Here is a 72,089-nt window from a genome sequence, read left to right as displayed (position 1 = left end):
TCGTACCAGCTAAAGGAGTCCAATATAGGCAATTTCAATACAATTCAGAGAACATTATTCAATATCAATTTAAAACACTTATTCAAAAATTTAGAAATAATACACAATATTTTATAGTCAAGATATTAGGGAAACAAAAAATCTTATAATTTCTGTATTGTTTTTGATCACTATAGTGGATTTTTAAATATTCAAATTTGATTTAGGTCAGTTAAAAATAAAAATACATTATTTTGATAGTAATAAAAACAAATCATATAGATTATTGTTCTTTACAAGACAACATTATAATCGAAATATTTTCAAAATTAAATTATTCTCTTTTACTTGGCACCGTTCAAATCAAAACACTACCTTAGTGAGTACTACTCACACCCACTTTTCAAGTGGTTAAATATAAGCCTTTTATTAAATATATAAAAGAATAATATTTTAATGAAATTTATAAGTGGTCCCATATCTATACTATATCCATATATACCATATCTATGCCGTGTAATACAATTATTACAAAAATAAATTTTAGGGTTCGCACGAGCTGAAAATTTTTAACCTGGCCGATCCGATAATTTTTTTTTTTTGACTGCCCGAGCCCCGGACCTCATGGTCGGATATACTTTTTTGTGAGTAATCCCAGATTAATTTGAAAAAAAACAGTCCTATACGAGAATACATTTTTTGAAAATAAGCCTGGGTCATATAAGTCCCTTTTTTAGTTATTTATTACGAATACTGCAATAATAGAATTACGCGATAATACAAACAATATGATTACAAATAATTATTAAGAGTTAAATAACTAACAACTATATTACAATTAAAAAAAATAAAATTAATAAAAACTTTACGTTAATTGTGAGGCGTAAGTCATATTTTGTAAATATTCATTTAAAAAAAAATAGTTATAGCAATTCTTGACTATAATATTATGTAATAATATTTAAATTGATTTAAAATACTCGGCGATTAAACGAACGATCGTACGAGTATATACTAAACTACTAAAGACTTCCCCGATGACCAAAATGTCCTATTGTCTCGTCATATTTTCCGGGGGACGAATATGACGTCAGTAACGTCAATTTTTCGACGAGCTCGTGGTCCGTTTGCCCCTCAAACGCAGCGTAGTGCCTTGTACGTACCATTGAATAAATGCGTTTTTCGTAATATTATTTCCCACAGACCTTTCGGGACAAAGAAGACAATTAAACATTTCTACAAAACGCGATCCACGCGGCATACGTCATTGTATGGAACCGTGTGTGATATTATGCATATTAACATACATATATCCTCCGCAGAGGGGACTGCCAATCATCTGGGCCCGAGTGCCGTCGGCGGTGTTCGTGTTTGCGTCTTAATGCGACCGATTCCTTGAATTTATGGTGACAGGCACCGGATAATGGTATATTGTGTGCGGCGCAAACAGCTTTCGGGCTTCGCGGGATTATCGTGGAAAACATCGCGGGCGCGGAATAGTCCAACGGCGCGGCAGCAATGACAACGATTATATAGGTAATAATTCATGTCATTACAACTGTCGGCCGACCCGTAACGAGCAGTCCGCGTGTGTACAGCGTTCTTATATTATGATATTATTATTATTAAACTTATTATTATACACACGCAGTGGTGGTACTTACATAGTATTGTAGAGAGTATAGTGAGAGCGCGGAAGGCCGGGTAGATGCGGTACACATCACGTGGAAAAAAAACGGTACGTGATATATATTTTTTAACAACTAATTCGTTTATGCAGTAGGTATATATAATAATGTGTTTGTAGAATTTCGTTTCCCGCGAAGGGGCTGCCGCCGTGATGGGCTTCTGTCGGATTAACATATATGCGGGATTATTGTTGTCCCCGCAAGCGGCCAGGGATCATTGAAAAATCATTAAAGAAGCCCTTTTTATTTGCTGACAAGGAAATCTCGTCTGCCGCACGCACTCCGGTTATGAATATATTATTATTAAAACGACATATTATTATTATTATACCAGCGGCTCTACATAGCTAGTGCACTCCAACTCCGAGGGTATATGATCTGTTTTTATCAACCGTATTATTTATATAATTGTATATCAAGTATACGGCTAATCCTCTGAATAGGTCAACAAGATTTATTATTATCAATTCCAAAACCGTCGCATTATGTCTATGACTTAATACTACGTATTTTCGAATTAGCTCTTTACCCGCGATGAACGCGACATAATAATGTAATGATAACGAGTATATACGCACACGATCTATAATTCGGTTGATAGTGCAAAAATGTATTATGAAATTTGTGAATTTGTGTGTGTTGAATTTAACACGACGCCGATATACCATCGTGTACAACTATTTAATTACAGTATTAAACAATTTTTCAACCGGTTAAAATTTCGAAACACAAATGGATTTAAATATGAAAATAGGGACCGGACCTGTAAAAGTCGTCGTATAATATAAACCAGGACTAGATTCAGGCCTATAGAGCCTCAAGAGTACAATAGTATTTTTGCTTCGCTTCACAAACAACGATGGAATACAAAACTGGTATTGTTTAATATTTTGTTAGATAGCCTGGACTAATATTGTTATATGACAATAATGTTATTATATACACGTGGCGGGTGTGGTCCATCGTGTCTTATCGTTTTGAATTTTTACAAACACAGCTGACGCATGAATGACGGGTGGCCCACCATTTACTGTATACTTTTTCTGGTGTCTGCAAGTAGTATATTAGTGAGCTGTACACAAATATATATACCTCCTTCTATATATTAAAGAATCTTTTCGCGAGTCTATCAGTATTCTATATACTTCTATAATATATTGTGTTGAATATAATGCAGCAGCGGCGCTGTCTTGTAGGTTTTGCGATGTATGTGCACACAAGAGGGTAAAATGTATTTATATTATAGGGTGGGTATCATATTGTGATACCTGTACCGATAATGGCGAACAAAAAACAAAAATGTAACGAACGCTTAAACTCTTTTTTCCTCTTTCTTCTTTTTTCCAGAACGTTAAATCATTTTTTCGGCCTTTGTAGTTTTGTGTGATGTATATATACGCGCGCGCGAGCGCACGCATACTGCACACACACGTGACGTTAGAAAATATGTCCACCTGCCCCGGTTAAGTGTATTATTTACAAAATAAAGGATGAAAATTGTATAAAAATATAATAATAATAATAATATTATACAAGCGCAACAATGTCGTATATTCCGCGAACGTCTGCAGGGAAAACTGCTACAACCGCACCGCCGCACTATGGCTTGTTCGGTGAATGGGGTTCTGGCGATATGATGAACTCTCCGCACAGCCTATAAAATATTATACACATTATTATATATCGTATACCCGCCGAGTATGATATTATTGTCAACAAACACGACTGTAACACGGCAATAAAAGCGTGTTTTTGTGTGTAAGGGACGAGGATTTATTTCGACGACGAAAATATTAAGACGTACGCCCGAAACGATTCCTTTTGTCGGACACGGCGGTCATAATTCATATTATTATTATTATTATCAACGGCATCCTTGCGTCGCGCACACACGCACACACATGCCGCCGCATTCGTTTTCGCGTCCTCATCACGTCGAACAGATGCGAACGACGCTACATATCGTCTTCGGACATTTTTCCGCCTTCCACGCGGCGGACCGGCCGTCCGTTTACGAAAACCCTATGTCACCGGCGTCATATATATCTTAATAATAATAATTTATATCTAAGTATATTATAACCTACCGGCAGCTGTTTATTGTATTGACAAATTTCGGAATAAAAATCCGATCGAACACAATTTATTACTATACGATATGTATAGAATGTTCCTTTTCTGCATCGCCGCTCTATATAAGTATATATAAGATATAATAGTACATATTATAATCATTATAATTTACTCGGTTTCATTCCTAAAACGCCCAATACTTTCCATCGGGATTAGCGAAAAATGTATAAAGTAAGTGAATAAGTGATGATACAATATAAATACATAATACGATTCGGATCATTAGCCAAAAGTATTTATCAAAACCGTAATAATTCTGTATGTACTATATTCTGAACCCGCGGGAACCCTGAGGTATTTTAGGTTACATTACACCCGTTTACACTATCAAATTTTAAATTCATAACAAATGTTATCTATCAATTTAATACATTTTCATTGATATTAATTTGTAATTGTCAAATTAATTTTTCATTTTAAACATTCATTTACAACACCACAAAAATAACACGTTTTAATACGGAGATAGATATTATAATATTTTTTATAAAATATGTACCTACATAGTACATTTTTAAATTGAATCTTTAGAATATAGTCTAATTTATTGATTTATTGATTTATTTATAATTTATTTTGTTAACACGAATAATACTATCATCACCTTAATTAGAGTTTACATTGTTTACAGTTACAATGAGTTACATACTGTACATCAATTAAATGACGAAATGGTAATACAATCTGCAGTCATCTCCGTCTATTTCACGACAAACATAACGAAATCGGTTTACACACTTTACCTATAGTGTGAGTGCTAGGTTAACATTAGACTAAAATACTAAATAGACTTATCATACGACATAACATTCTACTGTCGTATCCACAAAATTCTATAAGTAAGAGTTACAATATTCAAACGTTTATTTAAAATTTTTATATATTTTAATATGTCTTAATTAATTCCTTATCTTTGTACTAAAGTCCTTAAGTACTCAATACACTACTGAATGTTCCTTTTTTATAATATTATAATATGCAATTATATGCTATATGAAAGCATAAACAATATTTTGAAATGGATTTTATTTACACATTACACGAGTTGTATGTTTTTATTTCGATAGTTATTTGTAGCAACCGCGTCATGTTAAGAAATATTTTATTTATCTACATTTATTTTAATTATTTAACTTGTCACATATAATTTATGAATGATATATAATATATATGACATATATATACACGTACATGGGTATGTATACGAGTGCAAGGTGTGTATATATATTATGCAAATAACACATAATGGAAACTTCAAACTCTACAGGATTAAAGCCAGAATCAAATCCACAATAAAAACATACACATACATGTCGTATATATAAAAAAAATATTATATATATTAGGTTACCTATCCAGTACCTTATTTCAAAATCGAATCCGAATGCATTAATTATATTATAAAATCAACCAATACACATCACAAATAACAATATTATTTGGTGAGAATATTTTAAAAAATATACCAGATAAATATTGTAAAATAATTATAACATAATATTGTTTGCTGAATGTATGAAATTCTTAGATAAATCTATGAAATAACTTTGGGTCAGTGATACAGTCAAATGTTTCTTGCATGTTTATTGTTTATAATACAAATTAAAATCATTCATAATTAGCCATATTCCATATGGATAAGGTCAACATAATAATATACAATTTTCTAATTAAGTTATTTATGAACTATAGAAATGGACAATCGTATTAAAAATAAAAACTTTATTTTTAAGTTGATTTTTAGCTTACTAGAAAATATATAATTATGATTTAATTAATTAATGTGCTTTTTAAATTATTAAAAAGTATAATTAGATAAAGTTTAAAAAAAAATTGTCAATGAGCAAAATAAAAATAAAATAGTACTGGAAAATTCTTTAAAAAAAAATGACTGTTAAAAATGGCCTAAAAGTCTTTTAAAATAAATTTAAATATATAAAAATTAAAAATGTACAAAAATATGTTAGTTGAAAGTTTCAAACTTGAATTCAATTTTACATAACCCGAACTTTACGTCAAGAAACTTTTATGTCATATATTAGTCATTGTACTAATAAAAAAATAATATGTTTTTTAGCCTTAATAATGATAAATATATATTATATCCCAAATACAATGTTAGCAAATAGGTATACCTACAATTATCTACATATACAATATAGTTACATATGTATATATATATGTGTTAAAAACATGTAAATATAAATAAATGTACATAAGTATACATAAATGTATAGTCAAAACAAACATACAGAAAAATTGAAAATTTTAATTTCCTAGATTTCCAAAAATCTCTTAACTCAACTAAAATATTATTACCATGACATAATATAATAAAGCGCAACTATATATATCAAACATATTGTACACGAATTTCTACCTACTGACTTGAACAAAAATAAACGTAAGAATACCTTTTGCCATATAATTTATACGTATAATACAATTATAATATGTTGTTTTATGTACCAACTTACGATATTATGCATGAACTATTTACACGTTTACTATACTGCGTGATTATACGTATATAATATAATAAAAAAGGGGCTTGCTCTTTGATATCGACGGTGCGAAAATGACGATCAAAGTGTCCTCCCGTCGACGATTAATAAAGAAACCGTGTCAACGCAACCGTGTTTGACCGGCGCGTCGCAGAGAGCAAAAGCGTGTAGTAACTCTACACACGTATATATTATATAATAATAAATGCATACACTTATATATATATAATGTTCGTACATTTATTATACAATGATATGTACAAGTGCACGTCATGTGTGTACACTGCCATCATCTCGTTTAGCGCGACCAGAAATAAAAGGGTTTTTCGTGTGGACGCGTGTACATGGTGGTGGTTGGCGGGTAGGCCAGTAGACAGGTATAGCCGTATAGGTAGGTAGTGAGGTTAGGTATATACACGCGGCGCGGTGTCGAGTGAGTGAAAAGGGGTAAAAGGACGTGAATTCCCATCTGGGGCACGACCTCGGGGACGCGCGATTTTAATGGTACACGCGTATAACAAACGCTGTCCAAAAACAAATCTTGTCCAATGCTTCTCGCATCCACCCCCGTGCGCATTCACTATATATATATATATATATATTATATACCCATCGCGTCGTCTCTCTGTCTCCACCCTGCCGTCGGTATTGCTATAGGTCACCACCGCCGTATAAATATATATTATATATATACGTATATATGATACATAATATGTGTGTGTGTGTGTGTGTGTGAGTGTTCAGTATAATAGATGATACATGTATTGTACGTATATAGTGACGTATGTGTTATATTCAACACTCCAGTAAAAGAGGTGGCCGAGTATCCGCAGATAACGGTCGGAGGGCGGTAGTAGGCCGGCAAAGGTCCCCGCGCAAAACAGGATATGAAAAACATTTCCAAAGGCTAATTGGATCTCCATCGTTGAGCCGCGAAACAAGGAGGGCGAAATTACCGGACGCTTCCTGTAGATAATGAACGCGCCCCGCTCGCCATCACCGCTGCACGCATACTGCAACCCTTTGGCCGCATCCCTCAGCAGGTGACCCTGCTCTCTCATCGCCCTGCCTCCCGCACAGATAATATGTGTCCAAATATCTTCATTACGTCGTTGGAACGCTTGTGTATATGTGTAAATTATGTGTCGGACACGTCCGTGTGCCAGCCCTTAATACAAGCGTATAAGGCCCACGGGGAATTCTGACTTATACCTGATTGTGCCGTACATGCGATCCAATTACGTCATAATTGTCGCCAGTCCCGGAGATCGTCATCTGCGGGTGGCGTGTGTTGGTGTAGGGGAGGTGGGTTGTTTTTAAATATTTATTATGTATTTTGCTCATAACATGTTTATAGATATTTTAACGATTGCCCGAAACGAATATTTACGGTACACCAACAAATTGGCTATATATATACCTGTATGACTATGGCTGTTACACCATGCAATAAGAACGATTACCTGTGACACCGAGGGTGTATTATTATATACAACACTGGTAATGGCAAAAACTCTTTCGTAGAATCATGTATATTACAATATTAGAATTATTTTATTTTCTATAATATTCTATTATGAATTTTATGTATTTTTTTAATTTACTTTCACTCTACAGCTATAGATTGTGGCAAAAATTAATATGTGTATATTAATTCTAATATTTATTTTTTACTAATGTGAGCAATATATTTGTTAAAAAAATGCATGTCTATTTTGTTAATAAATAATAAATAATTACCTATATCTTATATGCTTTTACTATACATTTTTTTAAACGGTCATTCTGTTAAATTATTACTAAATAAATTAAAAAATTGTGCAAATTAATTAGCAAAACTTTTTAAAAAAAATTGTCTGCCCATTTTATAGTTTCACTGCAAAACAACCCCTGAAAAATAATACAGTATACCACAAAAACTTTCCGTAAAGTTATTTGAGATTATAACTAATGTTTACCAACTTTATATAATGGGATCCATAAATATATATATATATATATATAAAGTTTATTTTAGTTTTGTAAAATTATAACAAAAACTAAAACCATATTTATTATGTACCTATGTCCTACATACAAAAAAAAGAAAAAAACTGATGTTGATGTCTCGTCAACAAGTGAAGTATTTTAGTAATCACTTTTTTAATAATTAATTTGCTTATAAATTTATAACACACTGATGATCTGCACCGAACATATTTTCATATGTAATAAGCTCGTTATCGACTATCAACGTAGTTATAAATTTTGTACCTGTAGTCACCAACGCCTCACAGTCGTAATAACCTGTAAGACGAACACCTAAAAACCTCAAACCACCCAACTTTAAGCAACCATAACTCATTAACGGTTAAATATATAGGTTGCCATTTGAAAATCAAAAAATGATGATGATTTCACTATTAAATATAAGAGTGAAAAAAATAAAAATGTTATATAGTTTAAGAAAGACATGAAACTAAAAATTTTGAAAAAGAAAATCAACACTGAAATAACGAGTGTTTAATGATAAAAGAATCATCTTGTATGTATCGTAATATATAAGGAGCGCAATAGATTGATGTCTGGTGACCTATCCTAACCCTAGGTGAGCTGGACTAAACTTTGATTAATTATACCGTACTTGACTCAATATATTTGTGTGCATACCCATTTTAATGGTTTTTACGCCGGTGAAAGTTCTAAATAAACCGGTATAACTGCCATATGCACACTACAATACAAAGAATATTTTGAATATTACTCAATTTATTATGATCAAGGTACATAGAGGCTCTCAGTGTTTCGTCTGACTACTGCACAGTGCAGCAAAAGCCAATACATAGGTATGCCAAATGCCAATACGTATATAATGTGATTTATAACATTACATATTATATATTATTATACATAGGTCAATACATCGATTCCGGGGAATACAATATTAATAACAATAATATTCTCAAAAACTGTTTCCAATAAATCAACAGTGCGTTTCCATCGTAATATAATAAGAGGTATTCGCGAAATCCACAACGTTATTATAATACTCCACACACACACACACACACACACACACACACACACACACAGACGCACACTCTTCACAACAGCGTTCCTCTCACCACGGACGCGCTCGAACTGTGGGTGTGAATCGGCGGCGGTACAATGGTTACGTTTTCGTCCATTGAGTAGAGATCACCGTGTGGGCATTAATATATTATTATTATAAATAATATCATTATATAGCAACGACACCGATAAAAATAACGACGACGACAACAATAAAATTATGGTAAAATATCGCGGATGGGCAGCGATAGACAGTACGGGCCGTGTATGTGTGTGTGTGTGTGTGTGTGTGTGTACGCCAACAACTACCGTGTAACAATAATAATATTATAATCGCGACGGGCATTCGCGTAACAACAATGATAATATATTTATATATTGTACCGCGATCGTTCGACGAAAATGCATAATAATAATATATAACGCGTAAAACGGTGTAAACGCGCGCACGCACCGGATCGCTTTTAACGCGCCGTATAATACACAATATTAATAATAATAATATCTCGTATTATTATGTGTACACATTATTATTATTATTATTATCATACACGCGGTGAACGAACCGTACCTGATTTATGTCGTTCGGTTTTTCATGAATTTTTTTTTCAATTCCGCACAATGTCTGTGGCGGCCGTGGGAATAACCGCGGACTCGCCGGTGACGGCCGACACACAAGCTGTATCGCACGTACACTGAGTGGCGTATTATTTTTTATGAGATGTCAAACACCGAAAAAATATAATATTAATGCTCTCAAATGCCTTGCCGATGTCGGTTCTGAGTAAGTAAACACGGGCTATTATTCTAAACGTACACACTACGAACAGCGGTTCTTAAACTTTTCAAGTGTGCGCGCATCCCCGAAGAAAGAAAAGGCGTTCATTGAGCGCGTGGACCTTTAACAACAGAGTGATTTATAAAATTAATAACATTGATAATGTAATAAAAATATCGATGAGTCGTTTAGTATAAAATAACATAAATTATCACATAGCTTGTAACGGATAAGTGAAAACCGGTCAGTCATATAGGTAAAGCTATGCGGTGACAGTTATTGTTGTGATTAGTGTTTAACGACCACGACGTTCCAACTTTTTATTCCGTCGAAGTTCGAGACGAGATATAAGATTTAAGCCTTCCCATAAAGAAACTATGTAAGAACGTTATATCATTGTCTTCCTCTGTAAAGTCGGACAAGTTTATAAAAAAATTGAATGCGTGTTTGATAAGCAAAGTCAACGTTGATGATGTCAAGTTATAAGTTAATAGGTAGTTAACTCTAAAAATGTAAAATGTATACGGAGAAATACATTTTATTTTTATTTTATTTTATTTTTTATTTTAATTTATTTAAAAATAAATTCATTAGTTTGTATCGCCATCTAGGTCACACAAATAGTTATTGTGCAACTTTCAAATATTTCAAATAATAACCATTTTGTTTAAAATACATCCTATTCTACAGTTCATTTTTATTAAACACAAGCGTCAAGCTGTATTAGGAAAAGTAATAATTACACCAATATGTCAACTAAATTATTAAATTAAGAAATATTTATTACACTTATTTTTCAAAAATCATTATATGCAGCCTGAATAAAACCAAAAATTAATTAATTAATTTTAATAAACTATGAAGTTACTGTGTTAAACATTTCTCCAAATTGTTTCCGTATATACCAATCGTATATTTTATAAAACATATAGTATTTTTTTACTATAGTCTCCTCTCATCATCGTGGTTGCCGTGTTTTGTAATCATATAAAGCATAAAACTAGGATGTTATTGATTTTTTTATAACTTTTCGCTTGATTTCATGAAAATAGTATAAAATATTATGTAAAATCGAGTTTAATTTTTAGTCATGTGTATAAATGTTACAGTATGAAATAAATAAATATACAATTTTTTTTTAAACTGCGAATTTGAATTTATTGATAATTTTTATTGTTCATCATACAGGATAATATTTTGTGATTAAAATAAATTCAATATATAAATATAGTTCGATTATTCGAACTAAGTTTACGGTCCCATATATCAATTTAATCGTATTTATGTATCGCGCATAACGCATAATGCTAGTTAAATTATAAGTACCTATAACTAAAATTAATATAATAATATTTAGTGTAAACAACAAAACAGGATATAATTTTGCAGTCGATACTCGATCCCCTCGACGCATATCCGCTAAACGAATCCCTGCGACGATAATTAATAATTATATCGTATATGACTATTGACTGTACAGTATACGTCAATGATTATCATCGAAGTCCAATTAGAGTCCACGCACCATTCCAACGAAACCCCATGCTTTTTAATAAACACTGTATGACGTATGTGTTTACGGTTCGTTTAAAACAAATACGTAAAAAAATATTTTATGCATCGAGATATACAAAAAAAAATGTTGGTTTGAATTATAGTACATTATTACAAATACATATAATAATAAATTTATTTTATTTTATAACGTCTTAACGCATATTTAGGTCTTCGCACGTCTTATCTAAAATTTATTAATTTCGCTTTAAATAACCTTAACTGCCTTTTAGTATACCTACCAATTATTGTACTTGTTAATTTCCGAGGTTGATAGACCAATTGTACTAGATAATAGCCATTGGTCATTTAAATTTGAATTAAATAGAATATATAATATTTATTATGTTCAGTATACAACTTTAATAAGCTTGTATAAATATATCTAATATAATCATTATTGTGATATTCCATCTTATATGATAGGTACCGTTTAAGGCAATGAACGAATTAATAAATAAATAAATAGCTTGCAAAAATTAAAACTTGATTTCGTCTGTTCGTGTGAATATCTATATATGGATATTAATACTATTTAAATCCATACTCGTGTTTGTGTATGAATGTATGATGGTTATTATTATTAAAGTACCAATACAGTTCAATAATATATTGGCTCTAAATTAACAATTAATATTTAAAAAAAAAATATTTAACCAGTTATTTGGTAATCAATTGACCAATATAATGTATGTTCTTGATTTTCAATTATTTTAATATGCATAGCTTAATATGTAAAATGTCATTGTTAATGGAATTATATGGAACAAAAATATATTTTTCGTACCATAACAGTAAAACTAAAAGGTAAGTGTAAGATAAGGTACTGACCTTTAGATATAAGTAGTACAGTACTGCTGCTAGAGTAGTTTAGCCGTATAACTGGTCCATGTCCGTCTATGACCATGCTGCAGTCTGTTATACTTCGTCAAAAATCTCTTTTGTGAATTTATGAATCTTATAAATTATATTATATCACTCTACATATTATTAAAATATTACGTATTTATTACGATTCGGAATACCTACATAGTACATTACTAAAACTTACAATAATTTTAAATTAATTAGATACACAGACAATTTATTTTTAAGTTACAATCATAAAATACTCCTACTCGATTTAGATACATATAAGTAAATATGTTGACATACTATAACAATAACAACCCGTTTAATTAAAATAAATAAATAATATTTTGTTATATTATGTATTTATATAGCAATATAGCAGTAGCCACATGTCGGGTATAGTAAGTACTAAGTACCTATATGGCTATATAATTGTACGGATTCAAACTGGTTGTATCAGAAATAAATAATTAACTATAATGTGACTACATTTTATCATAATAATTTGGTATATATTATAAAAATAATGTTTAGCGAAATAAAATATATTGGTAATAATAAAATTAAAATAATCCTAATATTTTGTCGATTATTAATTATTACACTGTATAAATTAATCTATACGTAGGTACATCGTACATGTAATAAATACACCACCATGTGCTGTTTATTGCATTAGCTACCCGAAATTTATAAATAATCTACAAATATCAGCGATCCGCACGCAAGTAATAATGTTTTAATATTTTTCATTCAAAACGTTGATGATAAAAAATATTAAAACAATAAGATAATATTAATATACGTAGTCATAACATTATAATATGTTTTGTATAATATATATAAATGTAAATAAATATATTTATGGAAACATAGGAGCAAGCCGGTTTTTACTTGATATTATTATTATTATGTACCCGGTAAAATAATAATATTATATTATACACTCGTAGAATTCCTGAGTAAATGTAAATTACGTCGCAAACAATATACGAATGTTATGTAATAATGAAAATATAATTTACGCGAATCGTTTGCACAAGAGAACGTCCTTGGTTATATTTACCATACTTTGAAGTCAGCAAGCATTGTGTTTACGGAGCTGTAGATGATAAGTGATAATACTGATAATATAATGATATACGTCTTCTAAAAAAAAAAAAAACCACAAGTACCTATTTACTTGCGGACTGGCGATTGATGTGCAGTTATGATAAAACTGTCGTCGCTCGTCAGTCGACGTATATGTTACTACGTAGTTATATGCGTAATTGCGTAAACCTTACAATATTTTTATACTTGATTCGTGAATTCGTGACATTACAATGGTAGCAAGTGGCCTACAGCTTTACTCGTATACATGGCCGTATACGTATATCGTATATGTACTTTATTAGTGCATGCGTATTTTAATATAATATCCACTCAAAACCGATGGACGCTTTAGAGCATAAAATTTACAGAAAATAAATCATACGACTATCGCAAACCTAAAACTGCACGTGCATTGTTGTTGTTGTTCTAATAAATTATTATGTCCGTTTATTTTTTAAAGCGGTAGATTGTTTAAACAAATTATCAGTTATCGGTAGGTACCTACATTTATATGATACGCCCGTCTGTACACTGGGTGATTATTTTAACAGTATACACACTTGATATCTCTGTCTATATTAAAGTTTTTAAACATCATTTGTAATAATAATATACTTGTTATATATTTCATTTAATGATGTTTTATATGAATTAAAATTATTTTCAAAAACTTTTATACTTTTCGAGATGCGTGTAATTTATTTATACTTCTACTTTATACTTACTTTTACTCGTTTTCCATCATAAATGTACAAGACATTTGATTTATATATTTTATAATATAATATTATATTAAATTAATTTTAAATACTATTTACCATTTGTCGATCTTTATAGTTCATATACATCATTGACATGTTTTTTCATTTATTTTTGTAATTATAATTGGTTTAAGTGGAAACATTACAATTTATTATTTAATACAATCGATTTGAACCAAAAATTAGTGATAGCCGATAGGTATACACACTTGAGTACATATTATATTTTTATATGTTTCTCAATTTACATTTTAAAGTATTCCGAGAAAAATTCCATAAAATAACTGACAATCAATATTGGCGGAACAAAATTAATAAAACTAATGATTATAAATGCAACAACAAACAATTATTATTGCATAATATATAAATACCTGCTTTTAAATATTTTGAACGCATACGGCATACCTGTGCGCGTATATTCACTATTATTCAACCCCTATTTTTTTATGTATAGAAAATCGTACTATACACATGTTTTGTAAACTGAGATTATATTATGACGACGTGGGGTGCTTTTCCCTTCACCTCAGCCCCCTTGTACCACTTCTAAATCATTATAATAAAAAAAATTTCCTGAAATATTTTTTTAATAACAAAATCTTTTATTTTTTCAAATTGCAGTCTGATAATTACTATTTCTTTTTATTTTACAGAATTAGGAAATATATATATGAAATACAAAACAATTAACTGGTAGTATTGATTTTAAGTAAGATGTTTAATTAAAAATTAATAATAATTCAATATTACATAATAACATCGTCATCATCATTGTTATTTGCAGACTTGTTTTTTCGCAGCAAAACATATCAGCTTCGTATATTATAATAAATATACGGCGATATTGATATACCTGCAATATATGACATTTTATTAAGGCAAACTAATTAATTTTACAAGTTGATCGCGCTATCTAATTTATATGAGTATAGAAAAATTCACTCTATTACTAATTCTCACTTTTCAAATCCGTATAGACGGCACGCACTTCTAACTTTGAACTACATCGCACTGTGTGTCGGGGTACTTCGCTAAAAAAAAAAACAGGGGTGCACCATGTATATTATAACGAAATCGTATACCTACTACGGACATCGTGCGCGTGTAATCCGAGAGATGCGATAATAAAATAGAATAAAACATGCTCTCGTGTTCTCTCGGTGTATTAGGACGTGCAGATATTATATACACAGAGGATCTACACGGGAATTTCGAAGGAAGAACGGAAGAACAAATACGAGACCCCTACGTCGAGTTCAGTACCGAGATATCTGCTGTCTTCTATATAATATTATATTATTATATACACTCCGCGCGTATCTATATATAATTGTATAATATAATATAATATAATATAATATAGATGGGTGTTTTATTTCTTTATATTCGCTCGACGCTCTTGCGTAACCCAAGAGGCAGCAGGAGACAGGTCTTTTATTTTTCCTGTATGATATTATTATTATATGGTGTTGTTGTTATTATATATTTTTTTGTTCGAGAAAACTTCGTAATGCGTGTCTGGATTGTTTGCACTCAAACCGTAAATCGCATACCTTTAAGACTATAATCTATATCGAGCATATATACATATACTACGCTGCAGCCACCCACACTGCCAGACTGTTTTTAATCTCTATAACAACACACAAAATAACCGTGAAATTCGCGTAAAAGACAAAAAATACACACATACACACGTCATACTGGCCCGCACAAAAGAAACGGAAAAAGTCCCTATGTGTGGGTGTTTTTTTTTCGCCACGCCGAAAATCCTATTCGAAAACACACAAAAACGGCTACTGGTATTGGGGAACAATATATGTATAATATAACATATATAACATAATACCACCTATATACCGCTGCTGTTTCTGCACCACCACCACCACCGCGCCCGTTTTTTTCTTCTCCGCATTCCCATTCGCGCTGTGGTGTAAAATTCGATTGTGTTTTGGGTGTAGCACGGTAGCGCTATACCGAGTGCAGAAATTTCTGTTCGACATTGTGTCACCGGATTTTATTGCCTATTATTGAATGGACGGGGAAAAAAATTGTTTCCGCTATTGCGCGTATTGCGTCACATATTACGCCGTCGTGTACAATTATATTGTATTCATCCCCGCAACACTGCTGTGCGGACACCCCATCGTTACCGAAACCGCCATAATTTCCGTTTTGACAACATATAATAAAATGGTTAAAAAAAAAAAAACGTGTCGCTTTTAGGTCAATTTGTTTCGTACAAATATGAAGCGATTCGGATATCACGCATATTGTATTGTATATTGTATGTGTTTGTGCATCTTGAACACAACGCGCTGCAGCACGCATAGGGTTTCACAAGTCGACGTTAACAAATAGTTTTCTAATGTTGTTAGATATTATTAGATATAAGATTTTTTCATCTAGGAAAATTATTAAAACATTAAATTCGCCGAAACTCAAAATAAAAACATACCTTGGATGTTCCTGCAGCAAAAGAAGAAATTTTCATACCGAACAGATATCTTGTTTCGTATACATATATAGTCGTTTTACAGAGTATTATTCATGTTAATAAATTATTGTATGTCTGTATCGTCTGTATTATAACACGTCCTATAACATATTATATCACTTATTCATAGTTCATACATGTGGGTATTATTCCGAAGACTTTTTGAATATTATTTAAAAAAAGATTCATTACTATATTTTGAATACTTTTTATCAAATATTTACTTATGCATTTAAAAGAAATACTTTTTGCTGAGTATATATTATACAATTTGCAATATAGATATTTTTTTATGAAATACTGTAATAGCTAAATAAGAGCCAAAATGACAATATGGTCAACATTATTTTTTTATTATGGTTGTGTATTATTATAATACCACTATACAACTTTGAATTATTTGGCAATACATCTACCTCGTATACTTAAATATTATTTTCTAAATTTAATTAAGCATCTTTATTTTTATTTTTAACAATAAAATAATTTTATAATAATTCATAATGTGTACCTATTAGATAATGTTAAAATATATTTTTTTTAACTTTGTAATAATTTATCTAAAATTATGATAATTATATTTATTTTGTACTGCAATAATGTATTTTTAAATGTAAATAAATGTTTAGTTGTTAATATGTTTCTTCTTCATAGTCAATATTTTTAAGTGATATTATGGATATTATTTTATATTTTCAATGAAGACTTTAAAGCCAAACCGTATTTATGTAAAAGACCGGGATTCTGAAACTATAACCGTATTATACGGCTGCGCTCAACCCGGCACAGAACAATTGGCAAATTATATATACCATTCATGAATTGATTTTGAATAGATCTCTAACTACAAACCTAAGACTTCGTATTTTATCAATTATTTTAACAGTTAGGTAGTTTTTCCAGATGTTTTATAATAAACTTTACGAAAATAATTGAAAGCCAAAGTTTAAAATACCACCTAAATAAAATGCCCGAATTATATAGTTGCTAAAAAAAAGAACTATGGAACCGTAGTTTTAGAGTTAAAAAGTAATGTATCCACAAATATTACAAATAATCGTTGTACTAAGTCATCATCATAAAAGTATAAAAGTATAAGCACAATATTTGAAGGGAATTAAGTAAGATATTGAGTTTATTGAGATTTATCTATCTTCCATAGATGCAATAACGGTTTAAGAAAAAAACTTTTTCGCTATACGCTCCAAATAAATTAAACACATTGAATAACAGTAAAAAATAATTTATAAAATCACACGTTAATTATACATCATCATAATAATATATCGAAACACTTACAAGTTGTATTCTGCTTTCAAGTCACTCGTTTCGCGTTTAATTTATAAAATGTAAAATAAGATCCTGCAATGTTGTGGTAATTATTATTACTCGTCGCTCGACACTGCAATACAGTACACTATAAAGTATAGGTTATATACTGTTAGAGTATATTATTCAATATTAGTATAAAACATATAATTATAATTTATAAAATCAAGTTTAACGCTAGGTGATGACCTAAGCGCACGTTATTTATTTTCACATCATTCCGTATTTTATGTGTAGGTTGTTACCTGTTATATAACTTATAATAAGAAGTCAATGCACCATTTTTGTTTTCTCTGATCCACATGCAACATAGAAATTTTATATTCTTCAACAGATCTAATTTTGTGTTTCTAGCTTCAATATTAAAGTAAATTGACCTAATATAAAAATCAAAGGTGATAATCTAGACCCTAGATTCTAGGGCATCTCATAAGCTTTTATAGATATTTTAATTTTAACTGTGTAAAACGTTAAAATTCTCATAACTCGTTTTAAAATTAATATACCAATAAAAGTTTAATGAGGTACTTTAGATTATTTTTTTTTTTTAATGTTACTTCGATTATATGTCAAGAACACAAAATCGGATGTTCTAAACGCAAATGTATTGTGTTGCACGAGGATCAGTCGATCAGTGTGAGAAAACGAATAGTGCGCAAAAATCACGTAATCGTGTATGGACAGACATTTAATTACAATATCATAATTTTATTCTTAGATATTATAATTATTATAATATACACATCAAATGGATTCGTTAAATTGATAAAAATGGAAAAAATACAACTCTTCGTTGTTTCTACGTTAGATCTGTGATAGGACTGCGTTCATATATATATATATAGCTATAGTATAATACAGTACGTGCCAACTTGTATCGTCTTCTCCGGCCGCAGAAATGAAATATTGCAATTACTTTTTCGGCTGGTTTTCGAGACCACGACAATCTTAATTTACTCGCACCTGTATTCTGCCTATAATATTTTAATACTGCTACAATGAAGAGTAAAAAAAAAACTCGTAGGAACACGTATATCGATAAGTTATTACTTTTATTAACGTAGTCGACCGTCGTAGAAGGGGTATAGCGCGCGAAACGTGCAGCATAGGTATACGCTATGCGATAATAATAAAAATACTATTATAACGTCGCCTCGGCCAGTGTGTATTTCCCGTGTTCGCGACGTGGTGTTTTCCATGCGGTCTCCGTAGACTTTAACGATTTCGCCGATACGCGGTGTTTCTTTTGCGTCCGTTTTTGTTTTTACTGTCGTTTCGAATCAAATATTTTAGTTTTTGCACGCCGTATTCGAAAACGACTAGACAGGTAATTATATTTATTATTATATTATAGATATATCTATTGGCATTTATGTGGCATCTACGTATACGCTGCATGGTAACATATTATTATTAATATAATTTTAAAGTATAAACATAATATATAATATTATACTGTATTATATACGTACTAAATTAGTATGATCATGTGTATATAATATATTATATTATTATCATAATAATGGTTTAATATTAATTGCTTCTAGTACACGAACGTAAATATATTATTATTAATGATATTATTAGCTATACAAAATATTTCACGATGCAAATAACAAATATGAAGGTAGCCGTTAAGTATGTGTTTTGAGAATTGTTTTTATTCAAAAATAATTTCATAAATACTTCAATTTCGTGTCTATATGTAGTAAATTAATATGCAAATTACGCAGGATTGAGATTTTAACGCATTTGCATATTCTTTTTCAGTATATCATACTACGCTACTATTCATATAATATAATTATATATATATATATATTATGCTACTCGTATTTCAATATAATAATAATACGAGTAATAGTGAATACAAAACCTTGTATAGGTACGTTTTAAAATATTGTTTACAGAAATATTCAAATAGGTATGAAATTTCGATTCAAAATAGTCCTAGGTTTGACGGTATATTTTGATATTTTTTTATCGAAATACTTCATTTTATTTGCGTGAATATGTTGATGATTTGTATCAAAACGTGAGTAAATTACATGTAAACTAGATAGTATATATACGTGCCATTTAATATGTACGTCTTCTACTTTTGTCAAAACAAAATAAATAGATAGATATACATGACTTGGTATAATTTATTTGTAATTTGTACATTGTATATATTAACATACCTGTCCCAAGTAAATATTATTGAATATTTTATAATAATAACTTTATTGTGTTAAATTTGCAATAAATAATTACGCATTATATGGAAAAAGGGACAAAGATTAAAATAATTAAAAAAATGTTACATGTAATCAAAACACGTGAGAGTATAACTTGAAATCAAAAAAGGATAAAATTAATTTAAATACATAATATATCGGAAATAATAAATTAGTTGTAAATTATAAATTTTATCTATTTAACTTGCTTAGTGAATAAAAATTAATTAATGTTAATAGAATTGATAAAACTTTATTTTAATAAGATTCATAATAAATTGCCGTAATTTTTGCTTTTGTGGTTATTCATAAAATGTGTCAGTATAGGGTGAAATTAACGCATGTATTCTTATAATGCTTAGACTGTTTATTAAAATTATCACTGTTTTAAAAAAAAATGTCTTATTATTATTAGTAAGTATGTATAAATGAGTATACAAGTAATTATTTAAAATAATATTAGATGATAATATATAAATTATATTATGTTTTTTTAACGCATTTTTAATTGTTGATATCTAATGGTGATTATTGTTAACCAATATAATTTTTTTTACAAATGGAAATTTTATATTTAAGCTTAACAATAACCGCAAAAATACTACTTTTTAATCTATTTATCTTGACTCACAAAAAATATATTAGACGTACCTACCTGTTGCTGTACCTACAGCTGGTACCTATTATAGGTACACTACTTTTTTTTCGTATAATATTCAATAAATCAACTGTGCAAGTAGAACGAATCGATTATATCAATGTACAGATACGCACCATACCACCTATATATACGATGTGTGTGTCCCGCTAAAAAGCAAGTAGTCATAGGTATTACGCAAATGCGTAAATTGGCAAAATTGGTAATATTTCCAGTTACGACACACTCGAACTAATTGTACGTAATGAATAATAATAAAGTGTCTAAAAATTTGATACGTTTACGTTCAATGCATATGCACCGAGCGCAATAATATAATAATAATCATCACGGTCACGCGATGTAATTAAACCACTTGTACCCATAGCTTATTCCATTTCAATCGTTACCCTATTATGTGATATCGTATAGATTACGGTGTAAGTAGATCGATTTCGAAAATGAGGACATGGCAAATTATAAAACCTATATAGTCATATTTCATATAGTACACGTTTGTGTAGTTGTACATACAAATTATCAAATATCATGATTTGTGAATAAATATAAAATACATCCAACAGTTAAAATTTACAATAATTCTAAACTTTCGTTGATTATGTTGCAAAATAAATGTTCATGCCGTTGGAAATCTCGTGATTTAAGTTCAAATCGTGAGTAAAACAAAATTAATTTTGGTATACTATGTGCAATTTGAAGTAAAATTTGAGTAACAATATTAAAAACTTAACTCGTTTATTCACGATCCTCCGTCGAACTATTATTATACAATTCATACATATACATTTCTTAATAATTTATTCATATTCGTAATATAATATCGTAATTTTCAAATTCTTAGGTGACAAAAAACTAATGTAGCCAAGGCTGTAGAAACAACCAATATAGTCAACCGATAACATCTATTTTTGTATACTAATTGTATAATTTTTTTATATTATTATTATTTATTTTTTTTTTTTTATTATTGCATTATTATAGTTATTAATTATTATATACTATTTACACACACAGTACTACAGCATGCCATATCTAAAAATTATGTTCATTAAATAGACTTTTCAAATAATTTTCAGTTATTCGTTTTTTTATTTTGCCTTACCAATATTTTGAAACTGTAGTACTGCTTTTAGTAATAATTCAATCACTCAATAATTCAAAATTTTTCTTAAATCTTTTCCTACGAGTTCGATTATTATCGATACCTAATCACCTGTATATTATATGCGTGCAATAATCGATAACTGCAACTCATAAACGCAAAATATAGAGTTAAAAAATACAAAACAAAAATTAGAATTTTTGAGTTGTTTGAAATTTAAAAGTATAATGAGTACCTTAAAATTTGAAGCCCGCGGTTATAAAGTATAACCCAATTTGCAATTTTTTAGAATTCGTAAAATACGATACAATAACACTAAACTTCAACTAAATGTTTGAGAACTAATTATAACGAGAGTCAAATTGTATACTAAAACTTTTAGTGCGACGGGTAGGTACAATATGATTGTATTAGTTCATACAATTTATTTGTGTGCTCTTATCCCACTACAAAAGCACAAAACGAATTTGCTTATTTGAGTATCATCGTTAACGATATATGATCAATCACTGTTATAATTTCTTTTTATTCCAGGTAAATGTTCTGGTCGTTCTGGAAATAAATTAAAAACATAAGTGTGAGTTCATGAAATGCCTATATACATAGTCAAGTAGCATTGAGTTTTTATTTATTAAAATGTATTTAAACGTGTCGACGTTAATTTCGTTACATTAAAATCATTGATAAACGATTTGCGCGTTTATCACATGTCACGTGCTGACAATCGCATTGCCCATCGCGGTGATTCATGTGCCGCGGAATCACATAACCGATCTCCCCCACGAAATCACGACGCATAATATATATAGGTGTACACCTATATTAACAATACGATCCCTCTCGTCGCGAAACGTTATGTAAATTACGGGAAACAGACGATAACTGCAGCGCGGTGCGTATTACTATTATTGTTATTATTATGATAATATAATGGCAATAATATAATATACCAGCGACAGTAAACGACCAGTGTAGTGCGATGGAAACTGCAAGTTTTCTCGCCGCGGCGGAAATTACAAAAACACAATGAATAATGTACACATAAAAGGTCATTAAAACACGAGGCGAAACAAAACATGTGTAAGTACTCGTAATTGTTATACTCGGCGAACGATTTTTTGCCTATACCTATAGGTATTTCAGAAGTTTTTTTTTTATTTTTTTTTTACGCGTTCGTGTTTTTTTTCTTGTACGTCTTAATATTAATATGCTCTACCAAGGCGATGAAACTTTATACATAATAGGTATAATATGCTCATCGCGATGATCCTAATCGTCTGCCGGTGTCTCTAGGGTAATCATAATATACTATATTGTCTTACCGTACACATATATTATGTACAAAACATTGATCTCTGACCGAGACCTTGGTGTTAAAAATTCGCTTCGGGTGACCGTGGACGGACGAGGAGCTGCAGCATATCATATATTATACTAATGATAATGGGTATATTGTTCCGTCCTCCGCGTGTTGTATATAATAATATGCACATTAAAAGCTACACGACACCGATGATTCGACGGGAACACGGGAGTTAAGATAATTCGGACGGCGCACGTCGGTGTAATAATATTCTAATCATTGTTATTTGATTTTTTTTTCAGACGTTTATTATAACAACACCGGGAAAAAAAACCAATCTCCATTATAATAATACAATTATTATTATTATCATATATGATCGACGCGTACGTTTCTTGCAATTGCGCTGATATAATGATTTCTCAATGATACAATCGACAATAATATAATAATATGTATCTCAAAATCAATGTTCCACCAGTCTTCAAACAGGTAATGTACTAAACTTTACGGAAACTCGTCTTAAATTATACATCGACAAATTACTGTTTGCGGTTACGATCGTCAAGTATTCCGGCGCATTAATCATTATTATATATTCGCAGTTAAATATTGTTGTGGATATAAAATACAATCATCGAATGTATTATAGTAGTTCTTCCTTGCTACAAATCCGTCAACAAACGCAAAATAAATAAATAAAAATGCAGTTAATACTGAATTATGTTATTAGCCAACCAATACCATAGTTGATTAGCAATATAGGTACATCAGTGACCGCAAAAAAACTATTTATATAGTATACAAACTTTGTAGTATATAAATAATTATTATTTATTAAACTATTTATTTGGTTAAGGTTAACGCGAGTTACTAATTAAATACTTTTAAACAGTCATTGGTTTAAATAACTATAGGAAGCCATTCTGTCGTCCTGACATTTTTAAAAGATGATCATCACACGGACATAATATAATAGGTACACATTGATATCGAACGCTGTTTATAATCACGTGAAGGCAATTAAGACAATTAAGTATATTCATACATTCGAAATTAGTGTTTGTTTTGTATAATATATATTGATGTTTGTTGTTTAGTCATATGATGAAATCCGATAGATTATAATATATTAAACACAATGAATAGTATACCACAACAAAATACACACCGTACGAGCCACCATATATTTACGATCCATGTCATGTTTTTTATAGTAAATGTTAGTTGTTATTTCTATCGAAACCGTCAAACTAATTTATTAGCATGAAAAACTTTGTAGGTTATATATATTTAGGTATATGACATTTTAATTTTTTATATACGAAAATAAGTGATAGGTATATTGGTTATATTATGATCATTAAAAAAACTAGAAATCCTTCACGAGCCTAAATGATCTTCGGTCTATACATATTCGTAGGTATATTTCTTTTTTATACTTCCTAGTTTCGATAATATATTATATAATAATATAGTACTAGGCCCGTATACAGAAAAGAGTTCTGGTGGTTGAAAACCATAGGTATATATTATATATATATATATATATATATATATATATATATCAATTTTGTGATTTATTTTTATTTTTGTCTTGTCAAACATATTTTGTAGCTTTTCTACATAGTGAACGTTAGTTATACGTTTTCATAGGTACGACATTAGGTAATTACAATAGAACACTATTCCATACTTTAATACAAGGTAATTTTTCTGAAGGTAAACAATAAACACTTATTTTCTCAAAAAAAAATGTTGTAAATATTTTTTTATATAACTAAGTATAGTAACAATAAATACAAATTTTTAAAATATACATTTTTAAAAAAAAATTTTAAATTATCATTTTTTAAGTTTTATTTCTTTGAATAAGAGTGTAGACTATTAATTCCATATTCTAACACATACGATAATATTTTTCTGAGAAATGAAATATTTAAGAATAACATTTTAAACGAAATTATCAAAATAATATTTCTTTCAATAATATTCATAATTATACGAAATATTATAAATTTTAAAATTGTTATCCATAATTTTCGAGATTTTAAGTTCCCGTTACTGTTAAAATTATCACAAACTGAGGTATTTACAATGAATGTTGTTTTTAGGAGTAAGTTTTAATTTTATATTACATTGTAATATGAGTAAACGAACATAATTTATTATATAAACTTACTATAATCTCAACAGATGTTCGCCGCGTCCGGACCTCTGATTGTGACGCTCGGTTCCGGGATGACTGTTGGGTTTTCGGCTGTACTTTTGCCCCAGCTCAAGGACGATCGATCGACTATCAAAATTAGTAGCCATCAAGAGTCGTGGATAGGTGAGCTATATTATAATTATATACATAATACATTTCAGAACTCACCCCGTACGTATAATAGTATGTATTTAAGGAGAACACCCCTGATACCCGTGTGCAGTGGTATAACTACGTACCCACAGCCCTCGCATTCCGAAAATTTAAATATTTAAAAAAACGCCAAAAACAGAAAACTCAATAATTTATATTAATCGGAAACAGAATGGGTAGTAATAAGGATAATAAGGTTAGGTTAATTTAAACGCGACGGTTCACAGTAGGTGCATAAATTATAATAGTCGAAACTCGTGTTTCGACAATACATTAATTATTACACGAAATTGCAAATAAAATATTTTTATTTAAGGTAGTATAACATAAAAATTACAAAATGGATTTGTTTGGGTTGTAAAATATTTATGATATTGTAAAATATTTGAGAATTTCGGATCATAAATCATATTATTATTACTATTATATTATATTATTCTGATCAATACTATAAATGGAAATAAAAAAATCTTTAAATTAAAAGAATTGATAAATACATTGGTTTCTGTCGTTTCTGACATTTATATCATTATATCATCCATTTTTCTTGATTTTATATAGCTATAATACTATTTTTAAATTTTCTTGTTATATAAACAGTGGCAAAACGGAAATTTTCAAAAATAAAAATTATAAAATTGTTTCTCTGCAGATGAAATAACTAATAAGCAATAATATGACTATTATATGATTGTATCAGTGTATCACCTGTGTTTTTACAAACCTTGTGCCTGTACTTTAATCAGATAAATCATATACGAGTATTTGCAACGATATTATAACATTTTCAAATAAACGGAACGACGCAAAGCATTTATTATTGGTACAAGGTATTTTTACGATAAACGATACGTACGTATCTAATAAGCTATTAGACTTATTTAAAAATAATTTCTCCACATAATCACATATATCTATCTTTACATACAGTTGAAATGATGAGCAGCCAAAGTAAGTCACCAAAATCTAAACATAAATTGTATAGATATAAACTATAAGGTCCTCAAGTCCTCAACTTACTATGTATTTTCAATTTTGTGTGCTTTATTATAACCGTTGCAACTATATTGCAACGACGTGCGCGTTACAGTGTAATTAAATACCACCGGGTATACCCTATATTATTATACATGTATATGTATATAAGCTGCAGATGGATTAACTGTTCGGTGTATACCTGTGTTTGCACTGCCTGCCTACGCGCATATTATTATATGTTTGGCCTTTGGCGCAAAAAATCAAAACTAAATCACTCGAACGGGGATGGACTTACGCGCAAATCGGTTTAACCGTAGATATATATATCGCATTTTGTAGTGGCCGTTAACGGCTGGCGATATTTCTATTTTCGATTCTCTATACATCGATTAGTAAACACTAAACAGAAAGAAATGTAATAAAAATACAAATTATTTTTATTAAAAATTTGAAATTTAAAATGTATCAGTAACTTTTAATAAAATATATATTTTTGATATTTTAAACATATCTATACCTAATTTATTTGATATTATTAAAAAAAATTATATTAAAATTAACTTGGGTATAAGTTAAAAAAAAGACAATTGAAAAATTTTAAAAATGTCTTCCCGGATTGCGATTCTTTAATTATATTATAATACTACGTATAGGAAATGATGGAGGTACGATAGAGAATTAAAAAAATGAACATAAATAAAAAAAATAGACACCCGCTAAATACGGCCCCGATCGATTGCTAACGGAAATGACAATGTTAATATTCAAAGTGTAATCAAAGCGTTTTTTTTTTCCTTTTAGCCAGCATGGCGGCGCTACCGATGGCCGTGGGTAGCGTGCTGGGCGGCGTGGCCATGGACAGGCTGGGCCGGAAAACGACCAACCTGCTCATCTGCGTGCCGTTCGTGCTCGGCTGGACGGCCGTCTCAATGGCCACCGGCGTGAATGGCGTGTACGTGGGCCGACTGCTCACGGGCCTGTGCACGGGCCTGCTGGGCCCGCCGACGGCTGTGTACATTGCCGAGGTGATGGAGCAGCGTTACCGGGGCGCCGCGCTGGCCATGATCTCGTTCTCGGTGTCGGCCGGTATACTGGCCGTGCACGCGATGGGCACGTTCCTGGGCTGGCGGCTGGTGTCAGCCCTGTGCTCGACCGTGCCGTTCGCCGGTTACGCGCTCATATGGTTCACGCCCGAGTCGCCCGCCTGGCTGCGGGAGGACGAGGACAGGCGCCGCCGCCGTAAAACCGCCGCGGCGATCGGCGACAACGCGAGCGAAAGCGTACCGCCGCGACCACCGCTGGATGTCGACACGCAACCGCCGCTGCCGGCCGCCAAGCCGACCGCACGTCAGTGCTTCGGTAGACCGTCGTTCTTGGGACCGCTGGCCGTGCTGTCCACGTTCTTTTTCGTCCAACAGTTCTCTGGCGTCAACGCGGTTGCCTTCTACTCGGTGACGCTGCTCAAGCGCGTCGGGCCCGACCTCAACGAGTACCACTGCACCATGGCACTGGACGTCATCCGACTGGCCGTGTCCGTTTTGGCTTGTGGCCTGACCAAGCGGTACGGCCGCCGACCGCTGGCCGTCGTGTCGGCCGTGGGCACGTGCGCATCGCTGCTGTGTCTGGCCGCCTCGATACGCGATCCGAGCGCCCAAGCCACCGGTAGCGTGGCCGTCCAAGCGATCCCGGCTCCGGCGGCCACCGCCAGCATGACGCCCGTCCTGTCCATCGTAGCGTACATGGTGTTCGTCAACATCGGGCTGGTGCCGTTGCCTTGGATCATGTCCGGCGAGGTGAGCATGGCGTTTATGGTCGTTGTATACTTAAAATAAATATTCAGTTGGAAATTGGAATGCTTATACCTAAATACCTTTGAACCGCAACACCCCATTTAAAACATATTTTGTTTTGTATATAATATATAAATAATTATTTTTATAGTAACAAAAATAATAATCGAAAAAAGTATGTATAATATTATAATTTGTTGTATCTGTGGATTGCAAATACAAAATTAAAGGCTGCCAAAGTGTTATGTTATGTTACATCATTATTCTGGATCATAGTAACTAATTTCTAATTTTATTTCCGTTTAACTCGAAAAAAAGATTGTAACTTTTAACAATAAACTTAATTTATATTTTTCTGTATTAACGTTTAACTTAACGAATTAAAAAAATAATCAACTTTCTCAGCCTTGCACATAGTGACAATAAATAAAACGGTGTATTATGAAATAAATATACAAAAAATAATGCAATATAATTTTTAAAAACAAAAAAATAGACTAATGTTCACAAAATCCCAAAATATGTTCATATATAAAAAACAACATATTTTCTACAAATTCTTTAATCAACAAATCGTCTACGTTAATTTATTATAATTATTATATATTACTAAAAATAAAGTATAACCAATACGGAAATACATAGATATACAGTACCGCTATTACTTTCCATAGCCATACAAATTACAAATCATTTATTTTTACAAACGATAAACTTTAATGAAAAAAAAATGCCATACTAACATTTTATTGTTGTAGTCGATAAATTAATTTTTATTTCAATGATCATTTTGATATATTTTATCTGTTTTTACCGTATTAAAATAACGACGTCTGTGTACATGTACAGTATCAATAGACGTTTGTTAATTACCGTTTGTGCACATGTTTATGTTTTTATGTTATACATTTATATAGTAACGTTTTAATAATTATTATTTTATTTTACTCCACGAACTACGAAGGCAAATAAAGTATATTTTAATAAATAATAATCCTAACACTTTTATGTAGTAATACATTTGTGTAACTATAAAACAATATTATCTAAACTTTTAGCTAAGTAATTTATTTTACGATGAAAGAAATCAAAATGTTTAATTTTATTACGAAAAAACCCGTTTGTGTTTCAAAACTTCTATGAGGCTTAAAATGGTATTGGGAAATAAAGGAAGTTGTTATTGAAAAATACCACATTATAAGACATGTCTCCTAATATTTCGGTGTTCGGGTAATATTTTTTATAATTAAATAGTTTATAAGTAAAACAAAATAAATTGCACTCGGTTTAAAAACTGGTTATGTTCAAATTGCACTCGATCCTCCAATTTCATAGAAATTATAAGTAATTGATATTGATTTTACTTGAAAATTTCAAGTGTTTATTGTTTAATTTAGTATTTACTATCTAGACGACGTTATAACACGACGTAAATAATTAATTTAGAAATATACGTGAATACATATTATACATATATTATGTAATATTATAGTTATAACTATGTACACACCTTTAAATAATCATAATAAATTATAAATTTTTACTATTTATTAATTTTGAAAAAGTTATATGTATATTTTTTTAATATTAGGTAGTTATACGTAATTACCTACAATATTAATAACAACACAATTAAAATATATACATTTTATATATATATTTAAACTATATATACTTATTTCGACTGTCAACTGATATTTGTTGATAAATAGGTTTTGTAAAATGATCTAAACGAGTGCAATTCATACATTAATCATTTTCTGTTAACTGAGTGCAATACACACTACCTTTTTCCGGGACGAGTGCAATTCCGACGTATTCCCATAGGTCACTCATTTCGTTATCGTTTTGCTACAGATGTTTCCCGGATATTGCCGCGAACTCGGCAGCGGCCTGTCCACGTGCTTCGGGTTCGTCATGTTCTATGCGGTGATCCAAATCAGCCCTTATCTGCTGACCAACATCGGCACGTCGATGACGTTTTACATTTTCGGCATCGTGTCCGGGGTTGGTGCATTATTCCTCTATCTTTGTCTACCGGAAACCAAAAACAAGTCTATGGAAGACACGACGTGACGAATCGTGAAATAAACGTCAACGGTCTTACAAGGAAACACGTAACATTACCTATTGTAATGTTTCTGGACGGAACCGTGGACGACAATGATCAAACGTAGACGTTGTTTAACGTTTGTCCGGGAGATCTCACCCGGTGTATGTTGTGGTTATTCGAGTCATCGGAAATAATAATATTAGCAGTTTATACCATTATGGCATTATATGTATTAACCGTTCAAAAATAGATTATTATTATTATATCTACTTCAATTTCATATATTTTGTGTATTTTATATTCTAAAACTAAGTTTATCTACAATAACTGTAAATAATTATAATTTATAATATGTATGTGCTTGCAATAATTTATATTACACATTTTACATAGGTATTCCATTATTTTATACATGTACATAATATAATATAAAAATGTATACATAACTGGTGTTACGAATTATTTAGATAAAAATATATTTTATATATTTTTATCTATCTATTTGAATAAAATTGTTACCCGAGATAAAATACCTAAATAGTTAATAGTGACAACTGACAAGCTTTTCAATTTTGTTTTTATATACCTATATATTTTTTTTATATGATTCGATATTTTTTCAAGCTAATATCTATAATAACCTATTTATTCGATTTTATTTTCGAGTTCGTTTAGTTCTTTTGTGTATATTTATTACGTGTGTTTCAGTATAGTAATTATGTGGTAAGTATTAGGTATATTTCTTAATGCTTATTCTCTATAAACAACCATGAATAATTGTAATCGAAATACACGTATTTAAGAGTGTAAAAATTTAAACTTATACCGTATTATATTTATAGCAAAGCTAGTAATTGCTAGTCTTAATTTATCTGATTTTATCTAGTTAAATTGTATTATCTTTTATTTTATATAGATATTGGACTATCTTTATGCATACCTTAAACCCTTAAACAAATTTTAAATGGTAATGAAATATTTGAAATAGTATTTTTAATACTTGAAGTTAGTATTAAAATGATAAATAAAATAATATATTAGGCATGTATTAATTTTGTCATTTCAATAATGCTATAAGTAAAACAAAATAAATTTAGGTAAATTTTTCTTATATTTAACTATAATTGTATTAACGGATACACCATTTCTGAACATAACGACACTGGACTGTCGATGTTTTTGTCCGGGAGATTACGCTACGATAAATGCGCCATACGATATTACGGAGCACATAAAAATGTATATTATAAAATTTACGTGTTTATAAAATGATAGACTGAATACACGTCGATGGAAAAACAAAATACCATCTACCATATTTATCATTGGAAATAATCCACTTCATACTTTATAGGTATAATGTATATATTATACTATAAATTAATATTAGGAAAAGGGCCGATACAAAAAAAAATTTGCTTATATATAAGTCGAGTACATTCTAAAAATAAGGGCACGAATTGGGGTATCGCATTGGTGACCCTATTTTTTCCTGTACCATATTGGCCTGAATCAATTTTATACTGCACGTCTGCGCCGGTATAGCTATAAAATGTAATGAATAAACTATAAGAACATTATTATTAAAAAATATAATATAAACAATTATTATCATAATAATAAAATCAATAATAAATATAACTATATAATAACATATTATTTATAAACAAATAATTATATTGTTTTATTCTTTATTACTTGAGTACTTGACAGTTATAAGATTAAAATTACGGTTCAAAATTTAAAAATATATTAATCTAAATATCACTGTCATATTAACTTCTTAAGATTGTGATAAAAATATAAATTATTAAAAATTAGTTACAATTTATCAGCAGTTATTCAATTTGTTCATTAATGAAGAACTTTTAATATAAACACCAAATAATTTTATTGATTTTCAAATAACTACATGCTAACAGCTTACATCAATTTATTTTATAATTTATTGCTTACTTAGTTGCTTCTTAATTTTTATAATTAAAAATTTTAAATTAATTTATGGTATTAGTTATTATAAATTCAGGTAGGTACTAAAATTAAAAATATGAATTGTATTTGTCGATAATGACAGTAAAATCAAGGTTCAAAGTAACATAAAAGGCAATATAATTATAGATACTTGCTGAATGATGATTACTGCTATTAATTTAAAACAGATTGAATTATTTTGAAAAAACTACATTTAATACATTATCTGGGTGAAGGAGTAAGTTTCAACTTGGAAACTTCACATCCATGATGGTGTGTTGCCAAAACAATATACGCACATAAATACGTTAAAGAAGTCAATTTTATATTTCTCATTAAGCAACGACTACCTGTGGACTATATAAAACTATATTCTAAGTTTTTCTGGGTGAAGGAATTAGTTTTGACTTTCGATACTTGAAGTATACAATATACATATTACTATATTGGCGTATTACAGAAACAATATAGGCATATAAAAACATAAAATATTAATTTTTTTTTCCTCTATTGGCCACCTGCTAACGGTTTTTTGAAAGAAATACAACTTTTACATTTTTATTAATAGTGTAGCTGTTTTTGAGAGTACCACAATTATTTTAAAATGTATACATTGTTTGATCTGTTTGTATATGTACTATGTTTTAAAACAGTAATACCAATATTAGTATTAGAAATAGAATAATATGACCTTAAAAATTTGGCAGCCCTCTTTTAAATCTGAATAACCTCTGAACAAGTCTCGCCAACATGCTTAGATAATAAAATTAATTATTTTGAATATTTTATTTACGAATATTAAGCTTCGAGTTCGTAAACATTCAAACTTATCTTAGAGCGCAAGACATTTCTTACCCTGCAAAATTAAAATCACACAAAGCAGTAAAAAAACGGAACCATATACTAAAAATTCAATATCAATACATATGAAATATGGGTCGTAACTCGTAATAAAGGTTTATAATATATATTTAGCTAATTATCATTTCGTATTTACATGTAGGTACTAAACTATGTATATAGTATATTCAGTGGTATTATTAAATTATTGTACGTTCTGTCAATGTACGAACAATAACCAAATAATATAAAATAACAAAGTATTCTTTTTTAGTTTTTTCTACATTAACACTAATGGACCTGTTCCATTCACTACTTAGGTCAGTCAACCGATAGATCGCGTTACGTAGTTCATTTTCTTAATTCTTACATTTAGTATAGAGCATTATAATTTTGTGAAATATTTTTTCGTGCAGAAATATTTTAAAAAAACCGTCAATGTTCAAACTGGTGACCCTTTTAACATCTATAATGTTTATATTACAAGTCAAATCATATCCTAAATCTATGGTTTTTATTTGCCTGGAAAATTTCAAATATGCACTAAATTTAAAAAAATATGTTGCTGAGTTTCTTCAAACTTTTTGTATTAGCCACTGATTTCAAAGGACCTAGTTGATAACCACGGTAGTAATTTCAGTTTTATTTCTGAACAGCTCTCTAAATTAATTTAATGCCAACATACTCTTTAATTAAATTTTGGTTAATTTTTTATTTTTTCTGATATGAGGAAACTTACATTTTGGATACTCTGTATAGTGTATACTGTATAGCCAATTGTAGATATGATATTACCTACAACGGCTGTTGCCTGTTAAGTAATATGGTATTGGTATACCTATATCAATTTGGACGTAGACGTTCTATTGTATTAGAATGTTATCGTTTGGATATTATACCTTTTAAAATTTGTAAAATTAATGAAACTAACCTTAACAGTTTTATTATATAAATTAAATTTATATTAAATAGACAGCAAGTGACTTAAACCATCGCCATAATTATATATGTACATAATAAAATTATATTATTGTATAGGCGCACGCGACACACAATATTTAGCTGCTGTTCTAATTCGGTTTGGTTCATTATAATAATAATAATAATAATAGTAATATACTATAATATAATGAAGAAGACGAGAAGGGGGTACCGCATAAAATATCATATACATGTACATTATATTATATGCGTGCTCACGCGACAACTACAAAATTATTACATCCTTTGCCTACCTCTGAATTAATAAGTGAACGTTGGGCGTCTAAAGAATACGTGTTAAACATATCAGGCGTATTCGCACCGCAATCACCACACTGTAAATCTCAACTCGGCCGACAATCGTATGCGTAACCTGTAACATAATATTCAATAATAATAATAATATAAATATATAATAATATTATAACATAATCGAATTTGGCGAATTCACGAGGATTGGCGGGATACGATAAGGAAAATTCGGTAGATTGAACGGCTGATCGACTAAATCTGTCAACAAAAATCGGTATGATACGCACTTTTTATATAATAAAATATAAATCATAATCATAATAAATCATCGATAATTACTAATGAATACGAAGGCATGGATTTTCATATAATAAAAATAGAACAAAATATGTAAATATTTATGTTGATATTTTTCTACAAATATTGAAATATATGTGATACAATATTTAATGAAGAAAAAATTATTTTACATACGAGTAGTAATAGATAATATAAGATATTACATCTTAATAACACAGCGATTCATCAAGTATACTCACCCACATATTTTCTTTTAATAATGAATTTATTCAAATTCTGATTTTTGGAATTTTTAATTATATTTAAGGACTACCTATATATTTTTTAAATGATAACTACCGTTACTTAACTGTAAATTATTTAGTGGGTAAATTTTTTGAAAATGTCAAAATATTTTTGAACAAATAATTCCTCAGTTATTAAAATGTTCACACTAAGGATAGAAGCCTTTAAAAATGGTTTTATACAAATATAAGATGTATGTTATATTGCAGGATCTTTTATTTATTATACTTATTAATTATAACTTGGATCATTTTTAAAAACTATAGATGTTGATAAATTAATAGTAAAAGTTTTCAAATCACCCTAGTATACTCATACTTAAGTAACTCAAAAGCTACTTGTTCAAATTTTGATTTTGATACACCAACATTTTCCAGAAAAATCATCTACTAAATAATTTACAGTAAAATAAAGAGAGTGGTACCTGTTTGAAAACACAAGTTTTTTTCCACATAACACAATTAGAATAGTACAGAAACCACAAAAATGTGAAAATATGGTCATAAATATAATAAAAATTCAAAAAAAAGGTTTTAATTAGTTGGGCATCATTAAAGAAGTAAAAGTGTGTTTATTACTGGACGAATTAATCTGTGTACCGTTATTATTTATTAGCTGGTACTGGTATAATCAATTTAGTATAGTTGTTACTATTTAACTATAGTATTAAATAGTAAATTCAAATATAGTAATGTTTGTATTAATGTATTGTTGTTAAATTAAATATAAAATGTGTAAATATTATCACGTGTCAAGAGTTCACTTGTGTATGATACCGTTGGGTATCGGGTTTCAATTTCAAAGGTCTAGTGTTAAATTTTAATTTTATCTAGTTTTATAATGAATATACATTTGCGCATTCCTCTTGAACGACGACTGTCGATGACTGTCGTTCAGTCAACGCTGTACAATGTCCATCTTCACTCCTATATAGTATACCTACACCGACCCAGACAACGTAAGAAAAGAAAAAACTTCTTCTAGTTTGACCTTCGTCGTCGGTTCGATTTACGCACACCCATTTATGTGTATAATATAATGTATGATGTATACGAGCATACGTTAAAATACCATCACGAGTCGCTCGACGAAACCGGTCTGATACCGATTGATAGTTATACACATTAAACCGTGTTTCACGCCTATAATATTATCACACGGTTAATATTGTACACCTATGTACGTTTGCGTTCACGGTTTACCTATATAATATTATTATTCAATTTAAATGATTTTATCGGACGAAATTATTATTCCTAGTTACAATATTATGTAACACTAATGTAATAACACTAATATAATATAATATTATAATATTATATGTTTCTATAAATTATAATTATTGAGTTATGCAATTCGTTTTTTGAACATCGTCCGATTACAATAATATGGTCGAGTAGTACATTATTATAATAACGATAACAGACATATTATATCTATTAATATGTTTTTATCGCCAGATATTGATTAACACTTAAGTTTATGAATATTATTGTACAGTATTACGGAGTTTAAAGTCCGGACGCTGTAGGAATAGGAAACTATGTAATTATTAATTATTGTTCTCGGATCGAAACAAATCGATCTCAACTATGCAATTACCGCGTGTAAGTAGCAAACTATATAGGTAATCGTAATAATATTATACAGACGCATAATAACGACCATGAACCAATAGCCGCAACAAACTGCAGTTGCAGCTCGGGTGACAATTCCGTGACCCATATGTATGCAGTCGGTGGCAAGGCGGGAGACGTACGCCGCCATCAAGACACGTCATCAACGACCACGTAGGTAGTCAGGATCTCGTTTTAAATAATATTGCGAGCGCGCAGTTCCTTTCAAATAACAATCGTCTCGACGCTCAACTGTTGTGATTACTAACTATACATACATAAAAATAAAATATTATAAAATTAAAATATATATTATATTTACTATCTATAACTATCAACCGCGAACATTATTAATAATTTTGACCAGTGCCCACCAGTTAGCGGTTATAGTCTGGAAGAACAAACAACGCATCATCACGCGTGAATGTCGGAAACCCGATTAAATATGTTTTATTTGTCTTTGTAAAATAATTTAATAACACTAAAAAGTGTACAAATACACTGAACATTTACAGTACCTCACTCGCCGCATTTTAAAATACAGTTTCCGCGTTTTTAATATTATAGAATAAAAATATTTATCTAAATACGATAAGTAATATTATTTCGTATTTAAATGTAAATACCTAATTAACAAAAGGTTAAATGTTAAATAAGTTTACTCTGATATGAAAATCGAAAAAACTGAATGCTTGGAGACTGCCCTAACCTAATCTGTAACAACCAATTCTTAAGTTTGAAAGTCTGTAGTCGTAGTCAATCCGGGACCGAATACAGATAGCTTACCATAACCTAACCTAAAGAGGTAGAGGCAACACTTTCCACATTCAGTGTCAAATCGTTAAATTGTTTCAAGAAAAATGTTGAATCGTTATCGTTATGCAAGTCCTTTGGCTTACACGAAGCCATGCAGGGCCAATGAGAAGGTCTCCGCGTATTTATAAGGCCGAGTGATCTGCAGACAGAAAAATAAGCTATTAGATATTTTATTGCTGGTTGATATACTAAGATTTTAATAATAATAACATCAGTTAGTAAATTTGTTACATATTACCAATCAATAATTATTTTATACAATATAAATTTTGCTATATAGTGCTATATATGATATGAAATTGTCAATAAAGGTTAATTGAATAGAATACTGTTATTTTCACTTTTCATATTAGGCATATTCGGATCAGTCATCCAGATTCCAGATACATCGATGAGTATAAAACGCACTTCTACCGAGCCCCCAAAGTAACGCCTAGTCTAAACACGCCAACGAATAAGTTTCGCAAAAACATTTTGCATGTAACCAGCCCAACATTCCTCAAGCTTGACGTGTCTATATTTGCATACTACAAAATAATGCGCGTTAAATAGAATCGTCTTAGATCGATTTAATACAACACATTGCTGATTGGTCCGCGGAAAAATATTTGTTTTAGTATAAGGTTACATTATTTATAAACGTTTAAAAAAAATTGGTAACAAAAATATATATTATTGAAATTAGTTTTTTTAAACAATAATAACTTATTCATTTTAAATAGCCTGTCCGTATTCATTTGTCGACTATATACGATAGTATTGACATAAATCAAGTAGTTTTTTGAGTTTTTTTTTATTTATTGTTGATTTTTTTTTTTTATGGCGGTGACGGCATACCAGCATCGTTAAGTTCTATAGTTTTACTCTTTTACTCAAATATTACGGACGAGTTGCACACAAATAACGTTGCAAATTTGCGATTATAGAACAAATATCAATACGCATTAAGATAAACACAGATATTTTTTTCTGTATAGACATTTCCGCGATTTGACAAAGTATCTCATATTAATGTGTATATGTATACTTTATAAACCTCACGCAATACCGCGAAGATGAAACAAAACGAATATACGTAAAGTCTACAAGTAGGTGTCCACCATATTACCACGTCCCATGTAGAATTGAGTATTATAATCGACTTGTTGGCAACGAATTGTATCGAAATTTTATTACCTACATGTATTACCCAAATTCCCTTATTACCCAAATAATTAAATAAATAATGCGGAAAACTATACTACCGCGGTATTGAACACAACTAGCGACCGTGACGTTCACGGCGGGGCCGGGGCCGCACTATAGAGTGTTGGCTGCGAATACATATACTCTCAAGTCCGGACGCTTCTCAATTGCGGTCGTCATCTCGTCGTTCGGGTTCAGTGTACGGGAAGCGCGTTCTTATACACGTAACCGCTTGAATAATAATATAGCTTATTATTATTATTATTATTATATGGTCAGTACGCAGGACTGCGGTAGTGGTAGTGGTAACGGTGCAGGTATACGACATGATATAACATATATATATAAACGTAGAAATTTATAGAAGCCGGTGCCGGTCGTCGGTACCGGTGCAGATAATAAAAACAACAACGCGAAGGCAGTGCGTGCGCGTCGTTCGTCGTGTTCGGTCTTATGTTTATTATTGTCGTTTCTGATCTCGTCTGTCGTTTCGCACGCGTCAGACGTACGCATAAAAATAATATTTTATTGGTAGTTACCGATAAATATAACTATTAAACACTATATCTATCGTGACCGCATTTGGTTGTTGTACACGAAACGGCGGATAATCTACCGTAATTTCGTACATGATATTCGCCAACCGACGATATAGTACCGATAATATTAATTATCGTTTTATCACCCAATGTATTTCAATATTATTTGTTCGTCATCGTTATTGTCGTGATCCGTAAAACCGTTCGTCTGCATCAGCTGCAGGAGTGCCCCCCCCCATCCCGCCGATGACGTCCTCAACGGATTGGAGCGCATCCCGCGCGTTCTCGCCTCTCCTGCTGCTGCTGTTGTTGTCATCGGCGCCAGTATGTTTGGGTGATTTGGTGGACGGCAGCCGACTGTTTCCGGCTGGCGTTCGGTACGAATACGAATCGACGACCACCGTGCTGACCAGTGGATCTGCAGACAACCGAGACCCGGAAGTCGGCCACCGGGTGGTCGGTCGACTGTCCGTTGAAAATCTCTGGCCCGCCATTACCGATACTGCCGGCGAAAAACTGTTACGACTACACGTGAGTACTGATGAAAGTGTATTATTTATTTTTTAAGTGTATAATACCTAATTGGTAGATTTTTTCGAATTATTTGAAAAAAATATTGTACAAGCAAAAAAATACATGATATCTTCTAACTTTTGGGTCTCGAAAAAAGTTTAAAAAATTTACTATAAATGCATATTATTATAGTAGAAAAATGTTAAAACTTGAGAGTTATAAGTTTTAATAATATTTTAATGGGTACTTATAATTCTAATACCATTACATGATTTTAATTTATTGTTGTCCATCTATTTCTTTTTACCGTAATATAAATAGTGGTATTAAACTATACGTAGTAAGCAGAGTAAGTTATAACGTAATCGCTGATGGAATTTCTGTGGCCAAAAAAATATGTTTCCTTATTTATTTTCCGTATGAATAGTAAAAAAAACTTACAATAACCGTTAATTTATATTTTCACTTACCGTTCATAATATTGCTGTAAATAAAAATAAGGCTGGAGTGTAGTATATTGTTAAATATTATTATCAATACTATTAGTAACCACTCAATTTATGATAGTATTTCTGTTTGTTCTATTGTTCTATATTTTCGATTTTATCCGTATTATTTTTATATCCTGCAAATTACGCTCGGGTTACGAAATGTCTAGTTGGACAAAACTTTTAGACACAAGTTGGTACAAAAAAAATTTTTTTTTGGCTTGTATTTTTTATGAATTTTTTTATCATCGGATACATTGATTTTTAATGATATAATATTTCGGTTTACTGTGACATTGAATATTTTTGGAGGAATACCATCGGTACTTATACGTTATACCTGTTTTTCGATTAACCGGTATTTTGTTCCACTAAAAATACTACCAGCTGGTAAGAATTGCTAGTGACGTAAAATCATATCGATTCAGACGATTAATCATATGGGACTTATTATTTCCAGCTACTGTCGTTTCGCTAATACCGATATTTTCATGAGATCTTATCAAATATTAGTATTATTTACTACGATTTTGTGTTGGAGTTAAAAATAATGTTTCTTTAACGGTCAAATCGAAAAATCATAATATTAATAGACAAAAATAACTAATAAGATATAAGCGTATATTTATATACGTATTATACTTATATTATATATTTTTTTTAATGACATTTTTAAATTACGCTTCTAAATAAATATTACATAATGTTGGTTATTTATAATTATTTTTAATTGTATTTGTGATTTATCTATTATATATATTATAATGTTTTTAACTTACTGTGACATAATACCATGTATACCAGTATACCTAACTTATAAACTAAACTGTACTCCCCTAATACAAGCTATGCTTATAGGGAGTACCTATTGCATATTGTTTATTTGTCCAAATTTGCATATGTATTATGTACCTATATATTTTGCAAAATAAATACTATTATTATTATTATTATTATATTATAATGTATAGTGTATTTCCAACTAATAATTTCAATATGTATCTTATCTAACTGCTTTTTGACTTAAATTAAAATAGAATAATATGAATACCTATTATCTTTTATGTCAGTTCGAGTCTTAAGGAAGGTCAAACCCATTGTCCAACTAACTCATTTTTATATATATATATACCTATATATATAGCTATTAGTATTAAACTATGATAGCTCAACAATTACAAATGGTAACTGACTCATTAATATTTTTTACTGTAGTTCAAGTCACTCAAACTTCAAACGTGGTCCAAGAAATCAAAAAACGATATTAATCGTCAATTTATTGACCGTAAATCGAGGATCGATAGGTTTTCAGATCAACCATTTTTTTTGCACTGGAGGAATGGGCACATAGAAAACCTATATGCCTCTTCTGCTAATTCATTGACCGAGGAAAATTTTAAAAAAGGAATCGCTGGCCTCTTTCAAGTACAAAAAATATATATAAAAAAAAAACTAGTGAATGATAGTAATTATTTATTTTCGCGTAGTTTCAATTGTCAAACCAACAGACTGTAGAATATTCAACTCTTGGAAAGTGTAACGTGACCTACAGCAAAATAAATGGAAATAGTGTTTCAAAACGAATTGACGGGTGCGTTTCACCAACTACATTGCCGCCTGAAATTAAACATCCCGAAAAAGTAATATAAAAAGAGTAATTTATTAGACTGACGTAACTCAAATATTTATACTTAAATAATAGAATGTATTTCACTTAGCTTTGGCAAGGAACTCTACGTTCAAAACGCGAAGGTTTGCTGAAATACAACCACGAATCCTTTATTGATGTGTTTTTAGATGAAAATCACGAGTACTCTACTAGTTTTATGAATGAAGTAGGAGCTTCAATATCATCAAAACAACATATAGAATTAAAAGGTATTTTCGATCATAAGTTTTGATAGTAACGCGGAAGTCAATTCATCGTACTAAATAATTAATACTATATAATAGAAACCAAACCAAATAGCGATATCATTGAAGCTAATACTTTCGAGGAGGCAATTAATCAATTAGAAAAACAACTGAAACTGAAACTTGAAAAACAAAATTTAAGTCCTAAACACGAAGTTAAAAATTGTAAGCACTACGATTCGTGTAATAAAGTAAGTAAACAAAAAAGGTACTATATAATAATATTATATTATAGAAAATAAATCATTTATAATGAGTACATTTTGTGTTTAGTTGAGCGACGTGGTTAAAAAATACCACGACTCTTTATTAGATTCAGAACTGGGAAAGTCTAAATCGGCTTATGGTGCTATCAAAGTCATAGATGCAATTGTAAATAGCGACACGAAAACTATTAAAAATGTATTAATAGATAAAAAAAATGAAGATATAATGTAAGACATTTTAATTTAAATCATTGTGACATTGTGTATCTACCTATATATTGTATTTATTAATTTGATTGCTTTTATTTTTAGAGTTCAATTATATGACTTATTAGGAGCTGCATTAAATGAAAATGCACATAAAGCCTCGATGGAAACTCTAGTCTTTACTGATGCTAAAAGTATTGAAAAAATAGAAAGATACTTATGGAGCGCATCAATAAAATTCAATCCGAAAATAGAAATCATAAAAAGTAATATACAATATACACTTGAATATTCAAGTAAAATGTAGCTTTCGAATTTGTTATGACTTGATAATATTCTTATAGGTTTAATATCTATAACTGATGAGAAACTGACCAGTAAAAAAGTAATGGACACCTTATTTAACACTGTGACCGCTATGGCCAGTCGTTTGGATCGATACAATCACACAGACACGAATGCTCTCGTTAGTATAATATGGTCATTAATCGAATGTACAATGATTCAATCACGTTTAGTGTATCATAAATTATAATACATCATAACGCGAACATTTAATTTTTAGCTTTGTGGTGAACTAGTCGTCAAAACATTAGAAAGACTGGAAAAATGTAAACAAGACGACGATGAATGCATACTTACATATATCAGAGCGTTATCTAATCTCAAACATCCGCTGTCGATTGAAGTGCTGTTGAGCTTTGCACAACACGGAAACAGAATGTAATGACAGAAAGAGTATACTTTCTATAAGGGGCGAGGGGTTGTGTAAAATTTAGTTTTAAAAACTATCGTGAATGTTGCGACAACTATATACTATAATTCAACAGTAATAAAACACTATTGTTTTCAGGACTAGCGCGTACGCCATGAAAACGATTAAAATGTTTGGTCCAAGTTTATGGAGTAGTCAAGTGCTGAAATATTGCAACAACATTTTCTTTCAGTTGGTCAAAGAACAGGACAGCAGCACCAGAGCAATAGCATTGGCCATACTCCTGGAGTCCGATCCCGATTACGATCTCCTAAAACACGTGGTCGAGTGGCTTGCGACACCGGGCGAAGGATACGAACTCAAGCAGTACGCGTTGGAGTTATTGAAGGAAATGGCTAATCAGTGAGGCATTTGAAAGGTTCTTAAACGTATTAGACGCCCGTCTAGACGTATATATATATATATATAATAGTATAATAACAATAATGTTCGCTATCGCAACAGCTAAATTTTTAAATTTATGTCTCGATGAGTGCGTACCTATACCAAAAAAAAAAAAAACCGCCAATCTTAACTCTTAACCATAGTAATTGTTTTGATTTTGAATTACAGAAACAAGACCTCGGCGAAACTGTTGCGTACAGTGCTGGTTCGTGAACGGTTAAACCACTACGGAAATATGGCGCAGAGAGGCTTGTCGTCGTGTTTTTCAAGGAAATTCATCAATTATAACAACATCACCGGACTAGTGAAAAACTCTCAGCAGATATACTCAGGAGTGACTAAACGTGGGTCCGTGGACATCATATTGGAACACAAAAACATCAAATACGACTTGTGTAGCGTAAGAGCGTTCATTCTAATATTAACACCTCTGCTAGCTCTATACAATTTTCATTAAAACGACCAACACGTTGGACATAAATGTTTATACCTACTTCCTGTAGTTGGTTTTAAAAATGTAAAATATATACTTTAATTATCGACCGAAATATTTTTTTAACTGAAAATTGAAAAATAGTTATAACATTTCAAAATTGTATTCTTTTAAAAACAATTTGACTACATATAAAAAGTGTTTTGACCAGCGTAAATGCTAACTTCCTTGATAGTATTTTTATTTTTTTAAATCGAATTTTTGAAGATACTAAAAGTATTTTTCACGCGTACTTAAAGCTCAAATATATTTTACGTTTTCAACATTTTTATCTACTGATGTAACTCCATGATCTGTGCATACTATGGCGTGTATCTGATGCTGGTAAACGTTGGGTGCCGCATACACACTAATGTAGTAACTAATTTAATATATTATACGAATATACGATTATGATTTATTTATATTACAAAATATAATATTGTGTGTACCCACTACCCAATACACATATTATTATAGTAATATCGTTTCAGTTCGGCATGTTCACAACCGGACTCGGGTACTTTACATCCCTCTACGACGATTCGGGCAAAACAGACACATCGGACGAGGCTAACTTACCGGCCACGGCTGGTCTGGAACTGATCGTGTTCGGTGTGCACATCAGACCATTCATTATGTTTTCTAGTCAAGGCCAATTAATGGGACACGTCTGGGCCGGAACTGGGTCTGACAAAACACCCATCATTCAGGTACCTATATGCAATATAATATTTTAGCATTATTATATAGCGACAAGTTACATAATATTATATATATATATATATTACAATAAAAAGCAGAAATCGGGTAACACGCAAATTGTCTACGATACAAAACGTAAAACGTCATATTTTGAATTTTGTTATGGTAAACCTTGTTGTCATCAACCTCTTTTGTACAAGACCGTTTATAAATTTCAAATTTGACAGTATATATATATATATAGTTATCTAGGTACCATGTTTTTTTTTTTAATATTAAAATATAAGTTAAGCGTATAACTAAAACGATAAGATGGATATTATTGTTTAAATATAAATAAATATGGTTAAATACATATAAAGAATAATAAAAATATAGTAGTTTTAGGTACGTATAAGTATAATGTTGATTTTAAGAATTAAAAAATATCATGCATATAGTTATGAAAACGTGACAAAAAATTGTTGTGGTACTTATTTACATATATAATTTATAATACAATGATAGTTTTATTTATTTGTTGCTAAACATATTGGAACTATATGATATTTGAAACTACAAAAAATATTTTGATGTTTACATTTTTATTACCTCGTAGTATACTTTATTTCGCAAGAACAAAAAATAAATCGTTGTAGTTGTCCATTAGTTAGATGTTAGTAACTTTTAATACTCGCAATATAACTTTTTCAAACAACACACGAGCGATTTATATACATATAGATACTTATTAAATTTCTTCTAGATTTTTGCTAGTGTTTCGTAACTGACTCACATATCTAACTTGTAAATAATATATTGTTTTGTAGGGAATATCTCAAATGATCGAACATCTAGAATATGTGCCACTGAGCAATGGAATTACGGCGGAGTTGAACGTCAAAGGAACGTTGTCACTGGACATATCCGGTCAAATAGAAATGAGCCTTTGGAATAAAAACGCGCAATCGGTAATCGAAAAAAAGTAAGAATAGCCATACATTATTATTTATTATAATAGTTTTTATACAAATATTGCAACCATTGTAGTATTGTACATACATTTTAATTGCGTCAAAAGTAGTTTAAAACAAGTTAAATTTTCAATAATTTTCGATAGATACGTTTTGTAACAATAGGTAAGTACCTTTTGAACATTTTGACTAATGGTGGTCGGTGGCAAATCAAAAATCTCGTAAGTTACCAAAAAATTAAAACGCATCATGCACGTGGTTTTAAAAGCCCTATAGCTGAATTGTTAAGGGTATATCATAAAATAAAAAAAATTTAGACAAATAAAGCAACTAAATTTACGAACTCATATTATTGTCCAATTATTTCTATTATTTTATATAATAAATGGTTACCCTAGTATATACAAAATCGAGAGTACTAATCATAAAATATAAAAATCATGTAATCACTATAAATATAAATGATAAATCAGCTGCAACTGCTATTTGCCTATTTGTCATGTGTTGGATATGTATTTTTTTTAGAAATTAAAACTTTTGCCGGCAGAACAATAAATTTAAAAAAAATTACGTTCATGTACTCGTATTTCTTATAGTTACAACGATTAAATTTTAAAAATAAGTTGTGATGAAAATTTTATTTTATTATTTTACACCAAAACCATTGATTAAATATACTATAAATACTATATATAATATTGTATATTTAATCAATGCCAAAACTTTAAACTACTTTCTAAAATTACAAGTTACTTCATCCATTTAATTTACATTATATTTGTCTACTTTTTGCTCAGCGGCGGGGTCAGTATTCAGGGGTCATTGAAACTGGATACAGACTTAGTGACAGATGAAGTTGACTTTGCTCTGATCACCGAGGGGCTACTACACATGCACAGTGACGCCGAATTCGCGAAAAAAATTGTTTTATGCATGCGAATTGTTTTTGTAGACACGAACGTGACGTGAGTATATAACAAATAATAATACCAAACGCATATTAATTTTCAATATTTAAGCCACTTTTAACAAGTTGCCAAGGGATACATTTTGACTTAGTCCTACCCTGTTTTTATTATGCCCATATTTTTCCTTCAAATAAAATTATTTTAATTTCAGCACGACCGTAAGCAAAAATCAAAAAGTCCACGGGCTACCCCACAAGTCATACACGACCACAACGAGGACGCATCCGGTTTCCGGACGGACGTTCGCCCTAAATCAAATGGTTAACGAGTTTTGTAATACGATCCATTCTCGGTGAATTGGTCAACAATACACAGAAACAAAATATTTCAAAAAATATTATTATTATTATTATTATTATTATTATTGTAATTACCTCAAAACACGACTGAATTATTTTTATTTTAAGTTTTGTTAAACGGACAATTCAGAAAGAAATAATATGGATTAGTGTTATTATTTATTAATTATTATTGAAGTTGTGTTAATTTTATCTTTGGACTCCTACAATGTACCTATTCCAGTATTAATGTTAGACTCTGGTGTTTAAGAACAATGTTGATACCAGAAAAGATAATTGACCGTTGTCATTTACTTGAGTTTTTGAGTTATCGTTATAGACTATAGTTCATATTATATTATATTATATAGTATAATAACTAATAAGTGCAGTGCATGATGCATGGAGAGGATGTTATATTAAATGATTAGTGTTATAAAATTATAATTTATAAATTATCATGTATTATGGTGAATTGTGAGGGTAGAACCAAAGATGTAAATAAGGAATCTTTAGTAGTTAATTTTTTAATATAGTTTATGTTCATAGACTATGATATTGATATAAGTTATAACTTCTAATAATATATCATATTTCAAAATTTCATGCTTAAAACATTATAATATATTAGTAATTAGTATGTAGATGGGTACATTTTATATCTTTATTTAAGGTCACAATCTAGACATTGTACAAGTTCAATTATGTTCCAGACCGATGTTGACACTAGACGACGCCTCGGGGAAAACGTATTGATGCAGCTGCTGATAACTGATTAATGATTTCATATAACTATATAAGTAACAAGTTTACTGATATATAGATACCACATTTGATAAAAATTTTGTATGTGCTCTATATATGTATAATTATAATACTAAACGTACATAGTAACACAGAACATATTATAGTCAAGCACACATTATATTCGTTCCTAAAAAAATTTATTTTTTCTAAGGTAGGGCCAGATAATACGTATTTATTGCCATTCCGTGTAATTTTGATTTTAAGGAGAAAGGATGACTTGGAAATTTTCGAAAATAAGTTTGAATGTTCACGATAATAATTGAGTGCTTCTATTCACAAAAACATTTTAAAAAAAATTAATTTTTGATATAGAACAGTCATTTTTACTATTAAAGTATATGCTGCTGATCGTTTTAATGTATTTTTGTTTTTACGATATTTTACGGGGGATGGAATGTAGTGCAAATTTTAAAACTATGCGAACTTAGTGAATATTTTGTTTGTAGAAAAAAGATTTTTAATAAGATAAGGCCGGAATACGTATTTCTTGCCTCTTTAATATATATGTAAAACAAATTTAATTTAAAAGTGATATGCCGCCTAAAAATACTGGTATACCTAACCCTTAAAGTATTTTATACAATCAAGTCCATTGTTATCCGTACTTTAATTTTAATTTTTATAATCAATCATGAAAAAAAAAAACTAAAAAAACTGTTTAAAAACAAACCGAATTAGAAGTAGCCAAGTAAATATCTATAATAAATGGCATTAAAAATATCTTCAAAACCGTATTTTTACAAATATAAAATTAAATTTTTTGATAATTTTCTTTATTATTATTTACCAATTAGATCAATTTTCCACTTGAAAACCCTTAACGTTAAATAATAAAATATTTAAAATAACATACATATCATTCAATCATTGTAAAATATGTAGCACGTTCATTCCTTCATACAAAATCTGTAAATATATTGCCAAAATCTCAACTGTCAGTTAAACCCCCTCCCTTAAAAACTAATAGAAAGCGATAATAATATAAAAAATGTTCATATAGAAACCATGAGAAACCATAGACATATTATCAACATCTAAGGACTTAAGGGTACTACGTATACGTCTATTAATAAAAAATAAAACTACACGCAGGAATCTCTGTTTTGATGCACAAACTTACTTTTGATTATCAACCGACAACCTATAAAATATTATAATTACACTTATACGCCTCGTCACTGAATTTGAATTGAATATCTCAATTTTGTACTGTTATGTGCAGGCTATTGATTATAGACGGACGAAAAAACGATTCTGAGCGATTAGTGAAGACGTTAGACGGGCAGACGGCGGACAATTTTACGATTGTTTTTCCGTGATAATTAGTAATTACTAATACTATATATATATTGATATAATAAGTATGTTTCAGTGGTAGTCGCATCATGCGAAAATGGGGATGAGTATCCCAATTACTCTAAACTCCAGAGTTCAAGACCTAGACAGCTAGACTTGTCTATAATTTGTACTCCCATATAGTCAGACTTAACGATATAAATATTAGGACCTACGTTATATTATTGATAAATCGTGAAAAAAAAATGGTGAGTGGGTATTTATTGGTAGTTGCTTCGTAGCAAAAAAGTTCATGCCGCCACTGAATAACATAATATCTAAGCCCCAAAAAATAAACTGCCCCGAGTAAGGTTCGAGATGACGTACAATATTTTTGTCGTCATGTTATGGCCAACACTGCGCGTTTGCCATTATCATTCACACGCGGCTTTTGTATCGGACTATCGGTCATCTGCAAGTTGCTGCTGTTGATAAAAATTTAAAAACCGTGAACGTAAATAATTTTGAATCTTCGAGCTTCGAGCAACGTTCGAACAACGTTTTACGTTATTTTTGTTGTCGGTTGTTTTATTTGGTCGTCTGCATACGATCAACCACAGTTACCCGTTTAAATATTACGCGTTTTCAACCCATCGTTGGTTTACGACTTACGAAGAAAAACGTTCACATTGAATGTTTTGTATTGCGATTTGAAGGTAAAAATTTGATATTGGGTATACTCAAGGGTTACGCTTTGATTTTTGCGGGACTTAGAATTTTATTTGCGAATTTGCGATACAACTCTTGTTGATAACATCACGGCTCCTGGCCAATTGATTATAAGCAACTCTTATAACATACAAAACATTGTAGAAAAGAAAATATATTCTATGCATTTTCAAATAAATTACCTACCCACAAACAATGATAAAAAATTTGTAATTAGTATTAATATACACATTATATTTTGTCAGTATGTCTTATTATTATTTAATTTTATTTAATAATTATTCAATACTTATTCCAGTTAAATTTTCCCTTGTAGAATCTCTTGCAATAAAATTAAAATATATTTCGCTAAACATAAATCATAACATAATCAATGTTAATCTAATACTATTATTTTTAGAAAAATGAAATTGAATATTCATCCGATCAATTAAGTTGCTCAAATATTTAGATCAATAACAAAACGAAAACAATAATAATAAGTAAGTATACTATACTATTCATCACTTAATTTAATCATAACTTTAAATTGGTAAAAATAATAGTTATGTATTTTTAGAAATCACCAAAAAATCTTGTTATAAAACAAAGTTTAGTTGCTGTACTTATATCACAGTAAAGCCAATTATAATTTACAAATATAAAATTAAGTTCAGCAAGCAGTTTATGTAACTTGTTTCTCAAGATAATAGGATTAAAAACATTTATACCAGTATATTTAAATTAATTAGATAACATTTTGTATATCCAAAATATTAATTTGGCATATAAGAGTTAAACATTTTAGTTTTTGTTCATTTTTTGCAAATTTATTATATTTCTATTTTTAATCTATATTTTGTTATCTTGTAAGATAACTTTTTTTTCGTTAAAATATAACATTTATAATTTCTAAAAATAAAAAAATCTATGTATAATATACAATAAGCAAATAGATTCACAAGAGAAACAAAATATAAAAATGGATTGAAAATTAAGATTAGGAGGCTATTTTATTATAGGATTTTTATCAATATTACAAAATAATATTGTAGTTTAACCACCAGGCATGACCAAATATTTTAAGTAAATTATTGACAATGACCATTTATTACTTTTAAATATTAAAATTTGATTTAATTAATATTTGACCATTTTTTATCATATAGCTTTTATTACATACAAATTAGAGTCCTAATAATAACTTAATAAAATTTTCATATTATATTATGATTATACTCTAGGTAATTATTAGGTACTCTTTAATTGAAAATTTTTAAAGGCTACACGATTATAATTAAAATAAACCATAAATGTAGTTACATAAATAATATATTATTGTACAAATTAAAACTAAAATTATTGGCTTAAATACCTAACATAAAAATTATTAGAACTACATTTTACAAACTATATCTGTTACTTATTGATGTTAGATTTATAAAATAATATTATTTTATTTACAAATTTTTCTTTATTTTTTAGAAATTGAAAATATGGCCACTTCTGATCTAGAATATCTACTGTTGCAAGGGCAAAAACTTTGCAAGGATACCGATACATTTAAGCCAGTATCCAAAATACATAAATCATTACGTCAACTATGCCGAAATGCTGACCATGCTCCGAAACAATCAAATAGAGGGAATGATGAACAATGTGCAAAAGAATTTCTAGCAAATCGTGGTTTAGATCTTTGTGGCTATTCTAATGTTCTTAAAAAATTATGTGCATATCGAGACAATGCTATCACACCGTGTGATTCTAAACCAGTAATGGACTATTCCAGTAGTGTAGAATCCTTAATGGGAAGACACATTGAAGACTACATCAATAATTTAGAAGCAAATGATAACAAAGATGCTGATAACTATTTACAAGATCTTCCAATGAGCTGGAAAAACATTAAAAAAGGTATTGTTTACAATGAATTTGCTTCGGATTCATATGATGTATCATTTTGTCTCCAGAACTTATTAACTACCAAAAATACATATTTCACATTTGATCCTAGTCTCAATAATCCTAATGATTCAGCTTCTAATTTTCCTTTTGTCAACGATGTTCAAACCTACATTAAGGCAAAAGAATTTGGCGAAACGAACAAAGAATTAATTGAATATTTCTTGGAAACCATACATAGGAATAATGCCAATAATGCAACAGTAGCTCATATTTGGAATGTAGTTAAGTACATGTACAATTTAATTCCACAAAAATCGCCTTATGGATCATTTAATGAACGTTTTTCTGAAGAAAATCAAACAAAACTTGTCAAAAATGCCAAGAGCTATCTAGAAGATAAATACCAAGCTTTTCTCATAAAAGAAACAAGACATTTAAATGTTGTAAATGATGGTAATTACATGGCGGCTATTATAAGTTCTTATGTGTTTATGAATACCGGCAGACCGGCAACACAACAAAATGATTTTCATGTTGACGAACAATCAATTTGGCCATTGCTTTACTTCAGTTTAAGATGTGGAAGAATGGATGTTGCTAGTTATTTCATTAAAAAATCTGGTTTAGCATTAGATGATTTACTAAATGTATTTATTCACTTGAAAGAAGCAAATTTTACTGAACGTGTTTCTTCCAATATTGGTGTTACACTAAATAAATATTACAGAACTCTTCCAGCGTATGATAATGCATTCAGGAAAACAATATTCTCTTTGTTGGGTATGGTGGAAGCCAACATGGAGAAAAAAGCTGTGTCCAAGACAATTGAAGACAAGCTGTGGATGTTGTTAGTTGAACATTTTGCAAGCAAGTACATGGAAGATTCGAACGGATTAGATTATTGTTCGTTACAAAGATATATTTTAGACAATGGTAAACCTTACAAGGAACAGCCTCATGTATACTTTGAGCTCCTGTTTTTGATTGGACAATTTGAAAGCGCTATAGACTTTTTATACCGCAGTGTCGAGTTTTCCAACCATGCGGTGCATATAGCTATCGCATTAAACGAAAAACATTTATTAGCCACTCCTGAATATTTGCAAGCCCCGTTTTTGTCTAATGAGAATGTTGATGTAAAGTTTGTGCGTCTGAATTATACAAGATTGATTTTATTATTTTGCAACGAGTTTAAATCAAACCATCCTCACTATGCTACATATTATTATTATTTCTTAAGAAATGTAAAAAGTCCAACTCTAACTGAAAACTTGTTTCACAAGTGCGTTGCAGATCTTGCTACATCTTTTGATGGGAACATGTGTGATTGGATGTTTGGGTGCTTAGATGATATGAAAGATAACAGTATTTTACATAATATCTTCGATATTGACACTATTAAACCTATAATAGATAAAACACTAGAATTAACATTTGAGAAAAATAAACCTGAAGTTGCTTTTAAACTTTATAGTTTGGCATCGGATAAGGCTGCATATGGTATTATGAATAATATACTGAGTTTTGCTATTTATAATTATTATGATGTTTTTGGTCGGTCTATGATTGATGACAAGTGTAATATAGTCAATAAAAACTTTTATGACCGCATTTACTCTTATTTGGAAGAGTTGAATAATAAAAAATTATGTACATTGGAACCAATTGGTCCCATATCAACATTTAATGTCTTACGTAACATGTATTTATTTTTCTATTATTCTTCTAAACATGAATTTCTTTCAGCCATCGAAAAGGCCAATGATACAGGTCTAATACCGTTAAACAACGAAGATGCAAAACAATGTTTAAATAATTGCGTCAATCATGGTGAAATTATACAGAGAAATATAAATAATTTTATTAAGTCATTAGTTAGTGTATTATGCAAAGAACATTCTAAAATTTTAAAATATCAAAATACCTCTATGGAAGAAGATTCATTAATTGAAGAAGAAAACAGTGATGTTTTTGATCAAACCAAAGAGATTGGATGGACAAAATGGAAACTTCAGAAAACCATTAGAGTTATATATTTATTCGCTGCAAAATTACCTGTACACATTGCTCTTGATGCGGTTGAATATATTTCAAATAATGCATTAAACATGCAACTTGGCTGAAAACTATAAAAAATTGTAATTAGATGATAAAATATATTTTTACTTGATTAGAGTTTTTATAACAATATGTAAACTGAAATATTTTTTTATCAGCTTAAATTTTTATAGTATATGTCATGTTCATTATTTATTAAGGATAACAATTGTATTATAATGGTTTATTTCTGAATTTCTTACATTGTTGATAATCTCTTTAATATTTATTGAAACCATATTAAAAAAAAAGTTATTATAGTTATTTTTGATTATAATAGTGAACAATTTTGTTTTAATTTGGATAATGATATAACCAATATAAGTACCTATTTTAAAAGATTGTAATGTGAATTTTGTTAAGATTTTCTTTTTATAGTAAATATGTTCAAAGCTATTAGAACAGATATATTTGGTTTGTTACAACTTTAAAGACCTTGGAATAAACAATTTATTAAACTGTGTTGTAAATATCAGAACTATAAAATATAATAATTTTTCATGAATAAAACTTTCTCACATGCCTATGTTATGTATATCATTTTAAAAATAATTTTAACTTCTATCAACAGATGTAAATTTTGAGTGTCTTCACGACTTCACAAGCAATATTAAATTTATATTTGTTTCAGTTAACTACCTAAGTTTATATTATGTACTACAGTTCATGGCTAGATGTCTGAATACTGTCTGTGTTTAAATATCTATTGTCAATTTATTGGGAAAAAACATAAGTATGCGCTTAGTAAGATAGACAAGTTATCAAACATAACAATGACATGTTACCATATCATGTAAATTATACTCAGATTAATAAAGTGTTTTGAATAAACAGTTGGTCGAACGTTAGACAACATGTATTAAGTAAACTTATTGTTATTAAGTATTTACAACTTTACAAATAATACAGTTTAAATAATTACAATAAGCAAATAGTAAAAACACAAAATCTCAATAACCATCAGAATACAAATTAATAATTATACCCCATAATAAAATTTAAGCCTTAAACCTATAATAAATTATGTAATGTTTTATGTGTTGAATAACTTAAATGTGATCGCACAGTCAAACTTGATGTCCCCTATTAAGAGAGGGTTTTTCCCACAAATATTTATGCTGAGGAATTTATAAGCGCCCGAAGGCCCCTATACTGAGACATTCAGTTTCATTGTGCAACTAAATTATTATAACAAACAAATATGTTTTTATACATTTTAAAACTATTGAAATTTAAATTATTTAGTATTTTAATAATATATACCTAATGCAAAATCAGATAAATTTATTTTCTAAGTACTGTAATCTTTTTAGGCCCAATTGACATTAGTATAGTATTTAACAGTTTTTATATTTCCATGTTATACAATATACCTTGTATACAATGGTTTAAAATTGAAATCAAAATAAATTATTAATTATGAACTCTTTTAAATTTAATTCTAATTTAAAATTATTAGGGGGATAAATTATAAAACTATTTTTATATACATTTGTAGATACATACAAATGACTAGAAATGTATTTAATCTATATCATTAACATTTAAAATAATTAAATACACCTTTGCTGTTGTCCTTTTCCTTTGTTCACTAATCTCATTGAACTTATACCTCCTGCAGCCAGATGTTTATTAGCAGATTACAGACCTCAGAAATAATATCTTAAAGCCTTAAAGATGTTCCTTTTTTAATTCTATATTACGAGAACTAAATATTTATTAATTATCTGGTTGACAAAATAAAAACATAGAATTAATATATTATAGATGAAATGTACCTTTAGATTTTTGTATTCCTACTCACTCACCATCAACAAATTCAGCCATACCATTAATAATATTAACTACAATAATATAATTTTTCACCATTGTTTATAATTATAATCAATGACATGGTAAGTATTAAACAAGCATACCATCTCATCTAAATTGCATCTATAAATACAATAATAAAACAATTATTAATGTTATATATTAAGTATATGGTATAATGTTGAATTAAGGTTGTAATGATGGGATTCTCAATATAATTTATAAAACATTTCAATTTTTAAGTAAAAAAATAAAACCATAATTAAAATTTAAAACATCTTCCTCATTTCTTTATATTGTATTATAATTTCATTATATATTACATAAAAAAAATTTACAAAGTCCTTTTCAAACTACATTTTTTTAATTAATACAATTCTTACCTAAAACTACTACTACAATGAGCTAACTCAACCTAAAAAAAATATTTTTATATAACTTTGCAAGTGTATATAATCAAAAATACCTTTGCATAAAAAAAAAAAAATTAAAACACAAGAATAAGATTTAACATAAAAAATACACAGTACAGAAAATATGAAAGTGTGTTAGTAATAATATTACAAGATTTAAAATGTATCTTCACTTTTCACTTCATTTGTGGTGAATTTGTTTTTCATATTTAACATATTGTTAGTAAACATCATTTTTTTTTTTTTTATTTGAGTAGAGAAAATTAATATATTAATAATTAAACTTACATTAATATTAAAAACATTTACTAATATTAATATTAAAAATTGTAATTATTATAGTAATAACTACATTGTATGTTTTCATCCTCTATGTTTTTTCCAATATAATATATATTCTTACTATGTTATGTACTCACAAACCTCTTCTATTCATTTTCAACAGCCCTTCAATGTTTCCTTTGAGAAGAAGTAACTCATTTTTAGTTTGTTCATCAAATGATATGTCCATAGTAGCACCAGCTCTAGGTAATATCGATAGAATCTAAAAAAAATAAAAACTTTGTTTACAATTTCTAGGTCAAATATTATAGTTTTAAACTGTAATTACATTTCCATTGGCTAATGGTACACTGACTGTAGCCATATCATCCCTAGAAACAGATGATACCATGAGTGGACTTCCAGTCATAGAAAGTGCAACCTCTCCTTGGTTTGGACGTCGCATCATTGATATTGGTTCATGCATATTAACTTTTGGTGTAACTGTTGCTGAAGCAGGTACAGGTAGTCGATTAATTGGAGTCTGAAATAGTTTTTTTTTAATGAGATTTAAAAAATGAGTATATTATTTTATATATAAAAAAAAATACTAAGAAATCTGTCTAAATATACATCCAAAGTTAAAAATTGCACCAATTGAATCAATATACAAAAAATGGCTAATAATTTATACTGTTCTTTTTATAAATATGTTCTATAATAATACAGGTACTTAATTAAAATTAGTTATTGTGAAACATATTTAATTATTCAAAGTTCTCAGCCTAACTCAAGTATTAGCTCAATAATATTTTATTTGAAATTTAAAAACATGTCCTACTTGTATGTGTTGTTACAATTATACTACATATACTAGTTTTTATACAGCAGTCCCAATTTTGTGTTATAAGCTTTAATATTAGTGTATTGATCAATTATAAAACTTAAAGGTAAGAACATTGTTTGTATTCTATCATTTTTTAATACTTTAGTTTTTAAAGCAAATTTTGGGCATTTTTAAATATTAATATTTTACATGTTCATAACAACAACATACAAAAACTAAAATATTGAAAAAACCAATGAGAAAGCATAGATTATGTTCAAAACTTTATAATAGTTCAAGTCTCTCTAATATTAAAGCTAACAACAGAAAATTGGAAATGCTGAACATGTATTTTAGTATGTTATGTAGAGAGTAGTAAGATGAATAACACTTGTCAGTACAACATCTTTTTAAAATTGTCATAAAATAAAGTATTAAGAAAAATATCGAATTAACAATATAATTTTCTAAAATGTATTATTTAATCAATTCTTTATATAAAACAAAATTAAAATTAAAATTATTAATATTATTTTTACTTTAATAAAAAAATTAATTCACAATAATAATGGAATAATGGGACATTATATAGGTAAAAGGAAAAAGTCAATTTTACCTATTTACAAGTATTATATATCTTATAAAAACTTCATACAAGACTGCTAAGAGTATTATAAATTCTTAGATTCATCAAGGCAACTTATATAAATAGGTATTTATCTAAATGAACTCTTTGTATATTATAATTACTTTAAATCTAGATTCCATTGTTTCTGCTAATAGTGGCTTATCATCACCATTGCGTGTAGCACTACGGTGTTTTGTTACTGTAGCAGAACCATTAGTCTTAGATGTAGAACTAGATGCTGAAAAAAATACAATTTATAATTAGATATTATAGTTTAAGACAAAATGTTTGAAACTTATTTGCAAGTAATACATATTATGTTAAAACTCTACTTTGTACTACAGCTGCTAATTTATTTTTTAAAAAAACATTCCTACTACTTTGTAGTACTTAAATTGTTAAACTGGAAGGCTTCATGAACACGGTTAAGGGTATTCATTTCCATATTCTGTGATATATTTATTGAATGTGTCTACAACCATAGGCAGAGCCTGAGGGTGTGCAAAGTATGCGGTGGCACCCCCTAGACAAAAAAAATTCTTTACATTTACCGTTTTTAAATTCTGAGTGCAGCAAATCATTGTGTATAAAATATGATACAAGCAACCTGATAATTTGCTGTTTTTTTTCAAATTTTATTTTGTGACTTTTGCTACTAAATGTAACTCAATATTATTTTTTTCTATCTAGTACAATAATTGAACAAGAAGCTTAATTGATATAATATTTACACATCATAGAAACATAGTGAAGAGACCTCCCAGTGGAGATACTTCATCAATAAATAGTTATATCTAACACAATATTTTATCTCGTATTTTCTAATGACAATAGATATGGGTAGAACCAAAATACATGAAAACCACTTTGTAATCAATTCAATTAAGTGGTGTATTTACAAGAGAAGATTAAAATTAAATGTTAGTCATATCTCCCCCTTTAAATAAATTCTAAACACGCCACGGATTCAATTGGAAAAGGAATAATTAAAAACAAATTCTAAAGTATTTACAGTTCTAAATAAAAACTTACTGCTTTTTTGTCTGGTAGTCCTATTTACTGTAGCTTTGGTAACTGGCCTTGAAGGACGTTCTACTTTTTTTTTAGTTCCACTGTCACTGTTAGATTTTATTGGATACTGCTTAAAAATCTGTAATAAAATTAAATGATGAATACCAACTTCTAAATAATACAATTGATTGTACTATATAGTTAAAATTCAATAAGTATCTAAGTTTAATATGTTCTACAATAAAATAGATTTGATTGATAATGTTATGAAACTCACAGTGTCATAGAGATTATTATTGAGTATGTCACCCAAATTCATTTTGGTCATTAAAAATGAATTTTCGATTAAATTTCTTTGAGTATCAAAAATATCGTAAAAATAATCTTCAATATTTTGTTCTGAAAAACAAAAAACAAACATAAGTTAAACACACAAACTTGATAAAAGGCACAATTTATATTACTTTCACAATCAAATTCAGTCAAAATTTCTTTCATATTTTTCGATTGGTTGGCCATCGTTGCATTCACAGCAGTCATGTTCATGTCGGCAGATGAACGCTTGACGGTTCTTCTCTTGGTACGTGGCATTTTAGATCAATGAATGGCAAAATTAATAAATATTATTTTGAGATTGAACTGTAGTCACACTTTATGCAATAGAAACGTTTAACAAACTGCTCACTCAGACGAACAATTTCAACACTCTAGAATAACGCGAAATTGACACTGAATTATTTCTAACCAAACTAGTGTGTGATAAGTGAAATATTAAAATTAAATATTAGGTTGTGACTTGTCAGCCGTGTTGCATTAATTTACTATGTTAATATACTAAACCTGTAGTCTTTGTCGCGATATTATACAAGTTGACCTAGGTGCTATAAAGATGGTGGGCGGTAAAGAAGGCACAATGCATTACTATTTACTAATAACTACAACACAACGATTAGACTTAGACAACACTATTCAATATTCCTTAATCAGTATAAACTACAAATGTACATTCGGTATTCAACAATGGTAATAATGACATTTTGAATTTTCATAATCAGAATTCAGAGCAACGGATCAACGGTATATCACGCCATCTGCCAGTGAAATGCCACTGCGTAAATGACCGTTATACCAGACCATAAAAAATATTTTGGCCGCGTTAGCGCTATCTAGATGAAACTGGTTCTTTTCGCGGTTATATTTTATTTAAAATTTAAAATAGATTTTACAAAATATGCTATAAATAAATATGTAAAATATGTTTAATGTTATATTCTGCAATAACCTGATAACTGTGTCCTGTCAGTCCTGAATATAAACATTATAATAAACATTTTTCTAAATTGAGTGAGAAAAATGTGCTCTGTATAATTGTGTTTTAAAATATTATACACATAAGTAATATATTAATTAAAATGGTTAATTTTTGGTGCATTTTAAAATTCCTAAGTTGTAAATCTGAAAAAATAAACTCTTTATTTGCATTACCAAAAATTTAAATACTTAGAAATGAATAGATACAAATAATTAATAAAGTAAATTGTAAACCATAATTTCTCGCATCATATTTATGAGAATAGCACTTTGGTCCAAATAACTCGTAGATATTTTTATCCGTGGAATCATGAAAATGTTTAATGTATTTTATAGTTATAAAAATATTAAAAAAGAACCTTGATATGATAAGTAGTAGGTACCACCAATTTTCTAAGTCTATTAATAATTGTTTATAGGCGTACATAGGCGTATTTACAGGAGGGGCAAGGTGGGCACTGGCCCACTCGGCGGACTGTGCCTTCAACAAAAACATGCCCATTGCCCAGATAAAAGAAAAGTCGTGCTGTGTTTACCCTACTGCAGTACTTTGTACCTACCTGTAGATTTTGATTATTTGTTATATATTTTGTATTTTTTTAACCTTGTAACATAAAAAATAAATGTTTCTTCATGTCTAAAAAAAGTAGATCTCACGATTTAAACAATTGGAGTCTGGTACGAAACGTCAACTATCAAAATATCGACAAGTTAAAATGTCGACAGTTGAAACATCGACAAGTATAAAATGTCGACGGATCATTTTAATGACAAGTACAAAATTTCGACAAATTACAATATCGACAAATAAAAAATATCAAAAAAAAAATTTAATTTTATAATTTTACGTTGAGATAAAGTGAACGGTATTCTTTTAGATTTAGTAAACAAATATAACGATAAAATAAAAAGTAATTCCCATGCGAGTATGCGGCCGTATAGTTAAATCAAATCATTTCGATTTAAAACGACTAACGCGCAAGTACGAGTATTTATGTACCTCGCAGAGCCTACTGTTAATTTAAGAAACAGTGATCAAACGGGTCAACAACCTATATGTGTATAAAGTAATTATTTTTATAATTTATTACCTATATATAAGTATTTATTAAATAATTATTTTTAAATATATAATTTTATTTTGAGTATTTCATGTATTACAAAAATATGTCAACATTTACAAAACATCGACTTGGAACACTTACTGTTCAATATTACTGTAAATAATTTAATCGAATTAAAATATAATATTTCATTAGATATATAGTATATCTATATTTAACTGACAATTATTATCGGAAAAATGCTATCTACTATGCGTATTGCAGACATTGCAGTTTATTATATAGTTATCCAAACTTATAGGCATAAATTCACTATCCTATATATTATTTTATTTATATATGTCATATAATTATTTTATTTATTTATTTATTTAAATTAAATAAAATAATAATTATTTGATTTGATTTAATTTGTCGATATAATGACCGGTCGACATTTTGTACTTGTCGATGTTTTAACTTGTCAATGTTTCAACTGGCTATGGCTCCCAAAAAATTGTTGTGCCCCTTCGGCCAAAAAAATCTGAACACGCCTATGTAGGCGTACATAAAGTATATTATATTTGAACAATATTATGTAAAAAATAATAATAGTATAATAAATTATCTGAATAATTCATTATTGTTAATGTAATTCTATTGACTTTAGGAATATATGATTAATTCATTCAATGATTTATTGATAAATTTAAAATGTGTGAAACAGTAGTTACATAATTCTTAATAAAACATGGGCATTTTAATGAAATAAAAGCTGTGATATTTAAAAATTGTAATATCATCTGATTTAAAAATGCATTTCTCTAATACTAAGATAAATTATTGAAAATGATTAACTTCAAATATCCATTTAATACTTCAAATATAAAAACAGCAATAAGGAAATTTAAATATTTCTGTTGGTAGTCCAAAGGCAATAAAACCTTTTCCAGCTTGTAAATATCTAATCCATAAATATTAAAATTAGAACATAAGTAATATAAAATATTTATTGTGTTATTTTCAGGTATTGAAGATGATAATACTTGACTAAATTCTAATGAAGTATGCCATCAGTTAGGCTGTCTATGGATTATTTTCTCCCAGCAGAAAAAGAAGTTTAAATTGTAAACGATTATTTGGGAACTTTAGATTAAAGAAATTAAAAATAATTTCTGGTAAAATTACAAAAAATATATATCTCCATCACTTAAGCCAATTTAAAGAAAAAGGTAATTTGTTGTTTACATAACTAAATTTACATATTAAAAAATTAGTGAAAATTAATTAATTGAGGTATTTATCACATACTCAAAACCTTTTTAATTAATTTAATGCTTCACAGAATAAATTGAAGAAAATGTCAACTGCTTCAATTATTATTTATTGCTATAACCAAAGATTTGAACGAGCCACATAAAATATTGTACAAGAAATATGCAAATCAAACCTTATAAAAACACCAAAGAAAATAAAATATTATGAAATTGGATACTTTTATGTATCCTTTTTTAGATTCAATGAGAATACTAAATTTTTATACTAGCATCATTAAAAAGTAGAATGCTAATAACAATTACAATTACTTCCTGGTTAGTTTTCATCAACTGTAAAAATTACATGATTTTTCCCAAAAACCATCTCCTGTTACTGAGTACTAACCAAATTAAAAGAGATGATGTTTTACGAATATAACTTTAAATTAGAATTGTGAGTCAAAATAAATGCCTAATGGCTAATTTACTTAATATGAATTCAATGACTATGTGAGTTAAGATTTTTAAATTTGTTCCCTATAAGCCCGTTAACGTTTATATAATCAAAATATAAATCATCTCTTACATCTAAAATGAACTCAAGTCTTGATACATAAATTTCATGTCTTCGATATTATTTTATACTCGCATAATGCTATAATATTGGTTGTATTATTCATTTTTAAGTATTAATTATAGGCATCAAAATATCTAAAAGATAGCTATAAAGTTAGATAGACTAACTCAATTGTAAAATAACTAATGTATATTTTTGAAAAAAGGGTTTCTAACATTTTTATAAAAACTTAAAAAGTGCAAAGTGTTGTTATTTATTTTAAGAAACATACTAATTTAATAAAAATCATGTATACTTTCTACCAGCACAATATTATTTACCAAAAATGTATTATGTGCATTTACAATATGTAATTTAATATTATTTTATTAATTTGACAAAAATGTAACAGTAATAGACTAATGGCTAATAAGTAATAACTAATAACATCATAATTCAGAACATAGTATTAAAAATTGTATTATGTAAATAAAAAACAAATAAATATTACTTGAACCCAACTTAAAGAGGTTTTTTTGGATATAATAACGTATTGCGCTATTATAGGTGATAATTAAATTTCATAATCAATTATTATTTAAGTATAGATTAATTCTACTACCATAAATATTAAATAATCATAATAATCAAAAATATTTATAATTAATTTAGAGAATATATTAGATATCAATTTATATTTAAACTAAATGGCTCACATTATTAATTTTTATGATGAACATTTTGTTAAAAAAATATAAGATATATTCAAATAATTTATAACTGTAGTTTATTATACATTTTGTTAAATAGAATTAAATAACGGTATTACTAATGTATGGTAACAGATTACTCTTATTTAATTTTATTGATTATTAGATTATTTAGAAATTATTTTAAAAATGTAACAATCAATAGTTCATTCCACTTACAAATTTAATATCGCCATTCTCCAGATAAATATAACACACCAACGACTAACACGCACAAAAGTTAAACCTTACTTTAGAACTTTTTATGTTTGTATTTTGGTTAATTTTGATTCAAGATTTATGATTTAAATACTTATAAATTGTACTTAAATAGTTAAATAGGTCTTTTTAAATAATAACATTAACTTTCGTATATGTATATTTAATAATAAATTATTCCTGTAAAATTTAACACAGGTCAGGACAACCACCTACTTAAATAAAACACAATATACATTTACTTAAATATTTGTAATAAATAAAATAAATGTTTAAAGTACAAAATATTGTTAATCAGACTTAGTTTATTGTTGTTGTCCTAGAACATAACCTCTGCCCCAATCGTGACGACGAAAGTTTAATCCTCCCTCACCTTGTTGTTGGTTTCCTGCTGCTGGGGCTGCAGTTGGTGCTGCTCTAGTTGGTGGTTGACCAAAACCATGAACTGTTCTTTGATTAGGAAAAAATTTGTAACTAAAAGAACAATACAAATGAGATAAAAAAAAACTATATGGTTACTTCTCAAAATGTGTCTTATTAACAATTAAGGTGATTAAGATCACTTACAATATTTGAGGTGTTTGTATAAGCTGTGGTCCGCCCATTTCTTGTGGGTATTTGAACATAAGGAAAAAATATATATGGCCCACAATAATTCCGACTAATTCCTGAAGTCCTCTGAGAAATAAAATTTAACAATTTTAGATATTTTTTATTATTATAACTAAATAGAAAGTAATATAATATACTAGATTATAGTATTGTACTATTCATTAATTTTTTAATAAAATTATATTTACCCTCCAGATATGATCAAGTTGAACCCAAATAATACCCATGGTAAATACATGGCTTTAAAACGGGTTCCAAACCAAAAACTAACAATTACATCTTTGTTTAGTTGGCACCATACGTATAATATACTTAATACCATAGGATCCATAAGAACCTGTAAAATGATTTTGTTAAAATTAAATTTATTAATTTCAAAAATAAAATGCAAAATAAATTATTTACCGGTATATTTGCCAGGAGTCCAATAATGACACAACATATCCAATTAAATATAAGTAAGAAAAAGTAATCAGCAGGTCTTCCACTAAATGAGTCTATATTATTATAAAAGTACAAATTTAGAATCACTAAAATCGGTCAACATAATATCATATTAATAAAAATATAATGCATAAATTACTGACCCGTTTCCAATCTTATTGAATAACTATATAGAAAATAACAATTGACTAAGAAATGAAATCCATTTCCAGGTGATAATGGGTACATTAACAAAGCAGTAGCTGCTCTCCAAATCTATTTCACAAGAGTAATAAATATTAGTACAAACAGAATTTAGAATTTTTCTACGCTGTGGTATAGAAACTGTATAAAACCAATTAATAATGGGTCTTTAATAACTTACCTCAAATTTTTTGATAAATGGTTCATAAAACAACATAAAGTTGAAAGGATTCAGAATGCCAAACCGCCCAGCCAAAGTCAAAATAGCAGTCAGGGCAAGCCATCGTTTGGTGAAATAAGGTATGGATGTAAACCAATCTGGAAGTTCGGCCATCTGTAAGCAAATAAAATAATCATAACAAATGGTAAATATTTATCGCAATTGTAACAATATTGTTGATGCTAAACAAAAAACACTTTTCATCGACTGAAGACTGAACATAACGAAACTATAATGCTAATTTATGTTATTTCTTACCACGTTATCGTGAGCGGCAGTGAATTAATGCTTAAGAAAAATTGATCCACTATAAAGTATTTAACATTATACTCGATCGAAATAATAATTGACGGATGGAACCACAACACTCAATACTAATAAATTACTATTTCAAATAATATCATTTATTAATGATTAATGAAAATGAACTACCTATAAAGAGAATTCGTTGATAATAAAAAGTGATAACGCAAAAAGAACACGTATGTACAAGTAATAGAGTTGTTGCTCGTGTATTCACATTTCACACCAACTGGCAAGTAGTTCTCGATAGTGAATACGGTAGTGGAAAAGTTCTCCCAAAATACTTTTGTTCTAATATACAACTCTCCCAATTCTGTAAATTAAACCTACGATTAATAACTATTAAGTTAATAGGTTTATGCTTAGCCGCTTAGGTCGCTTAGGATGATAATTTTTTGAAAGGCTGGAACGCCTGGAACTTTATGCATAACGCATAAACATCATAAATTAAGATTAATCTATTAATTCATGGCCTATTGGCCTATACTTACATCCGGAATTCTCCGTCGCATTTTTCGCTCCATCATCTATATTAGCGATCCAATACTTAATTGTTGTCCTTTGTGGCTCATGGTCTCATACATTAAAAATTTCCCATTTTTCAATAATATTACAAAGGGGGTATTGTGGTTACTAATATCAATAATACTATATTCAGTATTCGCCATACATAATCGGAATATCCAAATCCGAATCATATAACGGATAAAATCCGAATTATCCGAATATTTTAAATTTGTTGGTTAATTATTTTAAATTTATGTATTTGTTATTTAATTTATAGGTTTTAGACTGTGCTTTATTTAAGTCAGTAAGACTTTAAATTTAGAAATAATTGTTTTGTTCAAGAATATTAGTAAAGTTATATAATTTTATCTTATGCAATTATCTATTTGTCGACGATAATATTATATTATCTCAAACATAGGTAATCGACTTTAATACGTTTTTGCAATGTAAATTTAACCTTATTTAAATGTGAAAATTTGAATTTTTAGGATAATTTAGATTTTAAATTTTGGATCTTCCAGATATCCATTAATCCAGATTTTTTACATCACATTATGGCACAACTATTAAGCAATATTGTTTTGTTACCTATAAGTATTCGTTAAATATCGTAGAATGATAAAAAAATATATTATAAATTTATAACGTATTATACCTATATATATTTTTTTATTAACTATATCAGTATTACCTAAAAGTTATTTTAATCAGCGTCTATCTTGATTCATGGTTAGTTGGATACAATATTATATTATTATAAGTTATAACCAGGGCTCGGGACTTAAATTATTTGCTTATTGACTATTGTTATGGATTGACTTAAAATGTAGCTGCAGAGTGCTATGGAAGTGTATGTCATGTTACAATACGTTCAATTATGAAATTTGAAAGTGCTTTTTTTTGCTTTTTTCGTCAATTTTTCATTTTTGATTATTTTTGCTTTTTTGACCAGTTTTTCTAAATTTTTTTTAGAAAATCCCTAGGAAAATGTATAAACAATAAGGTAAAATGTCTTGAAAGCGAAGTTTGATTTTTTTATAATATAAAGATTTATTGATTTTTTTAGTCATTTTGTTTAAATATTTGTTGTTATATATTAATTTTAGCATAGTTACAAATTAGGTCTAGTACCTACTTATCGTGTAAAAAGATAGTTTTTTTTTTTATTAAATATTTTGCTCAAATTTAAGTTTTTTAAATGTTTATTTGACTGAATTTGAGTGCTTATAATGTTGTTTTTAAGCGCTTATTTTAATTATTTTAAGTGCTATTAGTCCCGAGCCCTGGTTATAACATTCTAACAAAATTAAATAATTTGGTTTTTTGTATTAAATAAGTAAAATATTTACAATTAAAGTTAATGTACCTATACTAAATTATTTTTAAATATAAAATAGTCCCTTAAAAATATAATGATTTTATTTTCACTTTAAAAATACTAATTAGTTTATATGGTTGCAGACGTTGTGGTGGTTGAACCAGTTGATATAAATTATAGTATTATATTATAATAATTATAACAATTTCAGCTTATAGAATACGAAATAAACAGGCAACATGCAATCACGTGGATAAAATTTGATATCACACACAAAGTTGTACGCGTTAGTGTTACTACTAAAATAATAATTATAAATCAAAATCATAAAACTAGTTATTACCTCTTACTAGGATACACCCATAGATACACCAAATACACGAGTTTCTAAAAATAATTTCACATTTTCTAAATCACATGAAAGTTGAACAGGTACTTATACTGTTTCCAGAATTTTGGATGGGGGTAACATTTTTGTTTTCGGTTAAAATGATATAATATGCGATGATTTAAAAAAAAAAAAAATTAAAGGTTCAACCAATAAGGTAACAATATTGAATATACTGATAGAAAAATTAATTACTTAAATTACTTATAGTTTATACATGTAATTTAAATATATTATAAAACACCTTTAGAAATAAAGGCTGACACATCGTCATCGCTCAGAATCGTTTTTCGAATGATTTAGCACTTCCGATTTACCTACTCATTTATAGGGTACATTCGATATCTACTAATTACTATACATAGCGAACTCAACTAAGATTTTTAAACTATTTTACTCGGACTAAAAGTTTTATCCGCAACCGATTTCTGGATTTCATATTTTTCTAATTTGTTTGTATAAATATTATGACCTCAGTTTTCCGATTGTATTGTAGTTATGCATTTGTTTTCATAATATTAAATCAGAACATTTATATCTGAATATTATATAATAATAATACACACGGCGTAGCCGCTACGCCAGAACAACAACTATAACGCTGCGTCATTACATTATAATTTATGTTGGTAAAATAATTATACTATAATATATTACCATCATTATTATACAACTGTAATAACATGACGATTAAAGATCGTACTTTCATCTTTTTTAATGTTTTGAGTCATTAGGCGCTCACAAAATTTAAGTTTAATAGGTATAGGTACCCACCGTTACAAATTTAGAATCGTAGATCGACTCAGTAGAGGGGTTGACAAGGTCCGTCGTTTACTCGTTACGTGTTCCTATGGCTCGTGACCTGTTGAACGCCATTTTGTAGTACGGCGGCTGTCGCACATTTTTACGATTTTTGTAATAACATACATTTTACACTACTATAATAGTTTTCCTTTTTCCAACAACCGACAAAAACCAATTAAATAGTAAGATAGCTATAAAATAAAATAAACCAAAACGAATTCCAAAGAAAAAAAAAATACTTTATTCATAAGAAAAATATAATTTATCGATTTATTATCTGGATTTAATTATTTGAAACGTAATCGCAATCCGTATATAGCCCATTAATTTCCGAACACGACGCCAAATAAACATTCCAAAATACAATAACGGTTATTCATATATAAAAATAGATATAAAATAATATTATATTGTAACGGAATGGATAAGATGAGAAATGTCATAGGTAGGAGGAGAAGATGAAAAATTATTTATTATAATATAAATGCAAAAACTTAAGCCTTATGGATAAAAATCGATTTAGTTTCGAATGTGCTTAGAGTTGTAATAATATTTAATAAAGAATAAGAATAATCCGGGAACACGTCGAATGACGTATATCCCCGAACCCAGTCTTGTGTGCGTGTAGACGCTGCGGAGATCGCGTTCATTTGCGTGGCTGGTGGATGGTCGGTTTCGTGCTCGTGTGCTGTCTCATCTCATGGCTGGGCATCGGCTTGTCATGAGTCTTCTGGACTGCCTGAGTTGGATAATCGTTGTGAGCGTGCACCGGCACCACCGACTGCTTGGGCGGACTGCAACGAGCATGGATAAAAATAACGAATAAGAAAACTAAGTTAGCATGGATATCGAAAAAAATATTAATATAGAGCAAAATAGTAAAACCACGTCGTTTTGATTATATATTATTCGTTGTTAATGGTTATTTTTAAATTACGACGTAGACAAGTTTATTATTTAAGAAAAAAATAAAAAATATCTTAAACGTGTCCAAACACGCTTAACGCTTACTGTTTGAAGACAATTAAACAATCACAATATAATATGTCATAACACTCATAAAATTGCAATCGTAAAAGGCGTAAATAGATAAGTAGGTATTATTAAAAATTATCTATTAGTCTGTTTTTTTTTGTATAACTCTTTCCGACCAAAAATTTATCACTACGGTTTTTACCTTGTCGAGACTTTCAACACCGAGTTGGCTTCATCGGCGGCGGAGTTCTTGTCGGCGTTCGAATTGACGTTCTTGTGCTGCACGATGCGCATGCCTCCGGCTTTTACTGCGAAAAATAGCAAAAACGGAATTTATGAAAACGCATGAAACGAGAGACACGTGGACAGGACGCGTTCTATAATAATTACCTGCTTGGGCATGTCCGGCTTTGAGTTTGGATTCGTCTTCCATGGCGACAGGAAATAAGTTATGTTCAGCAGTAACAATTTACGGACAATTATTGTCGGCGACTGAACGCGTTGGACAAAGTGATGGCGTGTACTACTCGAGTATTTAACGCGGTCGGAAATTGAGTGATGACTGGTGAACGTGCAGATTATAGAACTGAGGTTACTAACTGGTGGAAACGGACTGACGGAGTGTCGGGGACCCGGACGTCAAAGCAATCGCAATGGTCGATGGCAGCAACAACGCAATAATAACAACAACAACAAACAACTTGACAACAATAATATAGTACAATAATTTGTTATGTACCGGGTAGACGTGATCGAGGTCGTGTTGGTGTTGTTGACTGCAGTTGTGTCGCGTCGCGTTGTGTTTAGTTTTAGTGTTTACTTTTTGAGGCATGCCTGCCGGACTGCTGCAGCTGATCAAGCCTACAGCTGCTGCTTCGGCAGTCAGCTGATTATACCGCTGGACCGGGGATGAACAGTCGTTCCGACGAAATGTCGCCGTTTCGCCCGCCGGCCACGGTAACGCTTCAGCTAATAGATAATATTATAAGTACCTAATAGTATTAGTATAGAACTATAAGAACAGTAGTAATACTAGTAATAGGTACCTGCAGGTGTATATAGGTAATTATTAGTAACTTTCAAATGAAAAAGAGAAATTTTAATCGCTTGGAAGCTATCCCCGAGTCAGTGAAATAATATAAACCATCATAAAATATTACTCATATTAATATTATTTTATGCTATAATATACACTATATATACAGCCTGGATTTAAAACGATTCGTCATTCGTCAATAACACTATCTTTGTAAAAGTACTTTTTAGTTTTCATCAATATATAATAGATGAAATGTTCCAGTATGTAATACATTTTGATTAATGTTTCTATTTATTATATTAACATTAAATATTATAAAATTAAGCCATAAAATAGGTTTGTATTAATTAAAATATAGTATATGTCGACAGACGGTCAATAATTTTCATATACAAGTATACATTTAAAATAAATGTAGTATAATTTTTTTCTGTAATCGTATAATTGAATATCAAGCCATTTATTTAAAATAAAAAACCAGCATATTTACAACAGTTAGGTCAACATATATTATAATGTATAACGCGACCGCGATAACGTGCCATACCTGGTTAAATTATTTAAAAGATAAGAAAACAGTTTTATATCTATTAAATGTAAAACTAAACGGGGAATTTCTAAACAAACCTAAAATAAGTATTATTTGATTTACTGTACATTTCATGAATTTTATGGATTTGACCCATAAACTGTAAGCTGACTGATAAAACTACAAATTGTCCAGATATTATTTTTAAGGTAATTTTTTTTGTTTTTAGAGACTCCTCTCTAAATTTACATTTATAAAGTAGGTACATTATTTTTTTTTGGGGGGGGGGGGAGGGGGGGGGTAAAACTTTTATACTAAGTGAGCCATGGGTTAAGTAGCCATTATTAATTTTACTAACTAAAATATTTAAAAAACAATTCAATTTTAAATGTATATAGGTAGACTAATTGGTATGACAAAAAGTGCTTACGACTAATAAGTAATAACTATGTAACTTATATTAATATTATAGTATAGACAGTACTATAGAGGGTACTTATAACTATCGATTATAAATATTAGTATTCAATTATTATTATTTATTACCTAT

General features: G+C 29.3%; 6 protein-coding genes across 8 annotated transcripts; 3 read left to right on the top strand and 3 right to left on the bottom strand.

Moving 5' to 3' along the window:
* The first annotated feature begins 19,356 nt into the window (after window positions 1-19,356).
* LOC132930576 (facilitated trehalose transporter Tret1-like) lies at window positions 19,357-31,135 on the top strand. Of its 2 annotated transcripts, XM_060996515.1 has the most exons (5): window positions 19,357-19,551; window positions 23,809-23,998; window positions 25,703-25,838; window positions 27,648-28,639; window positions 30,494-31,135. In XM_060996515.1, the coding sequence occupies exons 2-5, from the start codon at window positions 23,960-23,962 to the stop codon at window positions 30,710-30,712; spliced, it is 1,386 nt and encodes a 461-aa protein (XP_060852498.1). In that variant the 5' UTR covers window positions 19,357-19,551; window positions 23,809-23,959; the 3' UTR covers window positions 30,713-31,135. The 2 variants fall into 2 exon arrangements, with proteins under 2 accessions (XP_060852498.1, XP_060852499.1); XM_060996516.1 differs by lacking the exon at window positions 23,809-23,998.
* Window positions 31,136-34,860: 3,725 nt separating this feature from the next.
* On the top strand, window positions 34,861-47,524 carry LOC132929319 (microsomal triacylglycerol transfer protein). Of its 2 annotated transcripts, none has more exons than XM_060994596.1 (16): window positions 34,861-35,007; window positions 39,692-40,005; window positions 41,691-41,900; window positions 41,963-42,115; window positions 42,194-42,353; window positions 42,429-42,580; window positions 42,663-42,823; window positions 42,908-43,068; window positions 43,147-43,268; window positions 43,368-43,525; window positions 43,656-43,919; window positions 44,130-44,361; window positions 44,928-45,146; window positions 45,948-46,102; window positions 46,889-47,056; window positions 47,211-47,524. In XM_060994596.1, exons 2-16 carry the CDS (start codon window positions 39,721-39,723, stop codon window positions 47,353-47,355), a joined length of 2,745 nt encoding a protein of 914 aa, XP_060850579.1. In that variant the 5' UTR covers window positions 34,861-35,007; window positions 39,692-39,720; the 3' UTR covers window positions 47,356-47,524. The 2 variants fall into 2 exon arrangements, with proteins under 2 accessions (XP_060850579.1, XP_060850578.1); XM_060994595.1 differs by lacking the exon at window positions 34,861-35,007 and adding an exon at window positions 37,033-37,108.
* A 2,348-nt stretch (window positions 47,525-49,872) lies between these two features.
* LOC132929952 (nuclear pore complex protein Nup93-like) lies at window positions 49,873-54,655 on the top strand. The gene is made up of 3 exons (XM_060995604.1): window positions 49,873-50,135; window positions 50,549-50,630; window positions 51,613-54,655. Exon 3 carries the CDS (start codon window positions 51,624-51,626, stop codon window positions 54,153-54,155), a length of 2,532 nt encoding a protein of 843 aa, XP_060851587.1. The 5' UTR covers window positions 49,873-50,135; window positions 50,549-50,630; window positions 51,613-51,623; the 3' UTR covers window positions 54,156-54,655.
* Window positions 54,656-56,203: 1,548 nt separating this feature from the next.
* On the bottom strand, window positions 56,204-60,144 carry LOC132930619 (borealin-like). Its single transcript, XM_060996581.1, has 7 exons — window positions 59,921-60,144; window positions 59,545-59,787; window positions 59,358-59,479; window positions 59,102-59,219; window positions 58,192-58,307; window positions 56,965-57,159; window positions 56,204-56,898 (listed from the first exon to the last, which is right to left on the bottom strand). The coding sequence occupies exons 2-7, from the start codon at window positions 59,669-59,671 to the stop codon at window positions 56,770-56,772; spliced, it is 807 nt and encodes a 268-aa protein (XP_060852564.1). The 5' UTR covers window positions 59,672-59,787; window positions 59,921-60,144; the 3' UTR covers window positions 56,204-56,769.
* Window positions 60,145-64,361: 4,217 nt separating this feature from the next.
* LOC132930396 (derlin-1) lies at window positions 64,362-66,111 on the bottom strand. Its single transcript, XM_060996247.1, has 7 exons — window positions 65,932-66,111; window positions 65,635-65,787; window positions 65,414-65,525; window positions 65,232-65,323; window positions 65,015-65,163; window positions 64,782-64,892; window positions 64,362-64,688 (listed from the first exon to the last, which is right to left on the bottom strand). The coding sequence occupies exons 2-7, from the start codon at window positions 65,785-65,787 to the stop codon at window positions 64,520-64,522; spliced, it is 786 nt and encodes a 261-aa protein (XP_060852230.1). The 5' UTR covers window positions 65,932-66,111; the 3' UTR covers window positions 64,362-64,519.
* Window positions 66,112-69,214: 3,103 nt separating this feature from the next.
* On the bottom strand, window positions 69,215-70,780 carry LOC132930218 (death-associated protein 1). The gene is made up of 3 exons (XM_060995962.1): window positions 70,362-70,780; window positions 70,174-70,279; window positions 69,215-69,790 (listed from the first exon to the last, which is right to left on the bottom strand). Exons 1-3 carry the CDS (start codon window positions 70,402-70,404, stop codon window positions 69,643-69,645), a joined length of 297 nt encoding a protein of 98 aa, XP_060851945.1. The 5' UTR covers window positions 70,405-70,780; the 3' UTR covers window positions 69,215-69,642.
* Between the last annotated feature and the right edge of the window lie 1,309 nt (window positions 70,781-72,089).

Source organism: Rhopalosiphum padi, chromosome 4, assembly GCF_020882245.1.
Source record: "Rhopalosiphum padi isolate XX-2018 chromosome 4, ASM2088224v1, whole genome shotgun sequence".
Lineage (NCBI taxonomy): Eukaryota > Metazoa > Arthropoda > Insecta > Hemiptera > Aphididae > Rhopalosiphum > Rhopalosiphum padi.
This window is presented reverse-complemented; position numbering and strand designations above follow the sequence as displayed.

Excerpts from the sequence above, each read along its gene's own strand:
- LOC132930576 (XM_060996515.1), top strand. The coding sequence starts at position 23,960 with ATGTATCTCAAAATCAATGTTCCACCAGTCTTCAAACAG. Across the intron at positions 23,999-25,702 it reads TTCCACCAGTCTTCAAACAG|ATGTTCGCCGCGTCCGGACC; the intron begins GTAATGTACTAA and ends TAATCTCAACAG. Across the intron at positions 28,640-30,493 it reads CTTGGATCATGTCCGGCGAG|ATGTTTCCCGGATATTGCCG; the intron begins GTGAGCATGGCG and ends GTTTTGCTACAG.
- LOC132929319 (XM_060994595.1), top strand. The coding sequence starts at position 37,048 with ATGCAGTCGGTGGCAAGGCGGGAGACGTACGCCGCCATCAAGACACGT. Across the intron at positions 37,109-39,691 it reads GACACGTCATCAACGACCAC|CTGCAGGAGTGCCCCCCCCC; the intron begins GTAGGTAGTCAG and ends CGTCTGCATCAG. Across the intron at positions 42,116-42,193 it reads AAATTAAACATCCCGAAAAA|CTTTGGCAAGGAACTCTACG; the intron begins GTAATATAAAAA and ends TATTTCACTTAG.
- LOC132929952 (XM_060995604.1), top strand. The coding sequence starts at position 51,624 with ATGGCCACTTCTGATCTAGAATATCTACTGTTGCAAGGGCAAAAACTT.
- LOC132930619 (XM_060996581.1), bottom strand. The coding sequence starts at position 59,671 with ATGCCACGTACCAAGAGAAGAACCGTCAAGCGTTCATCTGCCGACATG. Across the intron at positions 59,220-59,357 it reads ATAATAATCTCTATGACACT|ATTTTTAAGCAGTATCCAAT; the intron begins GTGAGTTTCATA and ends ATTTTATTACAG. Across the intron at positions 58,308-59,101 it reads GACTACCAGACAAAAAAGCA|CATCTAGTTCTACATCTAAG; the intron begins GTAAGTTTTTAT and ends TATTTTTTTCAG.
- LOC132930396 (XM_060996247.1), bottom strand. The coding sequence starts at position 65,787 with ATGGCCGAACTTCCAGATTGGTTTACATCCATACCTTATTTCACCAAA. Across the intron at positions 65,526-65,634 it reads CATTTATCAAAAAATTTGAG|ATTTGGAGAGCAGCTACTGC; the intron begins GTAAGTTATTAA and ends CTTGTGAAATAG. Across the intron at positions 65,164-65,231 it reads GACTCCTGGCAAATATACCG|GTTCTTATGGATCCTATGGT; the intron begins GTAAATAATTTA and ends ATCATTTTACAG.
- LOC132930218 (XM_060995962.1), bottom strand. The coding sequence starts at position 70,404 with ATGGAAGACGAATCCAAACTCAAAGCCGGACATGCCCAAGCAG. Across the intron at positions 70,280-70,361 it reads AGCCGGACATGCCCAAGCAG|TAAAAGCCGGAGGCATGCGC; the intron begins GTAATTATTATA and ends TATTTTTCGCAG. Across the intron at positions 69,791-70,173 it reads GTGTTGAAAGTCTCGACAAG|TCCGCCCAAGCAGTCGGTGG; the intron begins GTAAAAACCGTA and ends TGCTCGTTGCAG.